The sequence below is a fragment of the Arachis hypogaea genome, chromosome 18, assembly GCF_003086295.3.
Source record: "Arachis hypogaea cultivar Tifrunner chromosome 18, arahy.Tifrunner.gnm2.J5K5, whole genome shotgun sequence".
Classification (NCBI taxonomy): domain Eukaryota; kingdom Viridiplantae; phylum Streptophyta; class Magnoliopsida; order Fabales; family Fabaceae; genus Arachis; species Arachis hypogaea.
Window position 1 is genome coordinate 96,327,816 of NC_092053.1, and position 72,089 is coordinate 96,399,904.

A 72,089-nucleotide genomic window follows, 5' to 3' on the forward strand; every position below is an offset into this window, starting at 1 on the left:
CCGCTCAGTCTCAAGTTTTCACTTGACACCTTCACGCCACAAGCACATGGTTAGGGACAGCTCGGTTTAGCCGCTTAGGCCAGGATTTTATTCCCTTAGGCCCTCCTATTCACTGATGCTCAAAGCCTTGGGATCCTTTTTATTACCCTTGCCTTTTGGTTTTAAGGGCTATTGGCTTTTTTTTTTTTTGCTGCTTTTTCTTGCTTCAAGAATCATTTTTATGATTTTTCAGATTATCAATAACATGTCTCATGTTCATCATTCTTTTAAGAGCCAACATATTTAACAGTCTTAAACAACAAATTCAAAAGACATATGCACTGTTCAAGCATTCATTCAGAAGACATAAAGTATTGCCACCACATGTAACTAATTAGAATTTCTCTTATTAAAACTCGAAATTTTATTGCCTCTTATTCAAAAGATCTACTATTTTATTCATGTTTGCTGATGATGAGAAAAATAAACTATGGCTTAATTGGAGATAAAATCAAAATAGATACTAATTACTACTATATGACTCCTAAGGTGAACTTCTCTAATGACATTATCACAGAGTTAAAGCAGAAATTGGAATTTAACAACCTTTGTTCTGGGAAGTGGGTGTTCCTCTGATCCGTGGGGTGCTTGGTCCTTCAAGAGATAACTTCTGGCGCTTCAATTCCCTTAAGTCACGCCCTTGCTCCTCTTGTTCTTTAAACATATAGGTAAGAATTTGACTGTGTTCCTTCTGTTCTTTTATTATTTGTTCCATAGCTTCCCGTATCTTGGTAACAGACGTCTCAAGATACTCCCAGTATTCAGATTGAGGGATTTCTGGGAGAAATTCCTGTGTTTTCTTCTTGGTGGGATCATCCTGTGCTTGTTGTTTTTCCATTGATGCTTTGGTGATTGGTTTCTCAACTGAGATATACTCAGTTATTCCCATCCTTACTCCGGCGTCCTTGCAGAGCAGAAAAATCACGCTTGGATAAGCCAACCTGGCCTCTTTAGAATTTTTGTTAGCAATTTTGTAGAGTTCAGCTGAGATTAGCTGATGAACTTCCACTTCTTTTCCCATCATGATGCAATGGATCATCACTGCTCTTTTAACAGTGACTTCAGAACGGTTGCTAGTGGGCAACAGAGAATGCCCAATGAAGTCCAGCCATCCTCTGGCGACTGATTTGAGATCTTCTCTCTTGAGTTGATTTGGGACACCCTTTGTGTTGGTGGTCCACCTGGCTCCAGGGATACATATGTCCTCTAGAATCTTATCAAGGCCCTTGTCTATTCTCATCATTCTCCTGTTGAAGGAGTCTGGATCATCTTTCAGCTGAGGTAGCTTTAAGATCTCCCTGATCCTGTCAGGGTGGGTATGAACAATCTTTTCTCTGACCACGGTCCGATAGTCATAGAAGGCAGTCCCAGATAGTTTCTGCTTGTCAGTTTGCCACATGTTAGCATAGAACTCCTGAACCATGTTCTTCCCTACTTTCATTTCAGGATTAGCTAGGACTTCCCAGTTCCTGATTCGAATTTGCTCCTGGATCTCCGGATATTCATCTTCTTTTAGATCGAATCTAACTTCCGGGATCATTGATCTCAGATCCATTATTTTGTTATAATGGTCTGAATGTTCTTTAGATAAGAACTTCCCTTGATTCCAAAGTGGTTTTGGAACGCTCTCTTTCTTACCTCTTGGAGTGGGTTGTTTTCCTTTAGGAGCCATGATCTTAGTGATCGCGGATAAACACACTAAACTTAGAGGTTTGCTTGTCCTCAAGCAAAAGAAAAGAAAGGAGAGGGATAGAAGGAGAGCTAGGTGCAATTGTTGATGGAAGGGGAGGGAGGCCGAACCCAAATTTAAAGGGAGGGAGGGTGGGTTTTCGAAAAAAAGAGATAAAGATATGATAAAAGAGATTGATTTGGAAAAGATAAGATAGAAGATATGATAAGAGAGGATATAGTTTAAAATTGAAAAGATATGAAAGATTTTTGAAAAAGATAGATCTAGATTTTGAAAAAGATGAAGTGGAGATTTTAAAAAAGATATTGATGAGTTGAAAAAATAGATTTGTTTTTTAAAAAGATTTGAAAAGAGTTGGATTGAATTTGCAAAGAGGGTTTGTGCTTATGGATTAAGATATATTTGATATTTTTAAAGTAAGATTTTTAGAAATTAGGGATTTTAGAAATCAGAGTTCTTAACATGTTTATGCAAAAAATCATGAATTGAAGTATGAAAATTAAGATTAGAATGAAAAAATATGAAGAAAAATGAATTTGCCTCCTCCCCATCATCCTGGCGTTTGAACGCCCAAACACTACCTGTTTTGGGCGTTCAACGCCCAAATGCTGTTCTCCTGGGCGTTCAACGCCCAGTTGTTGCCCTTTTCTGGCGTTGAACGCCAGATTGCTATCCTTACTGGCGTTCAGCGCCCACTGGCTGCCCCTTTTGGGCGCTGAACGCCCAAAATAGGCTCTTACTGGCGTTTTCTTACCAGTGAGCTCTTTTTCTCTGTTTTGTGTGCAGATTCCTTCTGTAACCCTGTGAACTTATGCAATTGATTCTTTACCTTGTTATCAATGAACTCTATATAAACAAATAAAAATAAAAATAGAAATAGGGCAAAATGCTTAGAGGATTGATGCCCCATGGCTGGGTTGCCTCCCAGCAAGCGCTTCTTTATTGTCTTTAGCTGGACCTTGCTGAGCTTTTAGTCTAGCTTCAGCCTTGAGCACTCTTGCTCAACGTTGCCTTCAAGATAATGCTTGATTCTCTGTCCATTGACAATGAACCTCTTATCAGAATCAATATCTTGAAGCTCCACATAACCATATGGTGATACACTTGTAATAACGTATGGTCCCCTCCACCGGGATTTCAATTTCCCGGGGAATAGCCTGAGTCTAGAGTTGAACAGCAGAACCTTCTGTCCTGGCTCAAAGATTCTAGATGACAGCTTTCTGTCATGCCACTTTTTTTATTTCTCTTTATAAAGCTTGGCATTTTCGAAAGCTGTGAATCTGAATTCCTCTAGCTCATTTAGCTGGAGCAATCTTTTTTCTCCTGCTAATTTGGCATCAAAGTTTAGGAATCTGGTTGCCCAGTAGGCTTTATGTTCCAGTTCCACGGGCAGGTGACATGCCTTACCATACATAAGTTGGTATGGAGAGGTCCCTATAGGAGTCTTGAATGCTGTTCTGTAAGCCCACAGAGCATCATCCAAGCTCCGTGTCCAATCCTTTCTACGGGTACTTACTGTCTGTTCTAGGATTCTCTTTAATTCTCTGTTAGAGACTTCAGCTTGCCCATTAGTTTGTGGATGATATGGAGTAGCCACCTTATGGCGAATTCCATACCGAACCATGGCAGAGTAAAGCTTTTTATTGCAGAAGTGAGTGCCCCCATCACTGATTAGTACTCTAGGGACACCAAACCTGCTAAAGATATGTTTCTGGAGGAACTTCAGTACTGTTTTAGTATCATTAGTGGGTGTGGCAATGGCCTCAACCCATTTTGATACATAGTCAACTGCCACCAGAATATAAGTGTTTGAGTATGATGGTGGGAAAGGTCCCATGAAGTCAATTCCCCATACATCAAACAACTCAATTTCCAAGATTCCTTGTTGAGGCATGGCATAACCATGAGGCAGATTACCAGCTCTTTGGCAACTGTCACAGTTACGTACAAACTCTCGGGAATCTTTATAGAGTGTGGGCCAATAGAAGCCACATTGGAGGACCTTGGTGGCTGTTCGCTCACCTCCGAAATGGCCTCCATATTGAGATCTATGGCAATGCCATAGGATCCTCTGTGCTTCTTCTCTAGGCACACACCTACGGATTATTCCGTCTGCACATCTCTTAAAGAGATAGGGTTCATCCCACAAGTAGTACTTTGCATCAGTAATTAATTTCTTCTTTTGTATCCTGTTGTATTCCTTGGGTATGAACCTTGCAGCTTTATAGTTTGCAATATCGGCAAACCATGGTGTTTCCTGAATGGCAAATAAATGCTCATCCGGAAAAGTCTCAGAGATCTCAAGAGAGGGGAGGGGCGTCTCTTTTACTGGCTCTATCCGGGACAGATGATCAGCCACTTGGTTCTCTGTCCCTTTTCTGTCTCTTATTTCTATATCAAACTCTTGCAGAAGCAACACCCATCTGATGAGCCTGGGTTTTGAATCCTGCTTTGTGAGTAAATATTTAAGAGCAGCATGATCAGTATACACAATCACTTTTGATCCTACTAGGTATGATCTGAACTTGTCAATGGCGTAAACCACTGCAAGTAATTCTTTTTCTGTGGTTGTGTAATTCTTCTGGGCATCATTTAGAATGTGACTAGCATAATAAATGACATGCAGAAGCTTGTCATGCCTCTGTCCCAACACTGCACCAATGGCGTGATCACTGGCATCACACATTAGCTCAAATGGTAATGTCCAGTCTGGTGCAGAAATAACTGGTGCTGTGACCAGCTTAGCTTTTAACGTTTCAAACGCCTGCAGGCACTCTGTGTCAAACATAAATGGCGTGTCAGCAGCTAGCAGATTGTTTAGAGGTTTTGCGATTTTTGAAAAATCCTTTATAAACCTCCTATAGAATCCTGCATGCCCCAGAAAGCTTCTGATTGCCTTAACATTGGCAGGTGGTGGTAATTTTTCGATTACCTCTATTTTTGCTTGATCCACCTCTATTCCCTTGTTTGAGATTTTATGCCCAAGAACAATCCCTTCAGTCACCATGAAGTGACATTTTTCCCAGTTTAAAACTAGGTTGGTCTCTTGGCATCTTTTCAGAACAAGTTTCAGGTGATCAAGACAGGAGCTGAATGAGTCTCCATATACTGAGAAGTCATCCATGAAGACTTCCAGAAAATTTTCCACCATATCAGAGAAAATAGAGAGCATGCATCTCTGGAAGGTTGCAGGCGTATTACACAGCTCAAATAGCATCCTTCTATAAGCAAACACTCCAGATGGACATGTGAATGCTGTTTTCTCTTGATCCTGAAGATCTACTGCAATCTGGTTATAGCCTGAGTAGCCATCCAAAAAGCAGTAATAATCATGACCTGCTAGTCTTTCTACCATCTGGTCTATGAATGGTAAAGGAAAATGATCCTTTCTGGTGGCTGTATTGAGCCTTCTGTAGTCAATACACATGCGCCACCCTGTAACTGTTCTTGTAGGAACCAGTTCATTTTTTTCATTATGAATCACTGTCATGCCTCCCTTTTTTGGGACGACTTGGACAGGGCTCACCCAGGGGCTATCAGAAATAGGATAAATAATCCCAGCCTCTAGTAATTTGGTGACCTCTTTCTGCACCACTTCCTTCATGGCTGGATTTAGCCGCCTCTGTGGTTGAACCACTGGTTTGGCATTATCCTCCAATAAGATTTTGTGCATGCATCTAGCTGGGCTTATGCCCTTAAGGTCACCTATGGACCACCCAAGAGCTGTCTTGTGTGTCCTTAGCACTTGAATAAGTGCTTCCTCTTCCTCTGAATTTAAGGCTGAGCTTATGATCACTGGAAAAGTGTCACCTTCTCCCAGAAATGCATATTTCAAGGATGGTGGTAATGGCTTGAGCTCGGGTTTAGGAGGTTTTTCTTCTTCCAGAAGAAATTTCAGAGGCTCTTTCATGTCCTCTGAATCCTCTAAATCAGGCTGAACATCTTTAAAGATGTTTTCCAACTCTGATTCGAGATTCTCAGCCATGTTGATCTCTTCTACCAAAGAGTCAATAAGATCAACTTTCATGCAGTCTTTTGATGTGTCAGGATGCTGCATGGCTTTGACAGCGTTCAACTTAAACTCATCATCATTGACTCTCAGGGTTATTTCCCCCTGTTGGACGTCAATGAGGGATCGTCCAGTTGCTAGGAAGGGTCTTCCTAGAATGAGAGTAGCACTCTTGTGCTCCTCCATTTCCAGCACAACAAAGTCAGTCGGAAAGGCGAATGGCCCAACTCTGACAATCATGTCTTCAATCACGCCTGATGGGTATTTAGTGGAGCCATTAGCAAGTTGGAGACATATCCGGGTTGGTTTAACTTCTTCAGTTAAGCCAAGCTTTCTGATAGTGGATGCAGGTATTAAGTTGATGCTTGCCCCAAGATCGCATAAAGCTGTCTTGGTGCATTGACCTTCTAATATGCATGGTATCAGAAAACTCCCAGGGTCTTTAAGCTTTTCAAGAAAGCTTTTCAAAATGACTGCACTGCATTCTTTAGTGAGGAGAACTCTTTCTGTTTCTCTCCAATCCTTTTTATGACTCAAGATCTCTTTCATGAACTTGGCATAAGAAGGTATTTGCTCAAGTGCTTCTGCAAATGGAATCTTTATTTCAAGAGTCCTGAGGTAATCTGCAAAGCGAGCAAATTGCTTATCCTGCTCCTCTTTCTGGAGTTTTTGAGGATAAGGTATCTTGGCTTTATATTCCTCAACCTTAGTTGCTACAGGTTTATTGCCTACAGAAGTGGTTGAAGAAGCCTTCTTAGAGGGGTTGTTATCAGCATTTGTGTGTGTCTGATCCCTCATTGGCAATTGAGTGCCAGGGTTAGAAGCTGGAGTGAAATTGGACGCGAGCTCCTTGTCTGTTCCTGGCGTCTGAACGCCAGAACTGTGTCCATTTTGGGCGTTCAGTGCCAGATCTTGCCCATTTTGGGCGTTCAACGCCAGATCCTTGCCTATTTCTGGCGTTGAACGCCAGTCCTGCCTTGTTTCTGGCGTTGAACGCCAGTCCTGAGCATGGTCTGGGCGTTCAGTGCCAGCCTTCCACCAAATTTCTGGCGTTTTAGTTCCAGAATTACTTTTCCCTGGGCTCTTACTGTCCTCAGGTAAATTTTGGGTGGTTTGCTCATTTCTTAGCTTTTTGCTGCCTTGAGGTGGGGTATTTAATGTTTTCCCACTTCTTAATTGAACTGCTTGGTATTCTTCTGTTATTTGCTTGACAGCTGCTGCTTTGTTTGCTTAAACTGTTCTTCCATATGTATATTAGCCATCCTTGTCTCTTGTAGTCTATCTTTGAATTCGGCTAACTGCTTTGTTAGAAAGTCCAATTACTGATTGAATTCATCAGCAGCTTGTTTTACAGGACTGAGTTCAGCAGTTACTGTCTTAACCTCTTCTTTCATGGAAGGGTCACTGCTTAGGTACAGATGTTGATTCCTGGCAACTGTATCAATGAGCTCTTGAGCCTCTTCAATTGTCTTTTTCATGTGGATAGATCCACCAGCTGAGTAATCTAGAGACATCTGAGCTCCTTCTGCAAGCCCATAGTAGAAGATGTCTAACTGAACCCACTCTGAAAACATTTTAGAAGGGCATTTTTGTAGAATCTCTCTGTATCTCTCCCAGGCATCATAAAGAGATTCACTATCTCCTTGTTTAAAGCATTGGATGTCCAGCCTTAGCTGTGTCATCTGTTTTGGGGGAAAGTATTGATTCAGGAATTTTTCTGTCAGCTGTTTCCATGTCCTTATGCTGGCCTTAGGTTGGTTATTCAACCACCTCTTAGCTTGATCTTTTACAGCAAATGGAAACAGTAATAGTCTGTAGACATCCTGATCTATTTCTTTATCATGTATTGTGTCAGCAATCTGTTAAAACTGTGCCAGAAACTCTGTAGGTTCTTCCTGTGGAAGACCGGAATACTGGTAACTTTGCTGCACCATGATAATGAGCTGAGGATTCAACTCAAAGCTACTGACTCCAATGGAGGGTATGCAGATGCTACTCCCATATGAAGCAGTAGAGGGGTTAGAATATGACCCCAGAGTCCTCCTGGACTGTTCATTTCCGCTTAGATCCATGATGGAGAAAGGGAGATGATGTAAAATAGAGAAAATATTTTTTTTTTCGAAAATAAGATAAAGATAAATAAAAATGGGTGAATATTTTCGAAAAATTGAGGAGAGAGAAAGTGGTTAGGAAGTTTTGAAAAAAATCTGAATTTTAAAAATTGATTTTCGAAAGAGATGCTTTAAAATAGAGAGAAAAGCAATAAGATAGCACACGATTTAAAATTTTTAGATCTAATGCTCCTTGTTTTCGGAAATTTTTTTGAGGGAAAAACACCAAGGAACACCAAACTTAAAAATTTTAAGATCAAGACACGAGGAAAACTCAAGAACACTTTGAAGACTCACAAGAACACAAGAACATGAAGGAAGAACACCAAACTTAAAATTTTTAGAAAACCAAAATAAATTTTCGAAAGTTTTAAGAAAAACCAACAAGAAAACACCAAACTTAAAGTTTGGCACAAGGTTTAATAAAAAAAATTATTTTAAAAAAAATTAAAAAAAAGGAAATAAGGATTCTAAAATTTTAACACGACAATAATAAGAGACTCTAAACAAAAAAAAGAGAAATTTTTCCTAATCTAAGCAACAAAATAAACCGTTAGTTGTCCAAACACGAACAATCCCCGGCAACGGCGCCAAAAACTTGGTGCACGAATTGTGAATCACACTTTTCACAACTCGTACCACTAACCAGCAAGTGCACTGGGTCGTCCAAGTAATACCTTACGTGAGTAAGGGTCGAATCCCACGGAGATTGTTGGTTTGAAGCAATCTATGGTTATCTTGCAATTCTTAGTCAGGAAGTCAATTTTATTTATCAGTTGAATTGCGAATAAACAAGAGAGTATGGGTTAAAGGTTACTTGTTATGCAGTAATGGAGAATATGTTGGAGTTTTGGAGATGCTTTGTCTTCTGAATCTCTGCTTTCCTCTGTCTTCTGATTCACGCACGCATGTCCTTCTATGGCAAGCTGTGTGTAGGTGGATCACCGTTGTCAATGGCTACCATCCATCCTTCCAGTGAAAAGGGTCCAGATGCGCTGTCACCGCACAGCTAATCATCTGCAGGTTCTCAGTTGCACCGGAATAGGATTTACTATCCTTTTGCGTCTGTCACCACGCTCAGCACTCGCGAGTTTGAAGTTCGTCACAGTCATCCAATCCCAGAATCCTACTCGGAATACCACAGACAAGGTTTAGACTTTCCGGATTCTCATGAATGCCGCCATCAATCTAGCTTATACCACGGAGATTCTGATTAAGGAATCTAAGAGATATTCATTCAATCTGATGTAGAACGGAGGTGATTGTTAGACACACGTTCATGGATTGAGGAAGGTGATGAGTGTCACTGATCATCACCTTCTCCATAGTTAGGCGCGAATGGATATCTTAGATAGGAACACGCATGTTTGAATGGAAAACAGAAATACTTACATTAATTCATCGAGACACAGCAGAGCTCCTCACCCCCAACAATGGAGTTTAGAGACTCATGCCGTCAAAGAGTACAAAGTTCAGATCTAAAATGTCATGAGATACAAAATAAGTCTCTAAAAGTTGTTTAAATACTAAACTAGTAGCCTAGGTTTACAAAAAATGAGTAAACTATGATGGGTGGTGCAGAGATCCACTTCTGGGGTCCACTTGGTGTGTGCTGGGGCTGAGACTTAAACAATTCACGTGCATAAGGCTGTTTTGGGCGTTCAACGCCAGGTTTGGATCCATTTCTGGCGTTGAACTCCAACTTTTAATCCTTTTCTGGCGCTGGACGCCAGTATTGGGCAGAGAACTGGCGTTGAACGCCAGTTTACATCGTCTATCCTTGAGAAAAGTATGGACTATTATATATTTTTGGAAATCCCTGGATGTATACTTTCCAACGCAATTGGAAGCGCGCCATTTTGAGTTCTGTAGCTCCAGAAAATCCACTTTGAGTGCAGGGAGGTCAGAATCCAACAGCATCAGCAGTCCTTTTTAAGCCTGAATCAGATTTTTGCTCAGCTCCCTCAATTTCAGCCAGAAAAATACCTGAAATTACAGAAAAACACAAAACTCATAGTAAAGTCCATAAATATGAATTTTTCCTAAAAACTCATGGAAATAAACTAAAAACTAACTAGAATATACTAAAAACTATATGAAATTAACCCCAAAAAGCGTATAAAATATCCGCTCATCACTTACCTGCTCAAGAGCCTATCAAGCACCTGAGAGATTTTCAAGCAGGTTGTTCTACTGTCAGGCGTGATGGTGCAGATGAAACTTCAATTTTGTTAAAAGCCTTCCCATTCTCTCTTGAGGGAAAGGTGAGAGAGTGGTACTACACTCAACCCACAGCAACTGTATCCGACTGGAATACACTTAGAAGATAATTTTGGAAAAATTCTTTCCAGCTGAAGTTACTGATAAACTGAGGAAAGACATTTCCATGGTTGTTCAGGACAAATCTGAGACTCTCTATGAATACTGGGAGCGCTTCAACAACCTTCTGGAAGCATACCCCCACCATATGATTGACAAGATAGTGTTGCTCGACTACGTAACACAGGGCATGAGGCCCCAAGATAAGACTACATTGGAAAGTGCTAGCAATGGGTCTATGAAAAAGTACAAGACCACTGATGAGGCATGGCAATTGATCAGCGACTTAGCTGAATCTACAAAGAATCACAGGCAGAAACAAGGCCGGTCAAAAGCTGTTGCAGAGGTATCTTCTAGCAAGGAGACTACTGCTCTGGCTCAGAGTATAAGTGAAATGACCACCTTACTGAAGCAGATGCAGTTGAGTCAACAACAAGCGCATCAAATCCAACAGCTAGTCCCACAGAGAATGTGCGGAATATGTGCTGATTACAGCCATTATACTGATGAATGCCCGCAGCTCCAACAGGAAGACAACACCGTGGCAGCCACTCATAACTTCTATGACCGCCCCAACCAAGGGTACAATCAAGGTGGCAGTTACAACCATGGATGGCAGGACAATTCCAACTAAGGTTGGAGAGATAATTCTAACCAGAATTGGAGGGACAACAATAACAAAGGAGGCAGAGACAATCAAGGATTTCAGAGGTGAAATAATAACAACAACAGGCAGCAGAACCAGAACCAGCCTTATAGAGCACCTCACCTGAGGCAGTCCCAAGGACCACAGCACAACCAACAACAAGTTCCGCATATCACTCAATCTAATTCCTCTCCGAGTGAAGAGGCCATTCAATCCATTGCACAAGGACAAAGGAACATGGAAAGTTCACTTAATGGCCTAGCATCCACCATACAAGCTCTCATCTTTCAGCTGGCACCACCCAATACTTCAAACACTCAACAGGAAAATTCCAGTGGAATTCCTTCTCAACCCTTGCCCAATCCGAAGGGTGGCATCAATGCCATCATCCTAAGGTCCGGAACTACACTGCAAGAGAGGAATCAGGAGGAACCAAACCCACCAGAATACGCCTCAGATGAAGAGGTAGTGGAAGTAGAAGATGTTGAAGAGGAAGAGGACATACAGGACATGGCTGAAGAAGAAGAAGCTCAATAACAGGAAGAAGCACCAGAGGACGCTGAAGCTGTAAAGGACGCCATTCCTATTCCATTTCCACAAATTGCAAGGAAGGCCAGGAAGCAGTTGGAACCCGACCCCAAAATGGTAGAGATATTCAAAAAGGTTGAGGTAACTGTTTCCCTTTTTGATGTTATTCAGCAGGTACCTAAGTATGCAAAGTTTCTAAAAAATTTATGTATACACAAAGACAAAATTAATGAATTAGAAACTATTCCTTTAGGTAGTTCTATAACTGCTTTAATGGGAGGTATACCTGAGAAGTGTAGTGATCCAGGTCCATGTATGGTTAATTGTATTATTGGTGGTGTGATATTTTCTGACTGCATGTGTGATTTAGGAGCATGTGTTAGTATAATGCCTTTGTCTATATATGATAATTTGAGGCTCCCTCCCTTAAAAAGGTCGGCAGCTCGATTTGTGTTAGCAAATAAAAGCATTATTACAGTGGTTGGAATCGCTAAAGATGTATTAGTGGGCATTAAGGGGATCACCTTCCCCATTAATTTTTATATCCTGGAGATGCCCCAAAATGACTCAGAGAAGCCATCATCAATCCTACTAGGAAGACCATTCCTGAAGACCTCAAAGTTCAAATTAGATGCTTTTTCAGGAACATACTCTTTTGAAATAGATGGCCGAGTAGTAATCTTCAATTTGAATGGAGCTATGAAGCATCCTCCGGAGGATCATTCTATCCTCCAGTGTGACATCATAGATGAAACCGTGGCTGAAATTCACCAGGAGGAATTTGAAGAGAAGTACATAGGACAAGGTCCGAGTGTGGGGACACTTTCTGAGGACAATGATAGTGCTTTACCATTGTTGCCAGCTCCAGACAACCTAGAGCCTGACATGAGCAGAAGTTAGAATTGAAACCCCTCCCTCCATACCTCAAATATGCTTACCTTGAGGACAAGCAGAAGTTTCCAGTTATCATTGCAAGGGAACTCACTTCTCAACAAGAAGAGCAGCTACTTAGTGTGCTGAGGAGGCACAAGAAGGCAATTGGTTGGAGTTTGGCAGACATAGTAGGCATCAACCCTCAGGTCTGTGAGCACAGAATATTTTTAGAAGAGGGAACAAGACCTGTTCGTCAACCCCAGAGAAGACTGAATCCCACTATCTTAGAGGTTGTCAAGAAGGAAGTGACCAGACTACTGGAGGCAGATATCATCTACCCCATCTCAGACAGTGAATGGGTAAGCCCAGTACAAGTGGTGCCCAAGAAGTCTGGAGTCACTACAGTAAAGAATGAGCATGGAGAGCTCATGGCAACCAGAGTTCAGAACGCCTGGAGGGTCTGCATTGACTACAGACGCCTAAACTAGGCCACTCGTAAGGATCACTATCCTCTTCCATTCATTGATCAAATGCTGGATCGCTTGTCAGGTAAATCACATTATTGTTTCTTAGATGGTTACACAGGCTATTTCCAGATTCATATAGCTCCTGAAGATCAGGAAAAGACCACTTTTACATGTCTTTTTGGGACTTATGCTTATAAGAGAATGCCCTTTGGCTATGCAATCCACCTGCTACTTTCCAAAGGTGCATGATGAGTCTTTTCTCTGATCTTATTGAGGACTGTATGGAGGTTTTTATGGATGACTTTAGTGTATATGGTGATTCTTTCAATCTTTGCTTGGATAGTTTATCTAGAGTATTAGATAGATGTGTCAATACAAACCTTGTATTGAATTTTGAAAAATGTCACTTTATGGTTAAATAAGGGATTGTACTAGGACATGTTGTGTCTAATACTGGAATTTCTGTAGATCCAGCAAAGGTGGATGTTATTTCTAGTTTACCTTACCCCTCCTCTGTGAGGGAAGTCCGTTTGTTTCTTGGCCATGCAGGTTTTTACAGGAGATTCATTAAGGACTTTAGTAAAGTAGCTCTTCCCTTATCCAGACTACTGCAGAAAGATATTGAGTTCGAGTTCAGTGAGGATTGCAAACAAGCGTTTGATAAGCTGAAGACCGCCCTGACTCAAGCTCTAATTGTGAGAGGACCAGACTGGAGCCAGCCATTTGAAATAGTCAAACCTCATTGGAGAGACTGGAGCACCAGGCTACAAGATGCACTTTGGGCATACAGAACAGCATACAAGACACCCATTGGGATGAGTCCTTTCCGCTTAGTTTATGGAAAAGCCTGCCATCTCCCAGTTGAAGTAGAGTATAAAGCCTTTTGGGCAATAAAGGAATGTAATATGGGATTTGAAACAGCCAGAGCTGAGAGGAAGTTGCAACTACAAGAATTAGAAAACCTTTACCTGGAAGCTTATGAGAACTCAAGGCTGTACAAGGAGAAGATAAAGGCTGTACATGATAAGCACATCAAGAGGAGAAAGTTCCAATCTGGGGACTTAGTCCTCCTTTATAAATCTCGACTGAGGATCATGCCAGGCAAGTTGAGATCAAGATGGGAAGGTCCATATAGAGTAGAGAAGGCCGAGTCGTACGGAGTTTTTCACCTAAGTCATCCTTCAAGCTCTGAACTCATCAAAGTTAATGGACATCGTTTAAAGCTGTACCATGGCGAGAAGTTGAAGAAAAACAAGGAGCTCGAGATCTTCCTCTTGGAAGATCCACACATAGCCGAAGACTGAGCTAGTGGAGCGTCCAACTTACGGACGTTAAAGCAAAGTGCTAGGTGGGAGACAACCCACCATGGTATGATCGTTCTTTTCTTTATTCACAGTTTTCTTTTTTTAATAACTCTTCTCCTTATTCGCACATTTAGCTTGCATCTGCATTTGCATATTTTTATTTCGAAAAAAAAAATTTTCACGCGACGCGACCGCATCAATGACGCGTCCGTGTCGCAGGTGGCTCAGAAAGAATAAGAAAGTGAACAGAAAATCACACGAGAGCGTGGCTGGAGGCGTGCCTTTGGCACAAATCACCCCACGCGACCGCGTGTCCCACGCGTCCGCGTCAAGTGGAAAACTTGCCTCCCACGCGACCGCATCACCCACGCGGCCGCGTGACCTGAAAATCGACGTGAAAAGGGTGTATAGCTGAAAGTTATGCTGAGGTGGTGCTGGACTAGCGCTAGACGCACAGCCCTTACCACGCGAACGCGTGCCCCACGTGAACACGTGCCTCACGCGAACGTATCATATCCCAATATTGGCCACTCACGCAGTCGCGTGACCCACGTGATCGCGTCACCCATATTTTGGCAAAATAAGATTTCGAACAGAGACTTGTACGAGCGCGAGGCTGCCCTCGCGCCAGTAGCATAAAACGTGTCACGCGACCGCGTGACCGACGCGACTGCGTGACCGACGCGACCGCGTCAATCCGAATAAGCGCAATTCGCACGAACGCGTCACCCACGTGTTCGCGTCGCTTGCGCCGCACAGCTTACCCTGATTTGCCAAATATCTTATCTTTCTTCTCCCCAAATCCTATTTTCTCTTTTCCCTCCTTATTTCTTCCTTCTTCCTTCTTCCTTCTTTCTCACCTTCTTCTCCCTCTCTCTCATCCCCATTATCAAGGTTTTTCTTTTCTTCTTCCTTCCTTACTTTTCTATTATCTTTCTTATTTTTATGTTTTCTTCTTTTCTTTTCTTTTTACTTTCATTATCCATATTTTGTTTTTCTTTCTTATTTTTTTTCTTTTAATTGGTGTTAGAAATTTAATTGAGTCATTATTTCTCATTATATGCTTGTGGATTGTTGTAAAATTGTTTGGCAATTATATATTACTTTTTAAAGGGTTGCTTGCATGTTCAAATTATTATTTTAAATAGTTTATTCATCATGCATGCTACGTGTGTGTGAAAAAGCCCATATGGCATTATGCATTTTCTACATTATTCTATTCTACTATTCAATGTTTGCTTTTCATAAATTTTTTTTACTATTTTATTAATTTAATTTAATTGTCAATACAAACGTGATGGTTAGTTTGTTACGAGTGATAACATATTTAACAAATTAAATGCTTGATCTATGCTACTCATGCCTTTGCCTGCATGCCAATAAACACCTTACATTTAATTGTCATCAAATGCACTTTCTATATTTCCATTGGTGAACTTTTCACATGTAGTCATGACCATGTGTTAACGACATCCTCTTTACCGTGCATTGATTATCACTTATACCATCCTCTTCCTTGCTCTGTCCCTTTGAATTCATTTTACTTTCTTTTTTCCTTTTCAGGATGGCCACCAAGAAAGGAAAAGAGAAAGCTACTCCCAAACCACCAATAAGAAGAGGAACAAAAAGAGCATTAGTGGTAGAGCCTTCTTCAACTGTAGTCAAACCCTCAACAAAAAGAATTAAGAGGATTATAAAGGTTGATGAAAAAGAAAAATCCTTCCCAGCAAAGGACACTGTGCGATTTCCCAATCGCTACTATGAGCAGATGTTCCCTATCCTGGCAGGACGGAGCTACAACAACGAACACCTTCTTATCCTCCCGCCCAATATTGCTACCTTTGTTGAGCCGCAAATTGAACGAAGACAATGGGGTTTCCTCCAGAGACAGCCAAGGCAGGTTAATCTTTCTTGGGTAGTTGAGTTCTACTCTAATTTCCACCTGCCAACCCTGCAGTCTGTCTATGTACGTCAGAAGCAAGTCCCCATTACAGAAGAGGCCATTCAACAAGCTCTAGATCTTCCCCCTGCTCCAGAAGGATTGGACGCCTTTCAAGAAGCCTCACTCAAGCGCCAGATGTACCAATTTGATAAGGACGCCATTCTCAGAGTTATCGCACTACCTGGCAGCAGATGGATCTATGGATACCACCGTTCCCGTCCTAAGGGAATATCGGCTTCAGCACTTACCTTGGAGGCTCGCGTATGGGCACAGATCATGTCCCATTACGTCTTTCCGGGCACTCACGAATCCTCCTTCACTGCAGACATGGCCATTCTACTATGGTGCATCCTTACAGACCAGCCTCTGAACCTACCAAGACACATCCGAAATGCCATGGGACACGTACAGATTGCGGGCAACTTACCTTTTCCCGCCTTGGTCTCAGATCTCATCTCAGCAGCTGGAGTCTCCTACAGAGCTGGGGACACCTGATAAACCACTATTTTATGGTTTATATTTTGCTTAATTGTATGATTTTATCAATTATTTACCCACTTATTCATATGATTGGCATGCATTTATATTTCCTTCCTAAAATTATTACATGATTGAATATTTGCTTCCTAAAGACTTTTTAATTATTTATTTTAATTCTCCTTCTTTCCATTAGATGTCGTGATCTGTGTGTTAAGTGTTTCAAGCTTTATAGGGCATGAATGACTTGGAGATTGGAAACGAAGCTTGCAAAAATGGAAGGAACACAAGAAATTGAGGAGATGACCAGCGAAAAGTGACGCGGAGACATGGCTCACGCGATCGCGCGACATAGAGGAAATCGCAGTGACACGGATGCATGGCTCACGCGACCACGCGGATTGGAACTGCACAAGTGACGCGGAGGCGTGGACGACGCGCACGCGTGGCAAGGCAAAACGCCGAATGACGCGTTCGCATGAATGACGCGATCGCGTGACATGCGCGATCTGCAGAATCTGCAGAATTCACTGGGGGCAATTTTGGGCCCTGTTTTGACCCAATTTTTGGCCCAGAAAAGCATACTAGAGCCAAGGAACATGCAGAAACGAAAACAACAATTCATTACAGACAATTCTCAGTTTTAGATCTAGTTTTACTCCTCCTCTAGGTTTTCTCTCTACACATTCATAGTTCTTAGGATTTTATTTTTATTGCTTTTCGCATTGGGATATTGAGAAGAGTTATTAACTCAGCAAGACTTCGTCATTCTAGTTTATTTTCTTTACCTGTCTCTTACTCTTCCATGTCCTTTGTTTATTTAGAATTATTATTGAATTATTTTTAGAGTTTATTAATACAAGAACTATTTTTATTTTTAATTGATCCCTTTGATTATTGTTTATCATGTCTTTCTATATTTCCATTTCCTATGTTATGAATTCTACATTCACAATGAGCGAGTAGTTCCATAACTTGGATGGGAGTTGATTGAAAGGAAGACCTTGAGTTGGAATGCTTAAAAGAAAAAATTGTAATTGGGTTTATTGTTGGTTTGCCCTCTAGTCACTGACACCAATCCTTTTCAATTGAGCGGATTGGGACTTGTGAATAGAAATAGCTTTCCAACTTGTTTGACTTTTTCTTACCTAGTAAGGGATAACTAAACAGAACAACCCTCAATTATCAATTAATCTTGAGAGTACTCCAACAAGAATAGGGCTTCCAACTAATCTACTCCCAGCCAAGGCTTTTAGTTAAAATTATACAAATTCTCTAATTTAATTTCCTGTTATTCAACTCAAACCATTTTTGAAAACATCTGATTAATAAAATAGCACACCTTTCTGCAACTCGTTGGGAGACGACTTGGGACTCATACTCCCAGTATTTTAATTTAAATTTTGTGACAACCTTCTAAATTGATAAGCGGATTTCTGGTTGGCTAAGAACTGTACTTGCAACGTATCTCTTATATTAATTTCTTAATTCACCAATTTCTGCCACGTCAATTTTTGGCGCTGTTACCGGGGACTTGCAATAGAGTGCTAAAGTTATTAATTGGAATTTATTTATTTGCATTTTATTTTATTTTGCTACTATGAGCTGCATGTTTCTTTCGTTAGATGACGCGTTCACTTCCTGGTCCAAGCTTGCCAGTATTCGATCCTGAGATTGAAAGAACTATTTCACGAATAAGGCAAGCTCGGCGTCGGTTAGTCCTCTCTGAGGGCGGATCTGAAACGTCACTTGAGGAAGAAACAGGCTCCCTTTCTGCTGATTCGGTTGATTTACGTGCAGGTGACATGGCAGCACCTAGGAAAATTACTATTCAGGAGGCTTGAGCCCCTGATTTTTCAATGCAACCGTTTCAAGTGCATCACCCAGCGGTGGCTACAGACTTTGAAATAAAAATAGCACTGCTCAATTTGATGCCCAAGTTTCATGGCTTACCTGCTCAAGAGCCTATCAAGCACCTTAGAGACTTCCGAGCAGCTGGTGCGCAGAAATTGTGATTACACTTTGATTATGTAAAATTCATTGCTCTTTCTTTCCCTGGCAATGGTGCCAAAAACATGATGCCAATACCATGGTTCACAACTTTGCACAACTAACCAGCAAGTGCACTGGGTCGTCCAAGTAATACCTTACGTGAGTAAGGGTCGAATCCCACGGAGATTGTTGGTATGAAGCAAGCTATGGTCACCTTGTAAATCTCAGTCAGGCGGATATAAAATAGTAATGGGGTTTTCGAAAATCATTAATAAAATAGGGATAGAAATACTTATGTAAATCATTGGTGAGAATTTCAGATAAGCGAATAGAGATGTTTTCGTTCCTCTGAACCTCTGCTTTCATGCTATCTTCATCCAATCAGTCTTACTCCTTTCCATGGCTGGCTTTATGTAATGCATCACCATTGTCAATGGATACTTTCGGTCTTCTCTCGGGAAAATGATCCAAATGCCCTGTCACGGCACGGCTAATCGTCTGGAGGCATCACCCTTGTCAATGGTTACATCCTATCCTCTCAGTGAAAATGGTCAACGCGCCCTGTCACGGCATGGCTATTCATCTGTCGGTTCTCGATCATGCTGGAATAGGATTTACTATCCTTTTGCGTCTGTCACTACGCCCAGAAATCGCGAGTTTGAAGCTCGTCACAGTCATTCAATCATTGAATCCTACTCGGAATACCACAGACAAGGTTTAGACTTTCCGGATTCTCTTGAATGCCGCCATCATTCTAGCTTACACCACGAAGATTCTGATTAAGAGATCTAAGAGATACTCATTCAATCTAATGTAGAACGGAAGTGGTTGTCCGGCACGCGTTCATAGGGAATGATGATGATTGTCATGTTCATCACATTCAAGTTGAAGTGCGAATGAATATCTTAGAAGCGAAATAAGATGAATTGAATAGAAAACAGTAGTAATTTGCATTTATCTTTGAGGAACAGCAGAGCTCCACACCTTAATCTATGGAGTGTAGAAACTCTACCGTTGAAAATACATAAGTGAATAGAGTTCATTGGTCTCGGCCCCAGAGGGGAACCGGAGTAACCAAGACTGTGAATACAATGATAAAAAGTTCTATTTATAATAAACTAGCTACTAGGGTTTACAGAAGTAAGTAATTGATGCATAAATCCACTTCCGGGGCCCACTTGGTGTGTGCTTGGGCTGAGCTTGAGTGTTGCATGTGTAGAGGTCCTTCTTGGAGTTCAACGCCAGCTTTTGTGCCAGTTTGGGCGTTGAACTCCACTTTGCAACTTGTTTCTGGCGCTGGACGCCAGAATTGGGCAAAGAGCTGGCGTTGAACGCCAGTTTGCGTCATCTAAACTTGGGCAAAGTATGGACTATTATATATTGCTGGAAAGCCCTGGATGTCTACTTTCCAACGCAATTGGAATCGCGCCATGTTGAGTTATGAAGCTCCAGAAAATCCATTTTGAGTGCAGGGAGGTCAGAATCCAACAACATCAACAATCCTTCTTCAACCTCTGAATCTGATTTTTGCTCAAGTCCCTCAATTTCAGCCAAAAAATACCTGAAATCACAGAAAAATACACAAACTCATAGTAAAGTCCAGAAATGTGAATTTAACATAAAAACTAATGAAAACATCCCTAAAAGTAACTAGATTCTACTAAAAACAATGCCAAAAAGCGTATAAATTATCCGCTCATCACAACACCAAACTTAAATTGTTGCTTGTCCCCAAGAAACTGAAAATCAAATAGGATAAAAAGAAGAGAATATACTATAAATTCCAAACTATCAATGAAACATAGCTCCAATCAAATGAGCGGGACTTATAGCTTTTTGCCTCTTGAATAGTTTTGGCATCTCACTTTATCCATTGAGGTTCAGAATGATTGGCATCTATAGGAATTCAGAGTTCAGATAGTGTTATTGACTCTCCTAGTTCAGTATGATGATTCTTGAACACAGCTTCTTTATGAGTCTTGGCCGTGGCCCTAAGCACTTTGTTTTCCAGTATTACCACCGGATACATAAATGCCACAGACACATAATTGGGTGAACCTTTTCAGATTGTGACTCAGCTTTGCTAAAGTCCCCAATTAGAGGTGTCCAGGGTTCTTAAGCACACTCTTTTTTTTTTTTTGCGTTGGACCTTGACTTTAACCGCTCAGTCTCAAGTTTTCACTTGACACCTACACGCCACAAGCACATGGTTAGGGACAACTTGGTTTAGCCGCTTAGACCAGGATTTTATTCCTTTAGGCCCTCCTATCCACTGATGCTCAAAGCCTTGGGATCCTTTTTATTTGCCCTTGCCTTTTGGTTTTAAGGGTTATTGGCTTTTTGCTCTTGTCTCTTGGTTTTAAGAGCTTTTGGCTTTTTCTGCTTGCTTTTTCTTTTTCTTTCTATTATTTTTTTTCACCTATTTTTTTTCTGCAAGCTTTGTTCTTTGCTGCTTTTTCTTGCTTCAAGAATCATTTTTATGATTTTTCAGATTATCAAATAACATGTCTCCTTGTCATCATTCTTTCAAGAGCCAACATATTTAACATTCTTAAACAACAACTTCAAAAGACATATGCACTGTTCAAGCATTCATTCAGAAAACAAGAAGCATTGTCACCACATCAATATAATTAAGCTAAGTTCAAGGATAAATTCAAAACTCATGTACTTCTTGTTCTTTTAAATTAAAACATTTTTCATTTAAGAGAGGTGATGGATTCATAGGACATTCATAACTTTAAGACATAGTTACTAACTACTAATGATCATGTAATGAAGACACAAACATAGATAAGCACATAACATAGAAAACGGAAAACAGAAGAAATAAGAACAAGGAATGAGTCCACCTTAGTGATGATGGTGTTTCCAATGATGTCCTTGAGCTCTTCTATGTCTCTTCCTTGTCTTTGTTGCTCCTCCCTCGTAGCTTTTTGATCTTCTCTAATTTTATGAAGGATGATAGAGTGCTCTTGATGTTCCACCCTTAAGTGTTCCATGATGGAACTTACTTCTCCTAGGGAGTTGTTGATTTGCTCCCAAAAATTCTGTGGAGGAAACTGTATCCCCTGAGGTATCTCAGGAATTTCTTGATGATGAGCTTCTTCATGTGCCTGTTGAGATCCATGAATGTGCTCTCTTGTTTGCTCCATCCTTTTCTTAGTGATGGGCTTGTGAGATGAATCCTTCCATCTCCCATGGCTCAGAGGTGGAAGCAATTGTCTTCCCTTTCCTCTTTCTTTGAGGTTTCTCTGGCCTTAGGTGCCATTAATGGTTATGGAAAAACAAAAAAAGCTATGCTTTTACCACACCAAACTTAGAATATTGCTTGCCCTCGAGCAAAAGAAGAAAGAATAGAAGAAGAAGATATGGAGGAGATGGAGGGATGTGTGTATTCGGCCATATGGGTGGGATTGGGTGGGAGAGAGATGTTGAATTTTGAAGGTAGGTGGGTGTATGGATATGAGTGGTAAAGGGTTAATAGGGAAGAGTGTTTATTGGGATTTTGTGAAAGAGAGTGGTGAGGGGTGAGAAGAAGTGAGTGGAGGTATGTGGGGATTCTGTGGGGTCCACAGATCCTGAGGTGATCCTGTGGGGTCCACAGATCCTAAGGTGTTCAAGGATTTACAACCTTGCACCAAATTAGGCATGTAAAATGCCCTTGCACACAACTCTGGGCGTTCAGCGCCAGCTTGGTGCCCATTTTGGGCGTTCAACGCCCATTTGTTGCCCATTTCTGGCGTTGAACGCCAGAACCATGCTTGTTCTGGGCGTTCAGCGCCAGCTCCTCTCCAAGGTGCAATTCTGGCGTTCAGCGCCCAGATGATGCCCATTTTGGGCGTTCAGTGCCCAGATACTGCCCATTTTGGGCGTTCAGTGCCAGAACCATGCTCTGTTCTGGCGTTGAACGCCAGGCAGATGCTTCCTCCAGGGTGTGATTTTTCTTCTGCTGTTTTTGATTCCGTTTTCAATTTTTATATTTATTTTGTGACTCCACATGATCATGAACCTATAAAGACATATAACTAAGAAAAATATAGTTAGATAAATAAAAATTGGGTTGCCTCCCAATAAGCGCTTCTTTAATGTCAATAGCTTGACAGTGGGCTCTCATGGAGCCTCACAGATGTGCAGAGCTTTGTTGAAACCTCCCAACACGAAACTTAAAGCTTGGATATGGAGGTTTGACACCAAACTTAGAGTTTGGTTGTGGCCTCCCAATACCAAACTTAGAGTTTGACTGTGGGGGCTTTGGTTGACTTTGCTTTGAGAGAAGCTTTTTATGCTTCCTCTCCATGGACGCAGAGAGAGATCCTTGAGTTGTAAACACAAGGTTGTCCTCATTTATTTGAAGGATCAATTCTCCTCTGTCCACATCAATCACAGCTCTTGCTGTGGCTAGGAAAGGTCTTCCTAGGATGATGGATTCATCCTCTTCCTTTCCAATATCCAGGACTATGAAATCAGCAGGGATGTAAAGGCCTTCAACCTTTACTAACATGTCCTCTACTTGTCCATAAGCATGTTTTCTTGAATTGTCTGCCATCTATAATGAGATTTTAGCAGCTTGCACCCCATAGATTCCCAGTTTCTCTATTACAGAGAGGGGCATGAGGTTTATCCCTGAACCAAGGTCACACAAAGCCTTAAAGATCATGGTTCCTATGGTACAAGGTATTATGAACTTTCCAGGATCCTATCTCTTCTGAGGCAATGTCAGTTGATCCAGATCACTTAGTTCATTGGTGAACAAGGAAGGTTCATCTTCCCAACTTTCAATACCAAATAATTTGGCATTCAGCTTCACGATTGCACCAAGAAACTTGGTAGTTTGCTCTTCAGTAACATCCCCATTCTCTTCAGAAGAGAAATACTCATCAGAGCTCATGAAGGGCATAAGGAGGTTCAATGGAATCTCTATGGTCTCTAGATGAGTCTCAGATTCCTTTGGTTCCTCAGAGGGAAACTCCTTATTGATCACTGGACGTCCCAGGGGGTCTTCCCCCTTGGGATTCACATCCTCTCCTTCCCTTACAGGTTCAGCCATGGTGGTTATGTCAATGGCCTTGCACTCTCCTTTTGGATTCTCTTCTGTATTGCTTGGGAGAGTACTAGGAGGAATTTCAGTGATCCTTTTACTCAGCTGGCCCACTTGTGCTTCCAAATTTCTAATGGGAGACCTTGTTTCATTCATGAAACTCACAGTGACCTTAGATAGATCAGAGACTAAATTTGCTAAGCTAGATGGATTCTGCTCAGAATTCTCTGTCTGTTGCTGAGTGGATGATGGAAAAGGCTTGCTATTGCTAAACCTGTTTCTTCCACCATTATTAAAGCCTTGTTGAGGCCTTTGATCCTTCCATGAGAGATTTGGATGATTTCTCCATGATGGGTTATAGGTGTTTCCATAAGGTTCACCTAAGTAATTCACCTCTGCTATTGCAGGGTTTTCAGGATCATAAGCTTCTTCTGCATAAGAAGCCTCTTGAGTACTGTTGGATGCAGCTTGCATTCCATTCAGACTCTGAGAAATCATATTGACTTGCTGAGTCAATATTTTGTTCTGAGCCAATATGACATTCAGAGTATCAACTTCAAGAACTCCCTTCTTCATAGGCGTCCCATTACTCACAGGATTCCTCTCAGAAGTGTACATGAACTAGTTATTAGCAACCATGTCAATGAGTTCTTGAGCTTCTGCAGGCATTTTCTTTAGGTGAATGGATCCACCTGCAGAAGTATCCAATGACATCTTTGATAGCTCAGATAAACCATCATAGAATATATCCAGGATGGTCCATTCTGAAAGCATGTCAGAAGGACACTTTTTGGTCAGCTGCTTGTATCTTTCCCAAGCTTCATAGAGGGATTCACCTTCTTTCTGTCTGAAGGTTTGAACATCCGCTCTAAGCTTGCTCAGCTTTTAAGGAGGAAAGAACTTGGCTAAGAAAGCTGTGACCAGCTTATCCCAAGAGTTCAGGCTGTCTTTGGGTTGAGAGTCCAACCACACTCTAGCTCTGTCTCTTACAGCAAAAGGAAAAAGCATGAGCCTGTAGACTTCAGGATTTACTCCATTAGTCTTAACAGTATCACAGATCTGCAAGAATTCAGTTAAGAACTAAAAAGGATCTTCAGATGGAAGTCCATGAAACTTGCAGTTCTGCTGCATCAGAGAAACTAGCTGAGGTTTCAGCTCAAAGTTATTTGCTCCAATGGCAGGAATGGAGATGCTTCTTCCATGTAAATTGGAATTAGGTGCAGTAAAGTCACCAAGCATTCTCCTTGCATTATTATTATTTTCGGCTGCCATCTCCTCTTCCTGTTCAAAAATTTCTGAAAGGTTCTCTCTGGATTGTTGTAATTTAGCTTCTCTTAGTTTCCTCTTCAGAGTCCTTTCAGGTTCTGGATCTGCTTCAACAAGAATGTTCTTGTCCTTGCTCCTGCTCATATGAAAAAGAGAGAACAGAAAAATAATAATAATAGGGGTCCTTTTTACCACAGTATAGAGGTCCCAGTGTGAGTAGAAGAAAAGAAGAAGAAGAAATTCGAACACAGATGGAAGAGGGGGTTCGAATTTGGGTGGGATGAAGTGTTAGTAGATGAATAAATAAATAGAAGGAGATGAGAGAGAAGGAGAATTTTCGAAAATAATTTTTGAAAAAGAGTTAGTGATTTTCGAAAATAGTTTTTGAAAAATGTTAGTAATTTTTGAAAATTAAGAATTAAAAATTGAAATAATTAGTTAATTAAAAAGAAATTTTGAAAAAGGGGGAGATATTTTCGAAAATTAGAGAGAGAGAGAGTTAGTTAGGTAGTTTTAAAAAAGATAAGAAACAAACAAAAAGTTAGTTAGTTAATTAAAACAAATTTTGAAAAGATAAGAAGTTAGGAAGTTAGAAAAGATATTTTGAAATCAAATTTTTGGAAAAGGTGAGATAAGAAGATATTTTTGAAAAGATATGATAGAAATTAGTTTTTGAAAAAAAGATTTGATTTTTTTTTTAAAAATAAAATTAATGACTTGATTCATAAGAAATCACAAGATATGATTCTAAAACTTAAAGTTTGAATCTTTCTTAACAAGCAAGTAACAAACTTGAAATTTTTGAATCAAAACATTAATTGTTATTGTTATTTTCGAAAATTTGATATAAAAATAAGAAAAAGATTTTTGAAAAATATTTTTGGAATTTTCAAAAATAACTAAGAAATTTGAAAAAGATTTGATTTTTGAAAAAGATTTTGAAAAAGATAAGATTTTCAAATTGAAAATTTGATTTGACTCATAAGAAACAACTTGATTTTAAAAATTTTTGAAAAAGTCAATCAAATTTTCGAATTTGATGAGAGAAAAAGGGAAAGATATTTTTTTTTATTTTTGAATTTTTTTAGATCAAAACAATGAATGCATGCAAGAATGCTATGAATGTCAAGATGAACACCAAGAACACTATGAAGATCATGATGAACATCAAGAACATATTCTAAAAAAAATTTTTTTATGCAAAGAAAACATGCAAGACACCAAACTTAGAATTCTTTAATGCTTAGACACTAAGAATTCAAGAATGCATATGAAAAACAAGAAAAGACACAAAACATGCAAATGCAAAGATCAAACAAGAAGACTTACCAAGAACAACTTGAAGATCATGAAGAACACTATTAATGCATGAGAGTTTTCGAAAAATGCAAGATGAGTACGCAATTGACACCAAACTTATAACATGACTCAAGACTCAAACAAGAAACACAAGATATTTTTGATTTTTATGAATTTATAATTTTTTTTGTATTTTCTTTTAATGTTTTTTGAAAATCATTTTGGAAAAGAAAAATAAGGATTTCAAAATCTTTAATATGAATTCCAGGAATCTTATACTCTTTAGTCTAAAGCTCCAATCTGAGGGTTAGACATGGCTTAATAGCCAGTCAAGCTTTAGAATGAATTTACATCCATTGAGGTGATTAGTTGAAGACCAATCCCAAAGGAGTTTGGGTATGGCTTTTCATCCAGATAGGATTCAACATGTTACCATGAAACTCTAGAATTCATTCTTGAAAGTTTTGAAGCCATAGAATAATTTATTTTTGAAAACATTATTTTTTTATTATATTTTTTTTTTCGAAAACAAAAGAAAAATTTTTGAAAGATTTTTGAAAAATTTTTGAAAACAAAACAAAAAGAAAATTACCTAATCTGAGCAACAGGATGAACCGTTAGTTGTCCAAACTCAAACAATCCCCGGCAACGGCGCCAAAAACTTGGTGCGCAGAAATTGTGATTACACTTTGATTATGTAAAATTCATTGCTCTTTCTTTCCCTGGCAATGGCGCCAAAAACATGATGCCAATACCATGGTTCACAACTTCGCACAACTAACCAGCAAGTGCACTGGGTCGTCCAAGTAATACCTTACGTGAGTAAGGGTCGAATCCCACGGAGATTGTTGGTATGAAGCAAGCTATGGTCACCTTGTAAATCTCAGTCAGGCAGATATAAAATAGTAATGGGGTTTTCGAAAATCATTAATAAAATAGGGATAGAAATACTTATGTAAATCATTGGTGAGAATTTCAGATAAACGAATAGAGATGCTTTCGTTCCTCTGAACCTCTGCTTTCCTGCTATCTTCATCCAATCAGTCTTACTCCTTTCCATGGCTGGCTTTATGTAATGCATCACCATTGTCAATGGCTACTTTCGGTCTTCTCTCGGGAAAATGATCCAAATGCCCTGTCACGGCATGGCTAATCGTCTGGAGGCATCACCCTTGTCAATGGTTACATCCTATCCTCTCAATGAAAATGGTCAACGCACCCTGTCACGGCACGGCTATTCATCTGTCGGTTCTCGATCATGCTGGAATAGGATTTACTATCCTTTTGCGTCTGTCACTACGCCCAGCAATCGCGAGTTTGAAGCTCGTCACAGTCATTCAATCATTGAATCCTACTCGGAATACCACAGACAAGGTTTAGACTTTCCGGATTCTCTTGAATGCCGTCATCATTCTAGCTTACACCACGAAGATTCTGATTAAGAGATCTAAGAGATACTCTATCAATCTAATGTAGAACGGAAGTGGTTGTCAGGCACGCGTTCATAGGGAATGATGATGATTGTCACGTTCATCACATTCAGGTTGAAGTGCGAATGAATATCTTAGAAGCAAAATAAGATGAATTGAATAGAAAACAGTAGTACTTTGCATTAATCTTTGAGGAACAGCAGAACTCCACACCTTAATCTATGGAGTGTAGAAACTCTACCGTTGAAAATACATAAGTGAATAGAGTTCATTGGTCTCGGCCCCAGAGGGGAACCGGAGTAACCAAGACTGTGAATACAATGATAAAAAGTTCTATTTATAATAAACTAGCTACTAGGGTTTACAGAAGTAAGTAATTGATGCATAAATCCACTTCCGGGGCCCACTTGGTGTGTGCTTGGGCTGAGCTTGAGTGTTGCACGTGTAGAGGTCCTTCTTGGAGTTCAACGCCAGCTTTTGTGCCAGTTTGGGCGTTGAACTCCACTTTGCAACTTGTTTCTGGCGCTGGACGCCAGAATTGGGCAGAGAGCTGGAGTTGAACGCCAGTTTGCGTCGTCTCAACTTGGGCAAAGTATGGACTATTATATATTGCTGGAAAGCCCTGGATGTCTACTTTCCAACGCAATTGGAAGCACGCAATTTTGAGTTATGTAGCTCCAGAAAATCCATTTTGAGTGCAGGGAGGTCAGAATCCAACAGCATCAGCAATCCTTCTTCAACCTCTGAATCTGATTTTTGCTCAAGTCCCTCAATTTCAACCAGAAAATACCTGAAATCACAGAAAAACACACAAACTCATAGTAAAGTCCAGAAATGTGAATTTAACATAAAAACTAATGAAAATATCCCTAAAAGTAACTAAATTCTACTAAAAACATACTAAAAACAATGCCAAAAAGCGTATAAATTATCCGCTCATCAGCAGCCTGTTCTACTGTAAGGCGTGATGGTGCAGATGAAACTTCAATTTTGTTAAAAGCCTTCCCATTCTCTCTTGAGAGAAAGGCAAGAGAGTGGTACTACACTCAACCCGCAGCAACTGTATCCGACTGGGATACACTTAGAAGAGAATTCTTGGAAAAATTCTTTCCAGTTGAAGTTACTGATAAACTGAGGAAAGACATTTTCATGATTGTTCAGGATGAATTCGAGACTCTCTATGAATACTGGGAGCACTTCAACAACCTTCTGGAAGCATGCCCCCCACCATATGATTGACAAGATAGTGTTGCTCGGCTACGTCACTCAGGGTATGAGGCCCCAAGATAAGACCACATTGGAAAGTGCTAGCAATGGGTCTATGAAAAAGTACAAGACCACTGATGAGGCATGGCAATTGATCAGCGACTTAGCTGAATCTACAAAGAATCACAGGCAAAAACAAGGCCGTTCAAAAGCTGTTGTAGAAGTATCCTCTAGCAGAGAGACTGCTGCTCTAACTCAGAGTATCTGTGAAATGACCAACTTACTGAAGCAGATGCAATTGAATCAACAAGTTCAGCAAGCTCAATCTTCTCCACCATAGCAAAGCCAACAGTTAGTCCCACAGAGAGTTTGCAGAATCTGTGCTGATTATAGCCATTATACTGATGAATGTCCGCAGCTCCAGCAGGACGATAACACCGTGGCATCCACTCATAACTTCTATGACTGCCCCAACCAAGGGTACAATCAAGGTGGCAGTTACAGCCATGGATGGCAGGACAATTCTAACCAGAATTGGAGAGATAATTCTAACCAGAATTAGAGGGACAACAATAACAGAGGAGGCAGAGATAATGAGGGAAATCAGAGGTGGAATAATAACAACAACAGGCAGCAGAACCAGAACCAGCCATACAGAGCACCTCACCTGAGGTAATCCCAAGGACCACAGAATAACCAACAGTAGACCTCTCAGATCACTTACCCTCTTCATCTGCTAATGATGAGTTACTACAATCTATTGATCGGAGACAACAGGCCATGGAAAATAACCTTAATTCTACTCTAAATGGTCTGAACTCTACCTTGCAAGCTCTTATCTCACAGATTGGATCAATGAATAACTCCAATAACCAGCCTTTGAGCTCCAGTGGAATCCCATCTCAACCATTACCCAATCCCAAGGGTGGCATCAATGCCATCACCCTAAGATCCGGAACCACACTGCAGGAGAGAAATCAGGAGGATCCAAACCCACCAAAACACGCCTCAGCTGAAGAGGTGGTGGAAGTAGAAGATGTTGAAGAGGAAGAGGACATACAGGACATGGCTGAAGAAGAAAAAGCCCAATCACAGGAAGAAGCACCAAAGGGCGCAGACACTGTAGAAGACACCATTCCCATTCCATTTCCACAACTTGCAAGGAAGCCCAGGAAGTAGCTGGAACCTGATCCCAAAATAGTAGAAATATTCAAAAAGGTTGAAGTAACTGCTCCCCTTTTTGATGTTATTCAGCAGGTACCTAAGTACGCAAAGTTTCTAAAAGATTTATGTATACACAAAGATAAAATTAATGAATTAGAAACTATTCCTTTAGGTAGTTCTATATCTGCTTTAATGGGAGGTATACCTGAGAAGTGTAGTGATCCAGGTCCATGTATGGTTAATTGTATTATTGGTGGTGTGATATTTTCTGACTGCATGTGTGATTTAGGAGCATGTGTTAGTATAATGCCTTTGTCTATATATGATAATTTGAGGCTCCCTCCCTTAAAAAGGTCGGCAGCTCGTTTTGTGTTAGCAGATAAAAGCATTATTACAGTGATTGGAGTTGCTGAAGATGTATTAGTGGGCATTAAGGGGCTCACCTTTCCCATTGATTTTTATATCCTGGAGATGCCCCAAAATGACTCAGAAAATCCATCATCAATCCTACTCGGAAGAAGACCTCAAAGTTCAAATTGGATGCTTTTTCAGGAACATACTCTTTTGAAATAGATGGCCGAGTAGTAATCTTCAATCTGAATGGAGCTATGAAGCATCCTCCGGAGGATCATTCTATCCTCCAGTGTGACATCATAGATGAAACCGGGCTGAAATTCACCAGGAGGAATTTGAAGAGAAGTACATAGGACAAGGTCCGAGTGTGGGGACACTTTCTGAGGACAATGATAGTGCTTTACCATTATTGCTAGCTCCAGACAACCTAGAGCCTGACCATGAGCAGAAGTTAGAATTGAAACCCCTCTCTTCATACCTCAAATATGCTTACCTTGAGGACAAGCAGAAGTTTTCAATTATCATTGCAAGGGAACTCACTTCTCAACAAGAAGAGCAGTTACTTAGTGTGCTGAGGAGGCACAAGAAGGCAATTGGTTGGAGTTTGGCAGACATAGTAGGCATCAACCCTCAAATTTGTGAGCACGAAATATTTTTAGAAGAGGGAGCAAAGCCTGTCCGTCAACCCCAGAGAAGACTGAACCTCACTATCTTAGAGGTTGTCAAAAAGGAAGTGACCAGACTACTGGAGGCAGATATCATCTACCCCATCTCAGACAGTGAATGGGTAAGCCTAGTACAAGTGGTGCCCAAAAAGTCTGGAGTCACTACAGTGAAGAATGAGCATAGAGAGCTCATGGCAACCAGAGTTCAGAACGCCTGAAGGGTCTGCATTGACTACAGACGCCTAAACCAGGCCACTCATAAGGATCACTATCCTCTTCCATTCATTGATCAAATGCTGGATCGCCTGTCAGGCAAATCACATTATTGTTTTTTAGATGGTTACACAGGCTATTTCCAGATTCATATAGCTCTTGAAGATTAGGAAAAGACCACTTTTACATGTCCTTTTGGGACTTATGCTTACAAGAGAATGCCCTTTGGCTTGTGCAATGCACTAGCTACTTTCCAAAGGTACATGATGAGTCTTTTCTCTGATCTTATTGAGGACTGTATGGAGGTTTTTATGGATGATTTTAGTGTATATGGTGACTCCTTTACTCTTTGCTTTGATAGTTTATCTAGAGTGTTAGATAGATGTGTCAATACAAACCTTGTATTGAATTTTGAAAAATGTCACTTTATGGTCAAACAAGGGATTGTACTAGGACATGTTGTATCTAATACTGGCATTTCTGTAGATCCAGCAAAGGTGGATGTTATTTCTAGTTTACTTTACCCCTCTTCTATGAGGAAAGTCCGTTCGTTCCTTGGCCATGCAGGTTTTTACAGGAGATTCATTAAGGGCTTCAGTAAGGTAGCTCTTCCCTTATCCAGACTACTGCAGAAAGATATTGAGTTCGAGTTCAGTGAAGATTGCAAATAAGCGTTTGATAAGCTGAAGACCGCCCTAACTCAAGCTCCAATTGTGAGAGGACCAGACTGGAGCCAGCCATTTGAAATAATGTGTGATGCTTCCAACCATGCCGTAGGTGCAGCACTGGCTCAGCGTGAAGGTAAGGACCCTTTTGTAATTGCTTATGCGTCTAAAACTTTAGATGTCGCTCCGTCTAATTATACTACTACTGAGAAAGAGCTTCTTGCTATTATTTTTTCTCTGGATAAATTCCGAGCCTATTTACTTGGTACGAAAGTAGTAGTGTACTCAGACCATGCAGCTCTAAAGTCTCTATTAGCTAAAAAGGAATCCAAACCAAGGCTTATACGTTGGATACTGCTACTACAAGAATTTGATTTAGAAATTAAGGATAGGAGTGGTAATCAGAATTTAGTGGCAGACCATTTGAGTCGCCTTGAGCACATTAAGCATGACTCCACTCCTATAGCTGATAATTTCCCATTTGATAACCTGCAAGCAGTATCTGAGGTAGTCCCTTAGTATGCACCTGTAGCTAATTATCTAGTTAGCCGCACTTTTCCTCCAAACTTTAATAAGCATCAAAGAGACAAGATGAAAAGCGAGTCTAAATATTATATATGGGATGACCCATATTTATGGAGATGTGGCGTTGACCAGGTAATTAGATGGTGCACGAAATTGTGATCATCAATGGCGCCAACAACTTGGTACGCACAATTGTAATCTCAACTCTTTATCACAACTTCGCACAACTAACTAGCAAGTGCACTGGGTCGTCCAAGTAATAAACCTTACGTGAGTAAGGGTCAATCCCACGGAGATTGTCGGCCTGAAGCAAGCTATGGTCACCTTGTAAATCTCAGTTAGGCGAATTCAAATGGTTATAGTGAATTGATAATAAAAAGATAAATAAAACGTAAAATAAAGATAGAGGTACTTATGTAATTCATTGGTGAGAATTTCAGATAAGCGTATAGAGATGCTTTTGTTCATCTGAACCTCTGCTTTCCTGTTGTCTTCATCCAATCATTCCTACTCCGTTCTATGGCAAGCTTTATGTAGGGCATCACCGTTGTCAATGGCTACTTCCTATCCTCTCTGTGAAAATGGTCCAATGCGCTGTCACTGCATGGCTAATCATCTGTCGGTTCTCGATCATACTGGAATAGGATTTACTATCCTTTTGCGTCTGTCACTTCGCCCAGCACTCGCGAGTTTGAAGCTTGCCACAGCCATCCCTTCCCAGATCCTACTCGGAATACCACAGACAAGGTTTAGACTTTTCGGATCTCAAGAATGGCCATCCATGGGTTCTAACTTATATCACGAAGATTCTAATATCTCGGACTCGGTCCTCTGTATTAGATATCTAAGAGATACTCATTCTAGCTTGTTTGCATGTAGAACGGAAGTGTTTGTCAGGCACGCGTTCATAAGTGAGAATGATGATGAGCGTCACATAATCATCACATTCATCATATTCTTGGGTGCGAATGGATATCTTAGAATAGGAATAAGCTTGAAATGAATAGAAAAATAGTAGTACTTTGCATTAATCTGTGAGGAACAGCAGAGCTCCACACCTTAATCTATAGTGTGTAGAAACTCTACCGTTGAAAATACATAAGTGATGAAGGTTCAGGCATGGCCGAGAGGCCAGCCCCTCAAATGTGATCTAAAGATAATCCAAAGATGTAAATACAATAGTAAAAAGTCCTATTTATACTAAACTAGTTACTAGGGTTTACAGAGACAAGTAAATGATGCAGAAATCCACTTCTGGTGCCCACTTGGTGTGTGCTTGGGCTGAGCATTGAGCTTTACACATGTAGAGGCTTCTCTTGGAGTTGAACGCCAGTTTATAACCTGTTTCTGGTGTTTAACTCCACTTTGCAACCTGTTTCTGGCGTTTAACTCCAGAATGCAGCATGGAATTGGCGTTGAACGCCAGTTTGCATCGTCTAAACTCGAGCAAAGTATAGACTATTATATATTTCTGGAAAGCCCTGGATGTCTACTTTTCAACGCAATTGAGAGCGCACCATTTGGAGTTCTGTAGCTCAAGAAAATACACTTTGAGTGCAGGGAGGTCAGAATCCAGCAGCATCTGCAGTCCTTCTTCAACCTCTGAATCTGATTTTTGCTCAAGTCCCTCAATTTCAGCCAGAAAATACCTGAAATCATAGAAAAAGACACAAACTCATAGTAAAGTCCAGAAATGTGATTTTTATTTAAAAACTAATAAAAGTATACTAAAAACTAACTAAATTATACTGAAAACTATGTAAAAACAATGCCAAAAAGTGTATAAATTATTGATGAGCAAGGGAGGTTCATCTTCCCAAGTCTCATTACCAAATAATTTGGCATTCAGCTTCATGATTGCACCAAGGTACTTGGCAACTTGCTCTTCAATAACATCTTCATTCTCTTCAGAAGAAGAATACTCATCAGAGCTCATGAATGGCATAAGGAGGTTCAATGGAATCTCTATGGTCTCTAGATGAGCCTCAGATTCCTTCAGGTCCTCAGAGGGAAACTCTTTGTTGATCACTGGACGTCCCAGGAGGTCTTCCTCACTAGGATTCACGTTCTCTCTCTCCCTTGTAGGTTCGGCCATGATGGTTAAATCAATGACCTTGCACTCTCTTTTTGGATTTTTTTCTGTATTGCTTGGGAGAGTACTAGGAGAAATTTCAGTGACCCTTTTACTCAGCTGGCCCACTTGTGCCTCCAAATTTCTAATGGAGGACCTTGTTTCATTCATGAAACTTACAGTGGCCTTAGATAGATCAGAGACTATATTTGCTAAGCTAGATGGATTCTGCTCAGAACTCTCTGTCTTTTGCTGAGTGGATGATGGAAAATACTTACTATTGCTAAACCTATTTCTTCCACCATTATTAAAGCCTTGTTGAGGCTTTTGTTGATCCTTCCATGAGAAATTTGGATGATTTCTCCATGAGGGATTATAGGTGTTTTCATAGGGTTCCCCCATGTAATTCACCTCTGCTATTGCAGGGTTCTCAGGATCATAAGCTTCTTCTTCAGAAGATGCCTCTTTAGTACTGTTGGATGATTCCTTCAATCCATTCAGACTCTGAGAGATCATATTGACTTGCTGAGTCAATATTTTGTTCTAAGCCAATATGGCATTCAGAGTATCAATTTCAAGAACTCCTTTCCTCTGAGGCGTCCCATTATTCACAGGATTCCTTTCAGAAGTGTACATGAACTGGTTATTTGCAACCATGTCAATGAGTTCTTAAGCTTCTGCAGGCGTTTTCTTTAGGTGGATGGATCCACCTACAGAATGGTCCAGTGACATCTTTGATAACTCAGACAGACCATCATAGAATATATCCAGGATGGTCCATTCTGAAAGCATGTCAGAAGGATACTTTTTGGTCAGTTCCTTGTATCTCTCCGAAGCTTCATAGAGGGATTCTCCTTCTTTCTGTATGAAGGTTTGAACATCCACTCTAAGCTTACTAAGCTTTTGAGGAGGAAATAACTTGGCTAAGAAAGCCGTGACTAGCTTATCCCAAGAGTTCAGGCTATCTTTAGGTTGAGAGTCCAACCATACTCTAGCTCTGTCTCTTACAGCAAACGGGAAAAGCATAAGCCTGTAGACCTCGGGATCAACCCCATTAGTCTTAATAGTAACACAGATCTGCAAGAATTCGGTTAAGAACTGAAAAGGATCTTCTGATGGAAGTCCATGAAACTTGCAGTTCTGTTGCATTAGAGAAACTAGTTGAGGTTTAAGCTCAAAATTATTTGCTCCAATGGCAGGGATTGAGATGCTTCTTCCATGTAAATTGGAATTTGGTGCAGTAAAGTCACCAAGTATCTTCCTTGCATTGTTATTATTTTCGGCCATGTCTCCTTCTTTTTCAAAAATTTCTGTTAGATTTTCTCCAGAGAGTTGTGCTTTAGCTTCCCTTAGCTTCCTCTTCAGAGTCCTTTCAGGTTCAAGATCAACTTCAACAAGAATATTATTATCCTTGTTCCTGCTCATATGAAAAAGAAGAGAACAGAAAAAATATGGAATCCTCTATGTCACAGTATAGAGATTCCTTTATGTGAGTAGAAGAAGATATGAATAGGAGATGGAGAATCCAAACACAAGGGTGAGGAGTAGGTTTGAATTTTTAGATGAAGAGGAGTGTTAGTAAATAAATAAATAATTAGAAGGAGGTGAGAGAGAAGAATTTTTGAAAATTAAATAAATTAAAATAAAAATATTTTTGTTTTTAATTTGAAATTAAAATAAAATTCGAAAATTAGTAAAGAAATAAAATTAAAATTAAAAATTAAAATAATTAGTTAATTAAAAAGGAATTTTGAAAAAGAGGAAGGTGATTTTCGAAAATTAGAGAGAATTAGTTAGGTAGTTTTGAAAAAAATATGATTGAAACAAAAAGATAGGATTGATTGAAAAAAAAGATTTGAAAATCAATTTAAAAAGATAAAAGGTTAGAAAAGATTTTGAAATTGATTTTGAAAAAGATATGATTGAAATTTAATTTGAAAAATATTTGAAAAAGAATTTTAAAAAGATTTCATTTTGAAAATTAAAGTTGATTATTTGACTAACAAGAAACAAAAAGATTTGATTTTAAAATTTAAAGATTGAACCTTTCTTATTAGGCAAGTAACAAACTTAATATTTTTGAATCAATCACATTAATTGTTAGCATTGAATTCGAAAATATGGAATAAAAATAAGAAAAAGATTTTGAAAATTAATTTGAAATTTTTGAAAATATGAAAGAAAAATTGAAAAAGATTTGAAAAAGATTTGAAAAAGATAGAATTTTTAAATTGAAAATTTGATTTGACTCATAAGAAACAACTAAATTTTAAAAAGTTTTGAAAAAGTCAACTCAAATTTTCGAAAATTATGAGTGAAAAAGGAAAAGATATTTTTTTATTTTTGAATTTTAATAAGGAAAGAGAAAAAGATATCTTTTTGTTGTTTTTCTCTTTTTTTTTTATTAAACAGTAAAAATGAAACAAAACATGAAAATCATGAATCAAAACAACTAATGCATGCAAGAACACTTTGAATGTCAAGATGAACACCAAGAACACTTTGAATGTCAAGATGAACATCAAGACTTATTTTTGAAAAATTTTCAAGAAAAGAAAATATGCAAGACACCAAACTTAAAAATTTTTATTCTTTAGACATTAATAATTCAAGAATGCATATGAAAAACTAGAAAAGATACAAAACAAAAAAATATGAAGATCAAACAAGAAGACTGGCAAAGAACAACTTGAAGATCATGAAGAATGCAATGCATGAGATTTTCGAAAATAATAATTTTTTTTTGAAAATTAAAAAGATGCAATTGACACCAAACTTAAAACTTGACTCTAGAAACAAACAAGAAACACAAAATATTTGGTTTTTATGATATTATTAAAAAATTTTTTGGATTTTTCAAAAATTATTTTGGAAAAACGAAAAAGAAGAAATTTTTTTTGTATTTTTTGAAAATAAGAAATAAAAATCTTAAAATTAAAATAAAATTACCTAATCTAAGCAACAAGATGAACCGTCAGTTGTCCAAACTCGAACAATCCCCGGCAACGGCGCCAAAAACTTGGTGCACGAAATTGTGATCATCAATGGCGCCAACAACTTGGTACGCACAATTGTAATCTCAACTCTTTATCACAATTTTGCACAACTAACCAGCAAGTGCACTGGGTCGTCCAAGTAATAAACCTTACGTGAGTAAGGGTCGATCCCACGAAGATTGTCGGCCTGAAGCAAGCTATGGTCACCTTGTAAATCTCAGCCAGGCGGATTCAAATGGTTATAGTGAATTGATAATAAAAAGATAAATAAAACGTAAAATAAAGATAGAGGTACTGGTGCACGAAATTGTGATCTCCAGGCTCGAACAAATCCTGGTAATGGCTCCAAAGCTTGGTGCTCTGATCTTAATTCATAATTGTCACAACTTCGATACAACTAACCAGCAAGTGCACTGGGTCGTCCAAGTAATACCTTACGTGAGTAAGGGTCGAATCCCACGGAGATTGTTGGTATGAAGCAAGCTATGGTCACCTTGTAAATCTCAGTCAGGCGGATTTAAACATGATACTTGATTAGATTAAAATAAACAATAAAAGGGATAGAGATACTTATGTAAATCATTGGTAGGAATTTCAGATAAGCGAGTGGAGATGCTTTTCGTTCCTCTGAACCTCTGCTTTCCTGCTATCTTCATCCAATCAGTCTTACTCCTTTCCATGGCTGGCTTTATGTGATACATCACCACTGTCAATGGCTACTTTCGGTCATCTCTCGGGAAAATGATCCAATGCCCTGTCACGGCACGGCTAATCGTCTGGAGGCATCACCCTTGTCAATGGCTTCATCTTATCCTCTCAGTGAATAATATGCTCACGCACCCTGTCACGGCACGGCTATTCATCTGTCGGTTCTCGATCATGCTGGAATAGGATTTACTATCCTTTTGCGTCTGTCACTAACGCCCTGCAATCGCGAGTTAGGAGCTCGTCACAGTCATTCAATCATTGAATCCTACTCGGAATACCACAGACAAGGTTTAGACCTTCCGGATTCTCTTGAATGCCGCCATCATTCTAGCTTACGCCACGAAGATTCTGGTTGGGAGATCTAAGAGATATTCATTCTAGCTTAATTCATGTAGAACAGAAGTGTTTGTTAGGCACGCGTTCATAAAGGAGAAGGATGATGAGCGTCACACATAATCATCACCTTCATCACGTTCTTGGGTGCGAATGGATATCTTAGAAGCGAAATAAGAAGAATTGAATAGAAAACAGTAGTACTTTGCATTAATCTTTGAGGAACAGCAGAGCTCCACACCTTAATCTATGGAGTGTAGAAACTCTACCGTTGAAAATACATAAGTGGAAGGTCCAGGCATAGCCGAGATGGCCAGCCCCCTAAACGAGATCAAAGGATCATCAGGTAATCCAAAGATGATCAAAAAGATTAGTAAGAGGTCCTATTTATAATAAACTAGCTACTAGTGTTTACATGAGTAAGTAATTGATGCATAAATCCACTTCCGGGGCCCACTTGGTGTGTGTTTGGGCTGAGCCTGAGTGTTGCACGTGCAGAGGCCATTTGTGGAGTTGAACGCCAAGTTCTGTGCCAGTTTGGGCGTTCAACTCTGGTTTTGGATCCTTTTCTGGCGCTGGACGCCAGATTTGGGCAGAAGGCTGGCGTTGAACGCCAGTTTACGTCGTCAATTCTTGGCCAAAGTATGGACTATTATATATTGTTGGAAAGCCCTGGATGTCTACTTTCCAACGCAATTGGAAGCGCGCCATTTCGAGTTCTGTAGCTCCAGAAAATCCACTTTGAGTGCAGGGAAGTCAGAATCCAACAGCATCAGCAGTCCTTTTTCAACCTCTGAATCTGATTTCTGCTCAAGTCCCTCAATTTCAGCCAGAAAATACCTGAAATCACAGAAAAATACACAAACTCATAGTAAAGTCCAGAAATGTGAATTTAACATAAAAACTAATGAAAACATCCCTAAAAGTAACTAGATCCTACTAAAAACATACTAAAAACAATGTCAAAAAGCGTATAAATTATCCGCTCATCACAACACCAAACTTAAATTGTTGCTTGTCCCCAAGCAACTAAAAATCAAATAGGATAAAAAGAAGAGAATATACTATAAATTCCAAACTATCAATGAAACAGAGCTTCAATCATATGAGCGGGACTTATAGCTTTTTGCCTCTTGAATAGTTTTGGCATCTCACTTTATCCATTGAGGTTCAGAATGATTGGCATCTATAGGAACTCAGAGTTCAGATAGTGTTATTGGTTCTCCTAGTTCAGTATGATGATTCTTGAACACAGCTTCCTTATGAGTCTTGGTCGTGGCCCTAAGCACTTTGTTTTCCAGTATTACCACCGGATACATAAATGCCACAGACACATAATTGGGTGAACCTTTTCAGATTGTGACTCAGCTTTGCTAGAGTCCCCAATTAGAGGTGTCCAGGGTTCTTAAGCACACTCTTTGTTTTTGCTTTGGACCTTGACTTTAACCGCTCAGTCTCAAGTTTTCACTTGACACCTACATGCCACAAGCACATGGTTAGGGACAGCTTGGTTTAGCCGCTTAGACCAGGATTTTATTCCTTTAGGCCCTCCTATCCACTGATGCTCAAAGCCTTGGGATCCTTTTTATTTGCCCTTGCCTTTTGGTTTTAAGGGTTATTGGCTTTTTCTGCTTGCTTTTTCTTTTTCTTTCTATTATTTTTTTTTTCGCCCTTTTTTTTTTCTGCAAGCTTTGTTCTTTGCTGCTTTTTCTTGCTTCAAGAATCATTTTTATGATTTTTCAGATTATCAAATAACATGTCTCCTAGTCATCATTCTTTCAAGAGCCAACATATTTAACATTCTTAAACAACAACTTCAAAAGACATATGCACTGTTCAAGCATACATTCAGAAAACAAGAAGCATTGTCACCACATCAATATAATTAAACTAAGTTCAAGGATAAATTCGAAACTCATGTACTTCTTGTTCTTTTGAATTAAAACATTTTTCATTTAAGAGAGGTGATGGTTTCATAGGACATTCATATCTTTAAGACAAAGTTACTAACTACTAATGATCATGTAATGAAGACACAAACATAGATAAGCACATAACATAGAAAACGAAAAACAGAGAAAGTAAGAACAAGGAATGAGTCCACCTTAGTGATGTCCTTGAGCTCTTCTATGTCTCTTCCTTGCCTTGGCTGCTCCTCCTTCATTGCTTTTAGATCTTCTCTGATTTCATGAAGGATGATGGAGTGCTCTTGATGTTCCACCCTTAGTTGCTTCCAATAATTGTGTGGAAGGAAATGTATCCCCTGAGGTATCTCAGGGATCTCTTGATTTGCAGTCAAATGTTCTACCACTGAGCTATAGACCCTTGATGGAAGCTTTTGTCTTCCCTTTCCTCTTTCTAGAGGTTTCTCTGGCCTTAGGTGCCATCAATGGTTATGGAAAAAACAAAAAAGCTATGCTTTTACCACACCAAACTTAGAATGTTGCTCGCCCTCGAGCAAAAGAAGAAAGAATAGAAGAAGAAGAAGAGGATATGGAGGAGATGGATGGAGGTGTGTATTCGGCCATATGGGTGGGATTGGGTGGGAGAGAGATGTTGAATTTTGAAGGTAGTGGTTGTATGGATGTGAGTGGTAAATGGAAAAAAAGAAGGGATGATCATGAATGGAAAGAGAGATGATGAGGTAGGTGGGGATCCTGTGGGGTCCACAGATCCTGAGATGATCCTGTGGGGTCCACAGATCCTGAGGTGTCAAGGCATTTACATCCCTGCACCAATGTAGGCATGTAAAATGCCCTTGCACACAACTCTGGGCGTTCAGCGCCATGTTGGTGCCCATTTTGGGCGTTCAACGCCCCTTTGCTGCCATTTCTGGCGTTGAACGCCAGAACCATGCTTGTTCTGGGCGTTCAGCGCCAGGATGCTCCCATTCTGGGCGTTCAGCGCCAGAACTATGCTCTGTTCTGGCGTTTGAACGCCAGACAGATGCTCCTCCAGGGTGTGATTTTTCTTCTGCTGTTTTTGATTCCGTTTTTGATTTTTTTGTTTATTTTGTGACTCCACATGATCATGAACCTAAGAAAACATGAAAAACAATAAAAATAAGAATTAGATAAACATTGGGTTGCCTCCCAACAAGCGCTTCTTTAATGTCAATAGCTTGACAGTGGGCTCTCATGGAGCCTCACAGATGTGCAGAGCTTTGTTGAGACTTTCCAACACCAAACTTAGAGTTTGGATATGGGAGTTCAACACCAAACTTAGAGTTTGGTTGTGGCCTCCCAACACCAAACTTAGAGTTTGACTGTGGGGGCTCTGGTTGACTCTGCTTTGAGAGAAGCTTTTCAAGCTTCCTCTCCATGGTTGCAGAGGGAGATCCTTGAGTTTTGAATACAAGGGAGTTCTCATTCCATTGAAGGACTATTTCACCTCTGTCAACATCAATCACAGCTCTTGCTGTGGCCAGGAAAGGTCTTCCTAGGATGATGGATTCATCCTCTTCCTTTCCAGTATCCAGGACTATGAAATCAGTAGGTATGTAAAGGCCCTCAACCTTTACTAATACATCTTCTACTTGTCCATAAGCGTGTCTTCTTGAGCTGTCTGCCATCTCTAGTGAGATTTTAGCAGCTTGCACCCCATAGATTCCCAGTTTCTCTATTACAGAGAGGGGCATGAGGTTTATTCCTGAACCAAGGTCACACAGAGCCTTAAAGATCATGGTGCCTATGGTACAGGGTATTATGAACTTTCCAGGATCCTGTCTCTTCTGAGGCAATGTCAGTTGATCCAGATCACTTAGTTCATTGATGAACAAGGGAGGTTCAACTTCCCAAGCATCAATGCCAAACAATTTGGCGTTCAGCTTCATGATTGCACCAAGAAACTTGGCAGTTTGCTCTTCAGTGACATCCTCATTCTCTTCAGAAGAGGAATACTCATCAGAGCTCATGAAGGGCATAAGGAGGTTCAATGGAATCTCTATGGTCTCTAGATGAGCCTCAGAGTCCTTTGATTCCCCAGAGGGAAGCTCCTTATTGATCACTGGACGTCCCAGGAGGTCTTCTTCCTTGGGATTCACGTCCTCTCCTCTCCTCACAGGTTCGGCCATGGCGCTTATGTCAATGGCCTTGCACTCTCCTTTTGGGTTCTCTTCTGTATTGCTTGGGAGAGTACTAGGAGGGATTTCAGTGATCCTTTTACTCAGCTGGCCCACTTGTGCTTCCAAATTTCTAATGGAAGACCTTGTTTCATTCATGAAACTTACAGTGGCCTTAGATAGATCAGAGACTAGATTTGCTAAATTAGAAGCATTTTGTTCAGAGTTCTCTGTCTGTTGCTGAGTTGATGATGGAAAAGGCTTGCTATTGCTAAACCTGTTTCTTCCACCATTATTAAAGCCTTGTTGAGGCTTTTGATCCTTCCATGAGAAATTTGGATGATTTCTCCATGTTGAGTTATAGGTGTTTCCATAAGGTTCACCTAAGTAATTTACCTCTGCTATTGCAGGGTTCTCAGGATCATAGGCTTCTTCTTCAGAAGATGCCTCTTGAGTACTGTTGGATGCAGCTTGCATTCCATGCAGACTCTGAGAAATCATATTGACTTGCTGAGTCAATATTTTATTCTGAGCCAATATGGCATTCAGAGTATCAACCTCAAGAACTCCCTTCTTCATAGGCGTCCCATTACTCACAGGATTCCTTTCAGAAATGTACATGAACTGGTTATTAGCAACCATGTCAATGAGTTCTTGAGCTTCTGCAGGCGTTTTCTTTAGGTGAATGGATCCACCTGCAGAAGTGTCCAGTGACATCTTTGATAGCTCAGATAAACCATCATAGAATATATCTAGGATGGTCCATTCTGAAAGCATGTCAGAAGCACACTTTTTGGTCAACTGTTTGTATCTTTCCCAAGCTTCATAGAGAGATTCACCTTCTTTCTGTCTGAAGGTTTGAACATCAGCTCTAAGCTTGCTCAGCTTTTGAGGAGGAAAGTACTTGGCTAAGAAAGCCGTGACCAGCTTATCCCAAGAGTTCAGGCTGTCTTTGGGTTGAGAATCCAACCATAATCTAGCTCTGTCTCTTACAGCAAAAGGGAAAAGCATGAGCCTGTAGGCTTCAGGATCTACTCCATTAGTCTTAACAGTATCACATATCTGCAAGAATTCAGTCAAGAACTGAAAAGGATCTTCAGATGGAAGTCCATGAAACTTGCAGTTCTGCTGCATTAGAGAAACTAATTGAGGTTTCAGCTCAAAGTTGTTTGCTCCAATGGCAGGAATGGAGATGCTTCTTCCATGTAAATTGGAATTAGGTGCAGTAAAGTCACCAAGCATCTTCCTTACATTATCATTATTTTCAGCTGCCATCTCCTCTTCCTGTTCAAAAATTTCTGAAAGGTTTTCTCTGGATTGTTGTATTTTAGCTTCTCTTAATTTTCTCTTCAGGGTCCTTTCAGGTTCTGGATCTGCTTCCACAAGAATGTTCTTATCCTTGCTCCTGCTCATATGACAAGGAAGAATGGACAGGAAAATGATAATAATAATAATAGAGATCCTTTATACCACCGTATAGGGATCCCTGTGTGAGTGGAAGAGAAGAGGGGAGATAAAGAATGTAATATAAAGGAAGAAACACAACTGTGAGAATGGAAGAGATGTGAGATGAGATGTTAGGATATGAATGAATAAATAGAATAGGATGGGGGAGGTATAATTTTCGAAAATTATTTTTGAAAAGGAGTTAGTGATTTTTGAAAATAGTTTTTGAAAATTTTTAGTATTTTTTTCGAAAATTTTTTTGAAATAAAAATAAAAATAAAATAATTAGTTAATTAAAAAGAAATTTTTGAAAAAGGGGGAGATATTTTCGAAAAATGAGAGAGAGAGTTAGTTAGGTGGTTTTGAAAAAGTTAAGAAACAAACAAAAAGTTAGTTAGTTAGTTGAAACAAATTTTTGAAAAGATAAGAGGTTAGGAAGTTAGAAAAGATATTTTGAAAAGATATTTTTGAAAAAGATAAGATAAGAAGATATTTTTGAAAAGATATGATTTGAAATTAGTTTTGAAAAAGATTTGATTTTTTAAAATCTCAATTAATGACTTGATTCATAAGAAATCACAAGATATGATTCTAGAACTTAAAGTTTGAATCTTTCTTAACAAGCAAGTAACAAACTTCAAATTTTTGAATCAAAACATTAATTGATTATGTTATTTTCGAAAATTTAGTATAAAAATAAGAAAAAGATTTTTGAAAAATATTTTTGGAATTTTCGAAAATAACTAAGAATTTTGAAAAAGATTTGATTTTTGAAAAAGATTTTGAAAAAGATAAGATTTTCAAATTGAAAATTTGATTTGACTCATAAGAAACAACTTGATTTTAAAAATTTTTGAAAAAGTCAATCCAAATTTTCGAATTTGATGAGAGAAAAAGGGAAAGATATTTTTTTGATTTTTGAAATTTTTATGAAAAACATGAAAAATATGCAATGCATGAAATTTTTAGATCAAAACAATGAATGCATGCAAGAATGCTATGAATGTCAAGATGAACACCAAGAACACTTTGAATGTCATGATGAACATCAAGACACAATTTTGAAAAATCTTTAATGCAAAGAAAACATGCAAGACACCAAACTTAGAATTCTTTAATGCTTAGACACTAAGAATTCAAGAATGCATATGATAAACATGAAAAGACACAAAACAAAAAATCATCAAGATCAAACAAGAAGACTTACCAAGAACAACTTGAAGATCATGAAGAACACTATGAATGCATGAAATTTTCGAAAAATGCAAGATGCACATGCAAGTGACACCAAACTTATGATATGACTCAAGACTCAAACAAGAAACACAAAAATATTTTTTATTTTTATGATTTTCTAATTTTTTTGGATTTTTATTTATATTTTTCGAAAATTATGTGAAAAAAAAGAAAAAATAAGGATTCCAAAATTTTTAATATGAATTCCAGGAATCTTGCCATGTTAGTCTAAAGCTTCAGTCCAGGAATTAGACATGGCTCACTAGCCAGCCAAGCTTTCAAAGAAAGCTCCAGTCCAAAACACTAGACATGGCCAATGGCCAGCCAAGCTTCAGCAGGTGATCAGAAACAGTAGCAGGTGGATTAACTCCAACTAGCTTGCTCTTGATAACAAATTGCTGCCTCAGTCCAAATGAATTTAGACATGGCTTTACAGCCAGCCAGGCTGCAACATATAATTACATGGGCTGGAGTGATTAGTTGAATACCAATCCCAAAGTAGTTTGGGTATGGCTTTACAGCCAGATATGATTCAACATATTTCATGAAACACTAGAATTCATTCTTAAAATTTTGAAGCCATAGAATAATTTATTTTTGAAAACATTTTTATTTTTTTCGAAAACAGATGAGAAAATTTTAGAAATTTTTTTTTTTTTGAAAAATTTTTGAAAATAAAATAAAAAGAAAATCACCTAATCTGAGCAACAAGATGAACCGTCAGTTGTCCAAACTCGAACAATCCCCGGCAACGGCGCCAAAAACTTGGTGCACGAAATTGTGATCTCCAGGCTCGAACAAATCCTGGTAATGGCTCCAAAGCTTGGTGCTTTGATCTTAATTCATAATTGTCACAACTTCGATACAACTAACCAGCAAGTGCACTGGGTCGTCCAAGTAATACCTTACGTGAGTAAGGGTCGAATCCCACGGAGATTGTTGGTATGAAGCAAGCTATGGTCACCTTGTAAATCTCAGTCAGGCGGATTTAAACATGATACTTGATTAAATTAAAATAAACAATAAAAGGGATAGAGATACTTATGTAAATCATTGGTAGGAATTTCAGATAAGCGAGTGGAGATGCTTTTCGTTCCTCTGAACATCTGCTTTCCTGCTATCTTCATCCAATCAGTCTTACTCCTTTCCATGGCTGGCTTTATGTGATACATCACCACTGTCAATGGCTACTTTCGGTCATCTCTCAGGAAAATGATCCAATGCCCTGTCACGGCACGGCTAATCGTCTGGAGGCATCACCCTTGTCAATGGCTTCATCTTATCCTCTCAGTGAATAATATGCTCACGCACCCTGTCACGGCACGGCTATTCATCTGTCGGTTCTCGATCATGCTCGAATAGGATTTACTATCCTTTTGCGTCTGTCACTAACGCCCTGCAATCGCGAGTTAGGAGCTCGTCACAGTCATTCAATCATTGAATCCTACTCGGAATATCACAGACAAGGTTTAGACCTTCCGGATTCTCTTGAATGCCGCCATCATTCTAGCTTACGCCACGAAGATTCTGGTTGGGAGATCTAAGAGATATTCATTCTAGCTTAATTCATGTAGAACAGAAGTGTTTGTCAGGCACGCGTTCATAAAGGAGAAGGATGATGAGCGTCACACATAATCATCACCTTCATCACATTCTTGGGTGCGAATGGATATCTTAGAAGCGAAATAAGAAGAATTGAATAGAAAACAGTAGTACTTTGCATTAATCTTTGAGGAACAGCAGAGCTCCACACCTTAATCTATGGAGTGTAGAAACTCTACCGTTGAAAATACATAAGTGGAAGGTCCAGGCATGGCCGAGATGGCCAGCCCCCTAAACGAGATCAAAGGATCATCAGGTAATCCAAAGATGATCAAAAAGATTAGTAAGAGGTCCTATTTATAATAAACTAGCTACTAGGGTTTACATGAGTAAGTAATTGATGCATAAATCCACTTCCGGGGCCCACTTGGTGTGTGTTTGGGCTGAGCCTGAGTGTTGCACGTGCAGAGGCCATTTGTGGAGTTGAACGCCAAGTTCTGTGCCAGTTTGGGCGTTCAACTCTGGTTTTGGATCCTTTTCTGGCGCAGGACGCCAGATTTGGGCAGAAGGCTGGTGTTGAATGCCAGTTTACGTCGTCAATTCTTGGCCAAAGTATGGACTATTATATATTGCTGGAAAGCCCTGGATGTTTACTTCCCAACGCAATTGGAAGCGCGCCATTTAGAGTTCTGTAGCTCCAGAAAATCCACTTTGAGTGCAGGGAGGTCAGAATCCAACAGCATCAGCAGTCCTTTTTCAACCTCTGAATCTGATTTCTTCTCAAGTCCCTCAATTTCAGCCAGAAAATACCTGAAATCACAGAAAAACACACAAACTCATAGTAAAGTCCAGAAATGTGAATTTAACATAAAAACTAATGAAAACATCCCTAAAAGTAACTAGATCCTACTAAAAACATACTAAAAACAATGTCAAAAAGCGTATAAATTATCCGCTCATCAGGTACTTATGTAATTCATTGGTGAGAATTTCAGATAAGCGTATAGAGATGCTTTCGTTCCTCTGAACCTCTGCTTTCCTGCTGTCTTCATCCAATCATTCCTACTCTGTTCTATGGCAAGCTTTATGTAGGGCATCACCGTTGTCAATGGATACTTCCATCCTCTCTATGAAAATGGTCCAATGCGCTGTCACTGCATGGCTAATCATCTGTCGGTTCTCGATCATACTGGAATAGGATTTACTATCCTTTTGCGTCTGTCACTACGCCCAGCACTCGCGAGTTTGAAGCTCGTCATAGCCATCCCTTCCCAGATCCTACTCGGAATACCACAGACAAGGTTTAGACTTTCCGGATCTCAAGAATGGCCATCCATGGGTTCTAACTTATACCACAAAGATTCTAATATCTCAGACTCGGTCCTCTGTATTAGATATCTAAGAGATACTCATTCTAGCTTGTTTGCATGTAGAACGGAAGTGTTTGTCAGGCACGCGTTCATAAGTGAGAATGATGATGAGCGTCACATAATCATCACATTCATCATGTTCTTGGGTGCGAATGGATATCTTAGAATAGGAATAAGCTTGAATTGAATAGAAAAACAGTAGTACTTTGCATTAATCTGTGAAGAACAGCAGAGCTCCACACCTTAATCTATGGTGTGTAGAAACTCTACCGTTGAAAATATATAAGTGATGAAGGTTCAGGCATGGCCAAGAGGCCAGCCCCCCAAACGTGATCTAAAGATAATCCAAAGATGTAAATACAATAGTAAAAATTCCTATTTATACTAAACTAGTTACTAGGGTTTACAGAGATAAGTAAATGATGCAGAAATCTATTTCCGGGGCCCACTTGGTGTGTGCTTGGGCTGAGCATTGAGCTTTACACATGTAGAGGCTTCTCTTGGAGTTGAACGCCAGTTTGTAACCTATTTCTGGCGTTTAACTCCACTCTGCAACCTGTTTTTGGCGTTTAACTCCAGAATGCAGCATGGAACTGGCGTTGAATGCCATTTTGCATCGTCTAAACTCGAGCAAAGTATGAACTATTATATATTGCTGGAAAGCCCTGGATGTCTACTTTCAAACGCAATTGAGATCATGCCATTTGGAGTTCTGTAGCTCCAGAAAATACACTTTGAGTGAAGAGAGGTCAGAATCCAGCAGCATATGCAGTCCTTCTTCAACCTCTGAATCTGATTTTTGCTCAAGTCCCTCAATTTCAGCCAGAAAATACCTGAAATCACAGAAAAACACACAAACTCATAGTAAAGTCCAGAAATGTGATTTTTATTTAAAAACTAATAAAAATATACTAAAAACTAACTAAATTATACTGAAAACTATGTAAAAATAATGCCAAAAAGCGTATAAATTATCCGCTCATCATTAGACGGTGTGTGCCTCAATCAGAATTCCAGTCCATCTTAGAGGCCTGCCACTCATCTGAGAGTGGAGGACATTTTGGCCCTCAAAGAACAGCTAGAAAAATCTTAGACTGTGGATTCTGGTGGCCTACTCTTTTTAGAGACGCTGCTGAATTTTGTAAATCTTGTTTCCCATGCCAAAAATTTGGTAATATATCCATGAGGGATGAGATGCCTCAACAAATTATACTTTTCTGTGAAGTTTTTGATGTTTGGAGCATTGACTTCATGGGTCCATTTCCAAATTCTAATGGTTACTTTTATATATTGTTAGCTGTGGATTACGTTTCCAAATGGGTGGAAGCAATTCCTACCCGCACTGATGATGCTAACACTGTTGTTTTCTTTGTTAGAAACCACATTATTTGTTGCTTTGGATCTCCACGAGCAATCGTGAGCGATCAAGGCACCCATTTTTGTAACAGGAGACTAACAGGATTAATGAAGAAGCATGGGATAATTCATAAAGTTGCAACCGCCTACCATCCTCAGACTAATGGGCAAGCCGAGGTATCAAACAGAGAGTTAAAGTGTATATTGCAGAAGATAGTCAAACCTCATAGGAGAGACTGGAGCACCAGGCTACAAGATGCACTTTGGGCATACAGAACAGCATACAAGACACCCATTGGGATGAGTCCTTTCCGCTTAGTTTATGGAAAAGCCTACCATCTCCCAGTTGAAGTAGAGCACAAAGCCTTTTGGGCAGTAAAGGAATGCAATATGGGATTTGAAACAGCCGGAGCTGAGAGGAAGTTACAACTGCAAGAATTAGAAAGCCTTCGCCTGGAAGCTTATGAGAACTCAAGGTTGTACAAGGAAAAGATGAAGGTTGTACATGATAAGCACATCAAGAGAAGAGAGTTCTAACCTGGGGACTTAGTCTTCCTTTACAAATCTAGACTGAGGCTCATGCCAGGCAAGTTGAGATCAAGATGGGAAGGTCCATATAGAGTAGAGAAGGCTGAGCCGTACGGTGTTTTTCACCTAAGTCACCCTTCAAGCTCTGAACTCATCAAAGTTAATGGACATCGTTTGAAGCTCTACCATGGCGAGAAGATGAAGAAAAACAAGGAGCTCGAGATCTTCTTCTTGGAGGATCCACACATAGCCGAAGATTGAGCTAGTGGAGCGTCCAACTTACGGACGTTAAAGCAAAGTGCTAGGTGGGAGACAACCCACCATGGTATGATCGTTCTTTTCTTTATTCTTAGTTTTCTTTTCCAATAACTCTTTTCCTTATTCGCACATTTAGCTTGCATCTACATTTGCATATTTTTATTTAAAAAAAAAATTTCACGCGACGCGACCGCATCAATGACGCGTCCGAGTCGCAGGTGGCTCAGAAAAAATAAGAGAGCGAACAGAGAGTCACGTAGGAGCGTGGCTGGAGGCGTGCCTTTGGCACAAATCACCCCACGCGACCGCGTCACCGACGCGTCCGCGTCATGTGGGAACATTGGCCTCCCATGCGACCGCGTCACCCACGCGGCCGCGTGACCTGAAAATCGACGTGAAAAGGGTGCGTAGCCGAAAGTTATGCTGGAGTGGTGCTGGACTAGCGCTAGACGCACAGCCCTTACCACACGAACGCGTGCCTCACGCGTCCACGTCATATCCCAATATTGGCCACTCACGCGGTCGCGTGACCCACGCGATCGCGTCACCCAAAATTTGGCAAATTAAGATTTTGAACAGAGAGTTGTGCGAGCGCGAGGCTGCCTTCGCGCCGGTAGCATAAAACGTGTCACGCGACCACGTGACCGACACGACCGCGTCAATCCAGGTGAGCGCAATTCGCGCGAACGCGTCACCCACGCTTCCGCGTCGCTTGCGCCGCACAGCTTACCCTTATTTGCCACATATCTTATCTTTCTTCTCCCCAAATCCTATTTTCTCTTTTCCCTCCTTATTTCTACCTTCTTCCTTCTTTCTCACTTTCTACTTTCTCACCACCATTAACAAGGTTTTTCTTTTTCCTTCCTTACTTTTCCATTATCTTTCTTATTTTTATGTTTTCTTCTTTTCTTTTCTTTTTACTTTCATTATTCATATTATCTTTTTCTTTCTTCTTCTTTTTCTTTTAATTGGTGTTAGAAATTTAATTAAGTCATTATTTCTCGTTATATGCCTGTGGATTGTTGCAATATTGTTTGGCAATTATATATTACTTTTTAAAGGGTTGCTTGCATGTTCAAATTATTATTTTCAATAGTTTATTCATCATGCATGCTATGTGTTTGTGAAAAAGCCCATATGGCATTATGTATTTTCTACATTATTCTATTCTACTATTCAATGCTTACTTTTCATAAATTCCCTTTACTATAATTGTCAATACAAATGTGATGGTTAGTTTGTTACGAGTGATAACATATTTAACAAATTAAATGCTTGATCTATGCTACTCATGCCTTTGCCTGCATGCCAATAAACACCTTGCATTTAATTGTCATCCAATGCACTTGCTATATTTTTATTGATGAACTTTTCACATGTAGTCATGACCATGTGTTAACGACATCCTCTTTACCGTGCATTGATTATCACTTATACCATCCTCTTCCTTGCTCTATCTCTTTGAATCCATGTTACTTTCTTTTTCCCTTTTCAGGATGGCCACCAAGAAAGGAAAAGAGAAAGCTACTCCCAAACCACCAGCAAGAAGAGGAACAAAAAGAGCATTAGTGGTAGAACCTTCTTCAACTGCAGTCAAACCCTCAACAAAAAGAATTAAGAGGATTATAAAGGTTGATGAAAAAGAAAAAGCCTTCCCAGCAAAGGACACTGTGCGATTTCCCAATCGCTACTGTGAGCAGATGTTCCCTATCCTGGCAGGACGGAGCAACAACAACAAATACCTTCTTATCCTCCCGCCCAATATTGCTACCTTTGTTGAGCCGCAAATTGAACGAAGACAATGGGGTTTCCTCCAGAGACAGCCAAGGCAGGTTAATCTTTCTTGGGTAGTTGAGTTCTACTCTAATTTCTACCTGCCAACCCTGCAGTCTGTCAATGTACGTCAGAAGCAAATCCCCATTACAGAAGAGGCCATTCAATGAGCTCTAGATCTTCCCCCTGCTCTAGAAGGATTGGACTCCTTTCAAGAAGCCGCACTCAAGTGCCAGATGTACCAATTTGACTGGGACACCGTTCTCAGAGTTATCGCACTACCTGGCAGCAGATGGATCTACAGATACCACCATTCTTGTCCTAAGGGAATATTAGCTTCAGCACTTACCTTGGAGGCTCGCGTATGGACACAGATCATGTCCCATTACGTCTTTCTGAGCACTCACGAGTCCTCCTTCACTACAGACATGGACGTTCTACTATGGTGCATCCTTACAGACCAGCCTCTGAACCTACCAAGACACATCCGGAATGCCATGGGACACGTACAGATTGCATGCAACTTACCTTTTTCCGCCTTGGTCTCAGATCTCGTCTCAGCAGCCGGAGTCTCCTACAGAGCTGGGGACACCAAAGCCATGCTTCCACGGGATGATCAGTACGTCCCTAACGGGAAATATATTAGACTCCCAGCAGCCACTACTAGCCAGCCTACAGAACCGGCTGAGGACATCCCTCCATCAGCACCATAAGCACCTACAACAAACCAACTGCTCCATCAGATACTTGAAAACTTGGATCGGCAGGACCAGAAAGCAAAGCTAAGAGAGCGCCGTAACAAGCATCAATTCACATACCTTAAGGAGCTGATTATGGGAAAATTCAAGGACTCAGACACCCCGAACTCTACTTCCTTTACCAGCACAGGGAGCCATGACGGTCCCGACTGTGGAGATACTGCTACCAGCCCACCCTTGTTTCTGACAGATAGCACCGAAGACGGTGGAAAGCCTTAAGTGTGGGGAGGTCGGTCAGTACCTGACTTCCGGAGGTAATTTCTCTTCCCTAACACCAATAAATTAGGATATTTAGTTAGTTTTTCTTTTGTAGAATAGGATAAATTGCATAGTAATAGATTAGTTGCATGCATGTTGTACTTGATTGAAAAGACAATAAGTTTCTTCTAAGACCCTATCATTAGAACAAAATTTTACTAATTTTAATCAAAACTTTTATGTTAAAATTGCTTGAAGTTGTATTTGGAACATAGTTTTTGAGCTAAAGAACACACAACCTGTGAGATTTTGAGCTTATTTGCATGGTTACATTATTTAACCATAATTATTCTGTTCTTGTGTGTTTACTTCTATATGATTGTAATCTACATTTTGTTTCATCCTATATGTCCAATGTTTAATATATTTATATGTTTGCATATGATTGAGGTCATTACTTGTTTAAACTCACTTATCCAAATTAAGCCTACCCTTTTAATTACCTTTGTTAACCACTTTGAGCCTTTAAATCTCATTTGTTCTGTATTTTACCACATTACTAGCCTTAAGCGGAAAAATAATTTTATACCCCAATTGAATCTTTGGTTAGCTTAAGATAGAATTATGTGTGTTAATTAAGTATGGGAAATTGTGGGAACAAAAGATAATAAGGGAATGTGTCATGATAATATAATGGGAATTTGGGTACCTACTCATGTGAAACTATAAGAATTAAAAATCTATGTGCATTGATTAGCTATGTTTATTTTTAGTTTATGTTGAAAAAAAATTCAAAAATATTCAATAAATAATTAAGGGGACAAAATTACCCCAATGCTAAGTTAACAATTCAAAGATCAATGTATGTATGATAAAATTAAAATAAAAAGTTGATACATGAGTATGGAATGTGAAAGAGAAATTTTGGGTAGCTGGGTGTGAATTTTAAGTTATATAGAATATATATATGTTGGGTTGAAGCTTGGGTTAATTAAAGATTCAATTTATAAGCTTACTTAGCCATATATGTATCCTTACCCTTACCTTGGCCCCATTACAACCTTGAAAAGACCTCATGATGTTTGTATTAATATATTAAATGTTGTTGATTGGTTAGGTGAAGAACAAAAATTAGAGAGCATGATTAGAGAAAGATAGAGTAATTGCCCTATACACTAGAGAGATTAGAGTGTACATACATAATCAGTGAGGGTTCAATGCTTAAAATTCTATGTTCCCTGCTTTCATGAGCTACCTTCTTGCATTTTTATCTGTTCTTACTGTATAAGAATTGAATTAGTGGAGTTTGATTTGTAATTGTCTTGAAGAACCTATTTACTTTTGATCAAGTAGACAAGAATCATATAGTTGCATTCATATATATAGGTTGCACTGCATTACATGAGTTTTACATGTTCCTACTCATTTATTTTATCTCCTTCAACTAAGCATGAGGACATGCTAATGTTTAAGTGTGGGGAGGTTGATAAACCACTATTTTATGGTTTATATTGTGCTTAATTGTATGGTTTTATCAATTCTTTACCCACTTATTCATATGACTGGCATGCATTTATATTTCCTTCCTAAAATTATTACATGATTGAATATTTGCTTCCTAAAGACTTTTTAATTATGTATTTTAATTCTCCTTCATTCCATTAGATGCCGTGATCTGTGTGTTAAGTGTTTCAGGCTTTATAGGGCATGAATGACTTGGAGATTGGAAAGGAAGCTTGCAAAAATGGAAGGAACACAAGAAATTGAGGAGATGACCAGCGAGAAGAGACGCGGATGCATGGCTCACGCGACCGTGCGGATTGGAACTGCACAAGTGACGTGGAGGCGTGGACGACGCGCACGCGTGGCAAGGAAAAACGCCGAATGACGCGTCCGTATGAATGACGCGATCACATGACATGCGCGATCTGCAGAATCTGCAGAATTCGCTAGGGGCGATTTTGGGTCCTGTTTTGACCCAATTTTCGGCCCAGAAAAGCATACTAGAGCCAAGGAACATGCAAAAACGAAAACAACAATTCATTACAGACAATTCTCAGTTTTAGATCTAGTTTTACTCCTCCTCTAGGTTTTCTCTCTACACATTCATAGTTCTTAGGATTTTATTTTTATTGCTTTTCGCATTGGAATATTGAGAAGAGTTATTACCTCAGCAAGACTTCGTCATTCTAGTCTGTTTTCTTTACCTGTCTCTTACTCTTCCATTTCCTTTGTTTATTTAGAATTATTATTGAATTATTTTTAGAGTTTATTAATACAAGAATTATTTTTATTTTAATTGATCCCTTTGATTATTGTTTATCATGTCTTTCTATATTTTCCCTTCCTATGTTATGAATTCTACATTCACAATGAGCGAGTAGTTCCATAACTTGGATGGGAGTTGATTGAAAGGAAGACCTTGAGTTGGAATGCTTAAAGGAAAAAATTGTAATTGGGTTTATTGTTGGTTTGCCCTCTAGTCACTGACACCAATCCTTTTCAATTGAGCGGATTGGAACTTGTGAATAGAAATAGCTTTCCAACTTGTTTGACTTTCCCTTACCTAGTAAGGGATAACTAAACAGAACAACCCTCAATTATCAATTAATCTTGAGAGTACTCCAACAAGAATAGGGCTTCCAACTAATCTACTCCCAGCCAAGGCTTTTATTTAAAATTACAAATATTCTCCAATTTAATTTCCCGTTATTCACTAAAACCATTTTTGAAAACATCTGATTAATAAAATAGCACATCTCTCTGCAACTCGTTGGGAGACGACCTGGGATTCATACTCCCAGTATTTTAATTTAAATTTTGTGACAACCCTTCTAAATTGATAAGCGAATTTCTGGTTGGTTAAGAACTGTACTTGCAACGTATCTCTTCTAATAATTTCTTAACTCACCAATTTTTGCCACGTCAGGCACCTCGCTGAGCATCTGGAGTTCTGTGCAAGCAAAGTTTGGTCCTTGGGATGCTGTATTTTGTATTTATGTAATGTAGCACTCTTACTATTAGAATGTCATGCTTCTGACTGTGCCACTCTGATAACGAGAATATTACGACGACTTCCGTATATTTAATAATAAGATATGAGCATTTAATTCAAAACCGTATTGCTGTTTTCTTTGAAAAACTGAAAATACCTTTTATTTCAATCAAACATGCATGTATATCCCAATTCAAATCATTATCCTAATATATATATATATATACATACAAAACTTCTTATACAATTAACTTACAAATATACATACATACATATCATTACAACTCCTATCCATCTTACAAATATAATAATAAAGGCAAGGAAAAATTACAAATGTATATACAATAATATAGAATACAATCCAATGCTCGAAAGAAACTTCTTAAACTCTTCCTCCGTCTTGAAAAGGAAAATCTGTAGGGGGTGAGAACATCGTCCTCGTTGGTTCTCAGTAGAGGATTTTTAAGAATTGTCATAAGAGGATACGTATAGCCAAACCCGAAATGTTCGGTAGCGAACTCTGGACAGGAACACCAAACACGAAGCAAGTGGGACCAAACCACAACCCTTGCATCTTACTCGCGTACCCAGAGCAAGAGGACAACCTCATCCTTGCTTCTTACCCAGGTGGTGTTACAATTCTCAACCCAGAGCAAGTGGTGACAGAACTTAACCCTTGCCTCTTACCCGGTGTCTCGAACTTTTATTCGGAGCAAAATGGACAATGCCACTGCCTTTTATACAGTCACATATATCTCAATTAGATTCATATTTTATTTTCAAATCCATTCTCAATATCATTCAATTCATTCAAAAATCATACTTTAAATTCAATCCTCATTATCATTCATTCAAATTCAATCATCATCATTCCTTATTATCATACTCATCCTCATCACATCTCCCATTCTGTTCATCAATAATCCAAACTCAAAACATAATTTATTATTTTCTAAATAAATCAAACTCAAAACGTAATCATTTTCTTAATAGCTCAAAATCAAATCATATAACCCTTAAATCCAATCTTTCTAAATAACCATTTCAAATGAAGCCTCCAATTTTTATAAAACTTTCAATAGCATCTCCTCTAAAACTCGAACTTTGATACCCTTACGAGTTCCATCAAAACCACATTTCCCAAACCATTCTCAACCATTTCCAATATCAAATAATTATCAAATATCAAATCTTTTCCAAATTTTAAACCAATTTCGACATCAAATCAGGTTCAGTATCAAGCCACTTCCAATTTCAACCATTTTTTATATAAATTCATTTTTCAATATCAATTCAACTACAACAGAAAATCACTTTTCACAATACTCAATCAAATCAACTTTTCAAATTCATTTTTTATCAGCAACCACATACCACTCAAACAACCAATAATTCCATCAAGTAAACAATCACATCCATAAGACTCACATAATCACAGAAATATATTTTTCACATCAAATCTATTTATAACAATTCCATAATAGAAAATAAGTTTTAAGAAAAACTCCTACCTCGAAGAATCAAGCCCACAACAATTTTAACATGAAAAACCCTCCTTTCATGTTAATCTGTAGTTGTGGCAACAACCACAAAAATTTCCAAGCGACCACAACCACAATATCCAAAACTACAGCAACCACGGCAACCTTAATCACAGCATGAAATTACCGCAACTCAACCCTAAGACATTAACGTCATGAAAACTCAATAAACGTACAAGCGAGTAGTAATAGCGAGGGTTTTCAAGCAGGGAAACTTACTGCAACAAAAGAATGAAGCTGTAGCGACCTCTGAACTAACCCGTCAACAGCAACAACGACAACTTTCACCTTACGTAAATTCTTGGTGGATTAACCCTATGACATCCGCATCTCAAAATCCATAAGAACAGATAACCAGAACAACAACAGCAAGAGTTTCAATGCGGAAACAACTTACTATAACAAAAAAGAATGACGGAATGGAGCAGTAGCTCCGACGGCAGCGCTGACAACCACGGCTCCCTACAGTGACTACCCAAGCAGCGGCGATGGCGAGGGAGCAACGGCAGCGGTGATAAACTACTATTTTATAGTTTATCTTGTGCTCATTTGAGTGATTTTTATCAATTCTTTACCCACTTATTCATATGATTTGCATGAGTTTACGTTTTCCTTCTTGATTTTGTGCTATGATTGAAAACATGCTCCTTTGACCTTAATTTCATTAATATTAATTCTCCCTTTATACCATTTGATGCCTTGATATGTGTGTTAAGTGTTTTCAGAGATTACAGGGTAGGAATGGCTTGGAGGATGGAAAGGAAGCATGCAAAAGTGGAAGGAATACAAGAAGTTGAAGGAATTGCAAAGCTGTCAGCCTGACCCTCTCGCACTAAAACGGTCATAACTTGATCTACAAAGGTCCAAATGACGCGGTTCCAATTGCGTTGGAAAGCTAACATCCGGGGCTTCGATTTGATATATAATATTTCATAGTTGCCCTAATTATAGGCGACACAAACGCGCGCTCCACGCGAATATGTCGCAGTGGCGAAAATCAGCGTGGCAGATTTCTTCTTCAGCAATTTCTGGGCTATTTTCGACCCAGTTTGCGGCCCAGAAAACACATATTAAAGGCTATAAAGTGGAGGAATCCATTCATTCATGATTATCAGCTCATAATTCATAATTTTTAGTTTTAGATGTAGTTTTTAGAAAGAGGTTCTCTCCTCTCTCTTAGGTTTTAGGATTAGGATTCCTTTTAAAGGAATTAGGATTTCTTATTATTTCAACTTATTATTTCAACTTTCTCTCAGGTTCAATATTCCTTTTACTTTGTATTTCTCTTTTACTTTTAGATACTTTAATGCTTTTATTTAATTACTTATGTTGCCAAATTGGCTTATGAACCATTCATGTTAGGATTTTCTTTATTTGATAAAAATTGAGGTATTTCAGATTTATGATTCTTATTTAGCTTTTTATATTCTTGGCTTTAATTGATTAACTGGAGGCTCTTGAGTTATCAAACTTATCGTGATTGTTAATTGTTATTTTTGCTAATTGAATTGAATTCCACTAACTCTAGTCTTTCCTTAGGAGTTGGCTCAGACTTGGGGATCTAACTAATTAGTCCACTTGACTTTCCCTTGCTTTCGTAAAGGTTAACTAAATGGGATTAAACTCAATTCTCATAAGGATAACTAGGATAGGACTTCCGAATTTTCATACCTTGCCAAGAGTTTTATTAGATATTAATTTATTAATTCCTGCAACTTATTTTCCTTGTTCAAACCTTTCAAAACCCAAAAACATTATTTTCCATAACTAATAATAAGAACACCTCCCTGCAATTCCTTGAGAAGGCTACCCGAGGTTTAAATACTTCGGTTTATAAATTTTATTGGGTTTGTTACTTGTGACAACCAAAACGTTTGTAAGAAAGGATGATTGCTTGGTTTAGAAACTATACTTGCAACGGAAATTTATTCTGAATTCTAAACCGTCAATCATTCGTTCTTCAAGCGGCGGCATCGCGGTGACCACTGGTGCGCGTATACGCAAAACACACACTATTTCGTACAACAGCAGCAGTACCAGCAAGTGCACTGGGTCATCCAAATAATACCTGAGCGAGTCAGGGTCGATCCCACTAGGATTGTGGCTTGAAGCAAGCTTATGGTTGTCTTGCAGGTCTTAGTCAGGCGAAATCAGAAAGAGTTAGATTTATAAATTAGTTATTAAGAAGTTAGCTATTAGGAATTATATTATGGGAATTGAAATATTGATAGGAATAGAGTTGAGAGTCGGGGTTGCTTTGTCTTTCTAAAGTAACTCTAGTACTACTGTCTTCTTTGCTTGTGAATGATCTTCTTTTATGACAGGCTGTAAGTGATCAAAGCCATTGCCCATCATCATTGATCTCCTCTGCTACAGGTTGAACACGGCCATGGCCATTGGCCGTCGTTACTCAATCTGACGAAGGGTGAAAGGCATAGCAGTCCATTCTCTTAGCGATCCTACTCAAAATGCCACAGAGAAGGTCGAATCTTTCGGATCAGAGAACGCTGCTTCTTATTTTAGCCTATACCACGGAGACCTTAATCTCCCCAGAGATCAGCTGAACTGGTGTCTCGAGAAGTCTCCAACGAAATCGTAGATTAACCATCTGAGAGATGCATAAACATAGGTATTGGCTCGTGCTTATCTTCCAGGTACTCACGAACCCAAGTAGACGCGGGTGTTTGTCAGGCACGTTCATCTTAATGTGATGAACAGAGCCAATTTGTCAGATCGTTCTGTTCATCACAATGATGATCGGAATATACATCTTAGAGATAGATCAGACAAGGATCGAAGAAGAAGAAATAGTACTTTTATTAATTCATAGGACTCAGCAGGGTTCCTCCCCTCAACCTAGGAGGTTTAGAGACCCATATTGAAGTAAACATACAGAGGAAAAATGAAATAATGCTCTCCTGAATTGGAGAGTCTGTAAAAAGTGTCTAAACTCCTGAATTACATAAATAAGATTCCTTAAATACTAAACAGATGACTAGTAAGGGTAAAACAGTCTATTTAGTACTAAAATCCACTTTTGAGGCCCACTTGGTGAGTATTTGGGCTGAGCTTTGATGAGATTCACGTGCCATAAGGTTCCTTGGGTGTGGAATGCTAGCTAGGGGGTCCTCTCTGGGCCTTTGAATGTTGGGCTCTGCTCTTTGGGCGCTGGATGCCTGGAAGGGGGCAGGAGGCTGTCGTTGGACGCCAGTTTTGGGCCTTCTAATCAGAAGCAAAGTATAGACTATTTTACATTACTGGAAAGATCTGAAAGTCAGCTTTCCATAGCCATTGAGAGTGCTCCATTTGAAATTTTATAGCTCCAGAAAAGCTCTTCCAAATGCAGGCAGGTCAGATTTGGACAGCATCTGCAGTGCTTTCTCTGTCTCTGAATCAGACTTCTGCTCCAGCTCCTCAATTTCTGCCAGAAAATACCTGAAATTGCCCAAAAACACAAAAACTCATAGTTGAATCCAAAAATGTGAATTTAACACTAAAACCCATAAAAACTTAATAAAAACTAAATAAAAATTACTAAAAACTATATGAAAATGATGTCAAAAAGTGTATAAAATATCCGCTCATCACAACACCAAACTTAAACCGTTGCTTGTCCCCAAGCAACTAAAAACACAGTAGGATAAAAAGAAAATTAAGATACAATAAATTTCTAAGTTTCAAATGAAGCTTAGTTACAATCAGATGAGCGGGACTTAGTAGCTTTTTACTTTTGAATAGTTTTGGCATCTCACTATCCATTGAAACTCAGAGATGTTGGCATTTTTAGGAACTTAGAATCCAGATGATATTATTGACTCTCCTAGTTAAGCTTATTTTGATTCTTGAACACAGCTTTATGAGTCTTGGCCGTGACCCTAAGCACTCTGTTTTCCATTATTACCACCGGATACATTCATGCCACAAACACTTTAACTGGGTGAACCTTTTCAGATTATGACTCAGCTTTGCTAGAGTCCCCAAATAGAGGTGTCCAGAGTTCTTAAGCACACTCTTTTTGCTTTGGACCACGACTTTAACCGCTCAGTCTCAAGCTTTTCACTTGACACCTTCACGCCACAAGAACATGGTTAGGGACAGCTTGGTTTAGCCGCTTAGGCCAGGATTTTATTCCTTTGGGCCCTCCTATCCACTGATGCTCAAAGCCTTGGGTCCTTTTACCCTTGCCTTTTGGTTTAAAGGGTTACTGGCTTTTTCAATCTGCCCTATTTTTCTTGTATTTTTGGGCAGTAATGGATTTTTTTGCTTTTTTTTTCCTTTTCTTTTTCGCCATTATATATATATTCTTTTGCAACATGCTTTTTCTTTTGCTTTTTGCTACTTTTTCTTGCTTCAAGAATTAATTTTTAGACTTTTCATATTATCAATAATATTTTTCCTTTTTCCTTATTCTTTCAAGAGCCAACATTCTAAAATTTTAACTTCAAACATGCACTGTTTATTTCATACATTCAGAAAACAAAAGCAAATGACACCGCATCAAACTAATTAAACTAATCTTATTTTAAACTTAAAATTCATGCATCTCTCAATTCTTTTCAGATAAAAAATTTTTCATTTAAGCAAGGTGAGAGATATATGGAACATTTTACAACTTTTTAAGACATCAATGCAAATGATCATTCAACTAGGACAAGAAAATAGATAAACGGACAGAAAACAAAAAAAATAAAACAAAAAGGGGTGTAAAAGAGAACGAATCCACCTGAATGATGGTGGCTAATGCTCCTCCTTGAGGATCCAATGTGATGCTTGGTCTATTCTATGTCATTCCTTTGTTTTTGTTGAGGCGGCTGCATAGGCTTATCTGCATGCTCCCTAGTTTGCTCCATCATCTTCTTCTATAATTAAGAGTGGTAGAAGTTACAAAGCAAAGCTTTTGCAATACCAAACTTAAGAGTTTTTCTCATCCTTGAGCAAATATGATCAATGGGGAAGAAGAAGGTGGGGGTAGGTGGAGCTTCTGTGGGACCTCTTTGTCCTGAGAAGCTAGGGAATTCCAGATTCCCTGCTTATCTGCATTGGCATTTGAACGCCCAGGGGCTGTTCCCTGGATGGCATTCAATGCCAACAGTGCTCCCCTCTTGAGGCATTGAACGCCCAGGAGGGCTTCCTCACTGGTGTTCAACTTTAACACTCTACTTGGAGTGTTCTGTTTTCACTACTGTGAATTATGTCTCTTGATGTTGCATATGATCATGACTCTGACAACTAAAAAGAAAAAACAAAAAAAAAGAAATAAACATGGTTGAGTAAAGTTGGGTTGCCTCCCAACAAGTACTTTTTTAAAGTCACTAGCTTGACCTTTAGGCTCCTTACGGAGGTGAGTATGGGCTCAGATTTTTGCCCTTGACAGTGAATTTTCTACCTGTCCTCTCATGAATGAGCTCTACATGCTCTAGAGATAGGACACGATTCACTGTATGTGGTTGGACTGGATTCTTAGTGAAGACAACTCTCATGCCAGGTGAGAGGCCTTCAGTTGGGACTTTCTTGCCCTTCCAGCCTTTAGGTACTTTCTTTTTAGTACCTTTGTGCTTAGAGCTTGTTGAGGGCTGCCCAACACCAAACTTAGAATTGATGTCTGGGCGCTCTGCAGAAATCTACATAGAAAGAGAGGGTTGGCCCACTAGGTGTTGCACTGTTATCTCTCTTTTAGAGGGAGAATTGGGGTGAGGCATCTTAAATAAAATGTGCTCCTCCCCTAACTTTAGGGTTAGTTCTCCCTTAGCCGCATCAATGATAGCATTGGCTGTGACTAGGAAAGGTTTTCCAAGGATGACACAGTCATCCTCATCCTTTCCTATGTCCAAGACAATGAAGTTTGCAGGGATGTAGTGGTTTTCACCTTTAACCAAGACATCCTCTACTAAGCCACAAGGATTCTTCATTGTCTTGTCTACCATCTCTAATGAGACGTGTGCAGCTTATACTTCAAGGATTCCCAGCTTTTCCATTACAGAGAGTGGCATGAGGTTAATGCTTGGACCTATGTCAGATAGAGCCTTTTCAAAGGTCATAGTGCCTATGGTGTAAGGAGTCAAAAAGCATCCAAGATTTGGAAGCTTTTGAGGTAGTTCTTGCTGAACCAAAGCATGGAGTTCTTTGGTAAGTAGTGGAGGTTCTTCCTTAAGAGGCCTTGTACCAAATAGCTTAGCATTCAGCTTCATAAGAGCTCCTAGGTATCGAGCAACTTGCTCTTCCCTAGTGTCTTCATCCTCACTTGAGGATGAGTAGTCATTAGAACTCATACACTACAGAAGTGCATTCAAAGGTACCTCAATTGTCTTTATAGTTTTCCTTGGTTTTGGACTAGAGGGGTCTTGAGTGGGATCTAGGCACTCAAAGGGTGTGCTTCGACTGGCATTCAACGCCAGCTTTGTCAGCTTATTGGGTGTTGAACGCCCTTGTTGTCCACCCTGACTGGCGTTAAACGCCAGCTTCCCTAGGCTGGTGGGCGTTAAACGCCCAGTGAAGGCTTCTTCACTGGCGTTCAATGCCTTCCCATTCTCCTCCAATTCGGCCTCAACCTCCAGGGTTATGGCCTTGCACTCTTCTCTAGGATTAACCTCAGTATTATTGGGAAGAGTGTCAGGAGGGATCTCAGGGATCCTCTTGCTCATTTGACCAACTTGTACCTCCAAATTTCTAATGGAGGACCTTGTTTCATTAATGAAATTGTGACTGGTCTTAGTGAGGCTGGAGACTAGAGTGGCTAAGTCAGAAAGGCTCTACTTAGAAGTCTCCATATTCCTTTGAAAAGATGGGAATGGTGGTCTGTTGTTGAACCTATTATGGTTCCTACCACCTTGATTGAAACCTTGCTGAGGTTTCTGTTGATCTTTCCACGAAAGATTAGGATGGTTCCTCCATGAAGGGTTGTAAGTATTTTCATAGGATTTTCCCATGTAATTCACCTCCTCCATGGTGGGTTGATCAGGATCATAGGCTTCTTCTTCAAGAAAAGCTTCCTGAGCACTGCCAACTACAGTTTGCATCCCAGTGAGATGTTGAGAGATCATGTTGACCTGTTAGGTCAAGATCTTATTCTGAGCCAGGATGGCATTCAGAGTCTCAACTTCATGAACTCCTTTCTTCTAAGAGATTCCATGGTTTACAGGATTCCTCTCAGAGATGTATATAAATTGATTATTTGCAACCATCTCAATAAGTTCTCTAACTTCTGCAGGTGTTTTCTTCAAGTGGAGAGATCCACCTGCAAAGTTGTCTAATGAAATTTTTGACATCTCAGATAAGCCATCATAAAACATGTCTATGAGGGACCATTCTGAGAGCATGTCAGAAGGACATCTCCTGATCAGTTGCTTGTATCTTTCCCAAGCTTCATAGAGGGATTCACCTTTTCTTTGTTTGAAGGTTTGAACTTCCACTCTAATCTTGCTCATCCTTTGAGGAGGAAAGAACTTAGCCAGAAAAGTATTAACTAGCTTTTCCTAAGAGTCAAGACTCTCACTAGGTTGGACATCCAACCAGAACTTCGCTCTGTCTCTTAAAGCAAAGGGGAAAAGCATAAGCTTATAGACTTCAGGATCAACTCCATTAGTGTTTACAGTATCACAGATCTGTAAGACTTCTGTTAAGAACTGATGTGAATTTTCTATTGGAAGTCCATGAAATTTGTAGTTCTACTGCAGAAGAGAGACTAACTGAGGCTTAAGCTCAAAATTGTTAGCTCCAATGGCAGGTACAGCAATGCTTCTGCCATAAAAGTCAGAAGTAGGCATGGTGAAGTCACCAAGGACCTTTCTGGGCTCCTCTTGTGGTTCGGCCATATCCTCTATTTCTTGTTCAAAACTTTCTGAAAGGTCTCTTCCGGAGTGTTGTGCTTTAGCTAGTTGTAAACGCCTCCTCAGAGTCTTCTCAGGTTCAGGATCAGGAGTCAAGAGGGGTTCTTTATCGCTGTTCCTGGTCATAAACAAGAAGAAAAGAAAAAAAATAGACTTCCAATAGACAAGAAGCTCCTCTTTAAAGTCAGAAGTAAAGAAAGAATAAAGAAAATAAAAATAAAAATAAAAATAAAAAAATAAAAATAAATAAAATAAGTAGAGAAAAATTACCTTGGAAATAATAAGCAAGAGTGTATAAAAAGAAGTGAAGATGGAAAGGGAATCACAAGAGAGCTTTCTGTGCCAATTGGCAAGAAACTCCAAGTGAGATGTGAAGAAGAAAGAAAAGCAGATAAAGAAGTTGAGCTAGAGCTAGAGAAGGAAGTAGAGTTGAATGAATAGAGATGAGAAGAGAAGAGGTATAAATAGAAAAAGAAAATAATAATTAAAATATTTTTTATTTTTATTTTATTTATTTAATTAATTTTAAAAAATATGGTTAATAATTTAAAAAGATTTAAAAATTTAAATGTTAAAATTTTTGAAAAATAGGAGGGAGAGAAGAGAGGGAATTTTCGAAAATAGAGAGGAAAGAGGGTTAGTTAGGTAGTTTTGAAAAAGAAGAGAGAGAGAAGAAGATAGATATTTTCGAAAATTAAGGAAGAAGAGAGTTAGTTAGGAGGTTTTGAAAAATAAGAGAGAGAAGATAAGAAGTAATTTTTGAAATTCAAGAAAGAGATGAGTTAGTTAGGAAGTTTTGAAATAGAAGAGAGAGAGAGGATAAAATATTAATTAAGAAAAGATAAAAATAAAAAATAAAAATAAAAGATAGGATAAGAAAATATTTAAATTTTAAAATAAGATAGAAACTAAGATAAGAAAAGATTTTGAAATTAGAATTTGAAATTAGAAAAAGATAAGATATGCAATTAAAAAGATTTGAAATTGATTTTAAAAAGATAAGATTTTGAAATTTGATTTTGAAAAAAGATATGATTTAAAAATTTGAATTTTGAAAAAGATAAGATAAGATTTTTTAATTTTGAAAAAGATATGATATGATTTTGAAAAAGATAAGATTTTTTGAAAAAGATATGATTTTTACTTTTGAAAATTTTGATTTTTGAAAACTTGACAACTAAGATATGATAAGATAAAATTTTGAAAATCAAAATCTGAATTTTTATTGAAAAAATTTCGCAATAAATTGGTTAAAATTAAGTTAAAAAAGATATTTTTATTTTTGAATTTTATGATGAAAGAGAAAAACACAAAAAAGACACAAGACTTAAAATTTTTAGATCTAGTGCACCCAAATTTTCGAAAATTTGGAGGGAAACACAGGGGGACACCAAACTTAAAAATTTTAAGATAAAGACACATACAAGACTCAAGAACACAAAAAACAAAATTTAAAAACTCAAAGAACACAAGAACAAAACAAGAACACTAAACTTAAAATATTTAGAAAATCAAAATACAATTTTCAAAAAACACAAAGAAAAACACAAGAAAACACTAAAATTAAAGACTTGACACAAGATTAAACTAAAGAAAAATTATTTTTGAAAATTTTTAGAAAATAGGACTCAAGAACACGACATTACCAAGAACATAGACACATTCAAAGAACAAAGATTAAACAAAGAAAATAAAAATATTTTTGAAAAACTTTATGTGATTTTCGAAAATTTTGAAGAAGAAGAAAATAAAAATAAAAGACTCAAATCAAAATTATACTCTTGCAAAAATCAGACTCAACAAGAATATAACAAAGACTTTAACTAATAACACAAATTGAACAAAGAAAAGAAAAATATTTTTGAAAAAGTTTCAAGAATTTTCGAAAATTGAAGAAGAAGAAAACAAAAATTAAAGACTCAATTAAAATAATGTAAAATAAACTTACCTAATCTAAGGAGCAAAATAATCCGGCAGTTTGTCCAAACTCAACAATCCCGGCAATGGCGCCAAAAACTTGGTGCGTATGTACGCAAAACCCACACTATTTCGTACAACAGCAGCAGTACCAGCAAGTGCACTGGGTCGTCCAAGTAATACCTGAGCGAGTCAGGGTCGATCCCACGAGGATTGTGGCTTGAAGCAAGCTTATGGTTGTCTTGCAGGTCTTAGTCAGGCGGAATCAGAAGGAGTTGGATTTATAAATTAGCTATTAAGAAGTTAGCTATTATGAATTATATGCTGGGAATTGAAATACTGATAGGAATAGAGTTGAGAGTCGGAGTTGCTTTGTCTTTCTGAAGTAATTCTGGTACTACTATCTTCTTTGCTTGTGAATGATCATCTTCTATGGCAGGCTATAAGTGATCAAAGCCATTGTCCGTGGTCATTGATTCCCTCTGCTACAGGTTGAACACGGCCATGGCCATTGGCCGTGGTTACTCAATCTGATGAAGGGTGAAGCGCATATAGCAGTCCATTCACTTGGCGGTCCTACTCAAAATGCCACAGACAAGGTCGAATCTTTCGGATCAGAGAACACTGCTTCTTGATTTTAGCCTATACCACGGAGACCTTAATCTCCCCGGAGATCGGCTGAACTGGTGTCTTGAGAAGTCCCTAACAAAATCGTGGATTAACTGTCTAAGAGATGTATAAACATAGTTGTTGGCTCGTGCTTTTCTTCCAGGTACTCACACAAACCCAAGTAGACGCGGGTTTTTGTCAGGTATGTTCAACTTAATGTGATGAACAGAGCCAATTTGTCAGATCATCCTGTCCATCACAATGAAAATCAGAATATACATCTTAGAGATAGATCATACACGGATCGAAAAAGAAGAAATAGTACTTTTATTAATTCATAGGACTCAGCAGGGCTCCTCCCCTCAACCTAGGAGGTTTAGAGACTTATACTAAAGTAAAAATATAGAGGGAAAATGAAATAATGCTCTCCTGAATCGGAGAGTCTGTAAAAAGTGTCTAAACTCCTGAATTACATAAATAAGATCTCTTAAATACTAAACAGATGACTAGTAAGGGTAAAACAGTCTATTTAGTGCTAAAATCCACTTTTGAGGCTCACTTGGTGAGTATTTGGGCTGAGCTTTGATGAGATCCACGTGCCAACTAGGGGGTGGAATGCCAGCTAGGGGGTCCTCTCTGGGCCTTTGAACGTTGGGCTCTGCTCTTTGGGCGCTGGACGCCTGGAAGGGGGCAGGAGACTGCCGTTGGATGCCAGTTTTGGGCCTTCTAATATGAAAAAAAATATGGACTATTATATATTTCTGGAAAGCTCTAGAAGTCATCTTTCGATAGCCGTTGAGAGCACTCCATTTGGACTTCTATAGCTCCAGAAAAGCTTTCCGAATGCAGGCAGGTTAGATCTGGACAGCATCTGCAGTGCTTTCTCTATCTCTGAATCAGACTTCTGCTCCACCTCCTCAATATCAGCTAAAAAATACCTGTAATTGCCCAAAAACACAAAAAACTCATAGTATAATCCAAAAATGTGAATTTAACACTAAAACCTATAAAAACTTAATAAAAACTAAACAAAGACTACTAAAAACTATATGAAAGTGATGCCAAAAAGCGTATAAAATATCCGCTCATCAACCACCCACCACTGTCACGTCTTCTCCTCCTTCGTGGGCTCCCTCTCTCTTCGCGAATTCACATCAAAGACGGCGACGGTAACAGGCTTCAACGACGGCGACGAAACGACGACGACGATGGGCTCTGCGGGCGGTGACACGATGCGACAGCGATGGCTCCTTCCTTGCGGCCTTTGGCTCGCGTCTCCTTCTCCTTCACGCGGGATTATCGGTTACGGCCTTAGTAGTGGCAACGCTCCCCAACGGCGGCTCTCTCCCTCTGTCTAAACAACGCTTTCTCTCTCCTACGGTGGCAGCGGTGGCAATGATGCCCATTGGCGTCGTCTCTCTCCTTCCCCCTCCTTCTTTCGTTTCTCCCTCTCTTCTCTTTTCTTTCTTCCCTCTTCTGTGTATGTGTGTTTCCGTTGGTGAGATTAAGGGGCTAGTAGGTGTCAGTGGCGGCTAGGGTTAGGTAGTAGGAGAGTTAGGGTTAGGTAAAATTAGGGTTTTGATTTGGAAATTAGGGTTTGGGTAGAGTATTAATTAAAAACTAAATTTAATCCAATATAATTAACTTTAAGAATACTATTTATTTTTTTAAATTTACAAATTATTTTTAATTAAGTATTTTAATTTAAAATTAGAGATAAATAAATAAATTTTCTTTTAGTTCATAAAATTAATCAAAACTTTAAATTATTCTATTTAAATTGTATAAAACTCTCATTATTTTCAATTACTAAAACTTTAAATCCCTAATATGAAAATACTCAATTATTTAAAAGATTTTATAAATCCTAATGGATTTTAAACCCAAAGTATCATAAAATTTAATTTAATTACTTTTAGAAAAAATAATTTTCTTTAAATAAAATTATCAACAAATATTATAAATTATAAATAACTTACTATTTCATTTCCAAAAATCGGGGGTATTACACCTATAGTAGAGATCCCTTTAATTAATACGTTCTTTTTTTTTGTACTCTACTCACTTGTGGCAGAAGTTCATTAGAACCTTTTAATCTTTGCTCTGTGCTCTCTTGTGACAGAGATCTTTTTAATTAATATATTCTTTTCTTTTTTGTTTTTTGCTCTCTTGGGACAGAGATTCATTAGATTCTTTTAGCCTATACTCTCTGCTCTCCTGTGGTAGAAATCTGCTCTCATGTGGTAGATATCCCTTTAATCCTTTTCTTTCTTCTTTTTTTCTTTTCTATTTATCATTCTTTTATTTTTCTTGTTTTAATACCATAAATCGTCTTCACACTCTTCCCTCATCTCTCCCTAGATGTTTTATGAAGAGTGAATCATAAGATTTTCAGTTTAGGTTCGATTTTCTACAACTTTTAAATAAGTTTTATTTAACTCTTCTATTCTGTTATAATACAAATTACTAATATATAATATTTTAAAAATACATAGATAATAATCTTAATACTGGAGTATGGGTAGTATTTTTTTTATTACCCAAAATTTATTAACTTGAACTTTAAATAATCTTATTACTCAAAACTTATTAACTTAAGCTTTATTATTAAGTTTTTATAAATTATTCTGTATATCTGAGCCATTTAAAACATTTATATTTTTATCCCAACATAGTTTATAAATTACTAAATATTCTTATATATAATATAATTATCAAAATAACCTTGTATCTTTTATAAAATACCCATTTTACTCCTGAACTTCTTAATTATTATCCAAAATACCCCAAATAAACTTGCATAATTACAAAACTAACTTCGATTTTTATTAAATTACTATTTTTATCTCTAAAATAAATTTTTATTTTCATGATTATAACTTTACCAAAGGACCGAACCCCATTCCCAAAATTCTTCAAGTTTTCTGCTTGATTGTTAAATCCGTTTTCAAGTTTTACGATTACGAATTTTTTTTAATGTTCAATTCTAATTTTCAGCCACCAAATCATATGGATTTCATCATGTTTCAAGTTTAGAGTCACCTCATTTTTGACATAAATCAGTTTGGTCTTTTTAGCTTTTCAAAAGACCGAAATTACAAGCTATAAAACATCAAAATTTTAACACAAAACAATCATATAATCTGATAATCACTCAATTTCAATCATATCACAACCAGCCACCATTTCAATAAACATAAACACATTCAAATCACAATAAAATATACCAAACTCTACATTTGTATGATAGCCACCAAACTAAAACACCAAGAAAACTTTTTGAACAAAAAATCGAAAAAAAAACGTCAAAATTGGCTATTCTACCTCCGGGGCTCCCACTTGGTCAAATTATGCATGAAAGATCAACGGCACCACTGTTAATTTCTCTCGAACTAAAGTGATGTCAACATGAAGAGGAAGAAGATATAAATACTTTAATCGGATTAGATTTTTTATCAAAATTATGGAGCTCAAGAAATTGAAGTTGAAAGTTCATGGAGGGGTCACAGTTCTCTTTCTCTCCCTAGGCTCTTTGCTTTCTTTTTTCTTCAAAAAAATGAACCAGTATGATGATGATTGAAGTTGAAAGTTCATGGAGGGGTCACGGTTCTCTTTCTCTCCCTCGGCTCTTTGCTTTCTTTTTTCTTCAAAAAAATGAACCAGTATGATGATGATTAATGGGATAATTATTATTTTGAATAGTTTTGTGACACGTAGGGTTGGGTGTCAAGCATATAAGCAGCTGAGTCAGCAAAATTATAAATATCTTAAACAGATAATTATAAAAACTGGATATATTAAAACAATATATATATATATATATATATATATATATATATATATATATATATATATATATATATATATATATATATATGTATGAATGGATAAATATATAAATTACTAATATAAATAATATTAATAACATAATGATAAAGGATCTATAATAAAATATTAGTAAAACTAAGTTCATCGAAGATTCGAAGAGTACCGATAGTTACTTATACTGGCCGATTTTAAACTTGAAATATTAATTACCAAAATTAAATTATAAAATGTTCATTATTAATAGATTACTAAACTTATAATTTCAATTATCTAAAATATCTTATTATAGTAAAATTATATAATAATCTTAATTAATATAAATTCAAGTTATCATAAAAATTAATTTAAATACCTTTAACAAAATAGTTTCTAAAAATAAAAGCTCCAATATAAATTATTCATAATTAATAATTCAAAATATGATCTTTAGCAAAATATCAATCACTTAAATTAAATCATATAATTTTTACCATTCATAAATTACCAAAATTCTAGTCTCAATTATGTAAAATATC

The 72,089-nt window shown here is 38.6% G+C and overlaps 2 non-coding genes across 2 annotated transcripts; both read left to right on the forward strand.

Moving 5' to 3' along the window:
• Nucleotides 1-24,206: 24,206 nt before the first annotated feature.
• Nucleotides 24,207-24,314, forward strand: LOC112774485 (small nucleolar RNA R71). The gene has a single exon (XR_003188974.1). It is a non-coding gene; the product is annotated as a small nucleolar RNA R71 (small nucleolar RNA).
• A 10,768-nt stretch (nucleotides 24,315-35,082) lies between these two features.
• On the forward strand, nucleotides 35,083-35,190 carry LOC112774192 (small nucleolar RNA R71). Its single transcript, XR_003188691.1, has one exon. It is a non-coding gene; the product is annotated as a small nucleolar RNA R71 (small nucleolar RNA).
• Nucleotides 35,191-72,089: the final 36,899 nt, after the last annotated feature.